This window comes from Lolium rigidum, chromosome 3, assembly GCF_022539505.1.
Source record: "Lolium rigidum isolate FL_2022 chromosome 3, APGP_CSIRO_Lrig_0.1, whole genome shotgun sequence".
Taxonomy (NCBI): Eukaryota; Viridiplantae; Streptophyta; class Magnoliopsida; order Poales; family Poaceae; genus Lolium; species Lolium rigidum.
The window spans coordinates 383,740,248-383,812,336 of record NC_061510.1 but is presented as its reverse complement, the minus strand read 5'-3'; the positions used below and the strand labels follow the sequence as shown (position 1 = coordinate 383,812,336).

The window sequence follows — 72,089 nt, the reverse complement described above, 5'->3', positions numbered from 1 at the left end:
GATCTACTTGTAATCTTCAATAGTAGTATTAGAAAATTTGAAAGTAATAAAAACCGCAAACAAGTTATTGGACAACCTAGCGACAACTACAAACACTCGAGCAAACCGAAAGCGCACCGCTGATCTTGTCACTCCCTCACTAGAGTCGGATAAAGCTTGTCGTTGTAGAGCTTGTTGTAGTAGACAGACGAAAAGTCGTCGCGCTAACGCCTCAAGAAGCCAGCGCACGAGAGCTGCAACCGCCGCTGATGAAGAGAAATATAGATCAAAAAGAACACCGACCAAAACCAGCGAGATCCGTTGGAGACACACCTCCACGCGACCTCCGACGACACTAGATGCACCGCCGGGACGGGGGCTAGACGGGGAGGATTTTGTTCCATCTTCAAGGAGCCGCCGTCGTCGCACCTTGCTAAATATGATACGAACTCTAACCAAACTGAAAAACGTGATAGCATGGAGCCCTCCCGCCAATACTGACCGGGATCCATCGTGCCTCCATGGTCCTAAGTCCACATGAGGTGAGGCAAATCGGCGGCGCCACCAAGAGAAGGAAGCAGAATACCCTATTGCCTCGTCTCCTGAGATCTGGGAAGGAAGGGGTATGTAGCGTCAATAGGGTTATTTGGATAGCTAAGTTTAAAGTAGAGAGCAAAGGAGTATCATGATGTGAATCTTTTGGGCCATGGGATGTACACAAAGGTTGAAGAGCTTATCGATGATCTCATTACAGAACAATGGGACGAGAATTTGATTCGATTAGTATTTTCTACAAGGGAAATATGGACCGCATCTCCCAAACACACGCGGACCTTAGTGGAGGCCAAAAGGGCCATGCCCCTCCCCCAACTCAATGAAATTTTGCCTAACACTACTTGAAATTTACCAATTTTTACCATACAAAACATAAAATATTTCAAGTTAGCCGCCTCAGTTTGTGGCTAATGTCTCTTGGCCCCCACTGCATTTATGGTCAAGGTCCACCACTGTCCTAAATACCACTAAGCGTAGGGTTCTTGCAATAGCACATCACATTGAGTGTAAACACCAATTTGACAGCCGTTCTGGCCCTACTACAAATATTGCATCGCCTTATGCGTCTAATCTATTGTGGAAAATGACATGGAAGTTTAATATACCTAGTAAGGTGAAAACATTCCTTTGAAATGCCTTTCATGGATCAGATCCTGTAAAGTCGATCTTAGTTAATAGATACATCAGTGATTCTGGTCAATGCCCAATCTGCATCCTAGCCGCCGAGGACATCCACCATGTCCTCTTTTCTTGTCCGGTGATCAAGGAAATATAGAAATATCGGAAGAACTGAGACCTGAGTCTGTTGCAAATAAAGGAAAGATCAGGACTGATACGTCCAAAATGTATCTACTTTCTCGAACACTTTTGCTATTGTTTTGTCTCTAATTTGTGTATTTTGGATACAACTAACACGGACTAACGCTGTTTTCAGCAGAATTGCTCTGATGTCTCGTTTTTGTGCAGAAATCCAACTTTCAGGAAAAACCTCGGAATTTATACAGAAGGCCCTATTTTCCCAGAAGACTCACGGAGCCAGAAGGGCAAGTCAGGTGGAGGCCCGAGGGCCCCACACCATAGGTGTCGTTGCCTAATCGACGATACCTCGGAGGAGGGATCCTCACGAGGGGAAGAAGAAGTAGGGGCCATAGGGCGGAGTGCACACGGGATGGTGGTACGCGAGTTACCCAGCTTCGGAACACACGCACGATGACGGGGCCTACTGCTGCTTATGCCGGAATTATGCGGGCGCTTGCGCGTTGTTACAATGGTTGTGGTTGTCTCGTTTCTAGCTCGAGATCTCCCCTAAGGGCTCCCAGGATCCGGCTTATATAGGCGCACGGATCTAGAGTTTACATGGAGAGTCCTACCCGGAATACAAGTTGCCTAACTACGGTACAATGTCTTGCCGTGTACGTCAAGGATCCGCCTCCCTCATGGTCGTGCTGGATCCGGATACTTTATGGGCCTCCACGGATCCGGCCTCCTTCGTAGGTCGGTTAGGATCCGGCTCCAGGTTCCTGGGCTGGACTTCATCCTTCATGATCAACGGCAAGCCGGGCCGCCCGATGGGCCCCATGCCACCATCACCGTCTGTGGGCCACCGGGCTTGCCGGATCTAGGCCATGTCGTTGATATACCCATAAAGTATACCCACAACAGTAGCCCCCGAAGTTCTCCGAGATTCATCATTCTTCCGTCTTCATATAACTCGGAACCGAAGAGAATCTTGAAGAGCTTCCAAACTTTCTTGCTTCCGATATCATTTACTCAGAAATTCACATGTCCTGCAGTAACGATAATGTAACGGAGTTTGCTCCTTTCCCTCGCACAACTTCCTATTTTCCCGCGCTAAATTTTCGGAGATGCGAATCTTTAGCCGGAAATTTCGGGAGCGCATGGTTAAGTTACCTCCACGTCATTTTACCGCTTTTAACCTAAGACACGCGTCATGCATCCAACGGTGAGACCGTTCAGTTTCCGCCGTCGGATCTGAAATGTGAATCTCCGCGCGAGGTCTATAAATACCCTCACGCGCGGTAACTTCCCATTCTTTTTCACCTCCTCACCACTTCATCTTCTTCCTCTCGCCGCGCCGCCCATCTGATCTGGACTCCGGCGAGCTCCGCCACAGAAAACTTCGCGCCCCGTCGCCTCGAGCTTCCCCTCGCACCAAGATCGTTCCGGTTGATCGGGAAATCTCTCCCGCCGCCGATTCGTGGTCGCGCGGGTCGCTTCGTTGCAAGTTCGGCGACCTTCATCCTCACCGGAGCATCGCCGGTCCGCCGCGCCATTGACGGTACGTGCACCGGACTTGTAGGAGAAGAAGTAGACTTAGAGTAGTTTCCGGTTACTCAAATACTTTGCATGGGTGCAGCCGGAAGCATGCCGATTGATTCACATTGTACTGGTAGTTCTCCGAATAGCCCGGATCCCAGTTCATTAGAGCCAATTTGTCCGGATCCCATAGCATATCTACCACCATATGTTTCCGACATCCGGCTAGCTCAACCTTTTTCCGCATCTTCCAGCACCAAGCTAGGCCAGATCCCAACCGCTCAAGAACTTGAAGAAGAACTCCAAGGGCAAGCTAGAATGGCAGCCAAGGTTCAGGAGACGGAAAACAAAAAAGCCTCCAAGGCTCGGAACCGCGAAGGAGAGCGGGGTCAATGGTGGCCCTGCGAAACCACCGATACGGAGCTTAGAGAGCTTCAAAACGAGGGTATGATCTCCGCTCATTGGAGCTTCATACGCGACACCGTCGTCCCCAAGCCTGGAGCCGGAGAAGTGGTCATGACCAAAGCTTGGGTGGAACGCGGATTATCGCTCCCCTGCTCGGAATTCTTTCTCTCCGTCCTCAATACGTACGGGCTTCAGCCCCACAACATCTGCCCCAACTCGTATCTTCTGCTCTCCAACTTCGCAACACTTTGCGAAGGGCATCTCGGAATCCGACCAGATGTCAAGTTATGGCAGTTTTTCTTCCGAGTGAAGAAGGAAACAAAGGACAAAGCCATGTTGAACTGCGGGAGCATGACGTTCATGCTCCGACCTGGCCGCATGTATCCTCCTCATGACTCGCACGAATCCGTCCGGTACTGGAACGCCGGATGGTTTTACGAGAAGAATGTTTCAGTTCCGGAGATCCACGACGGTCTCCCCAAATTCAACAACGAACCTCCGGAAGAACTTGCAAGCTGGAGCTTCATCCCATCGCTTTCCCTAACTCCCATCTTGGAGAAGGCAGCGCGGAGAATCTCCTGGCTAGTCCACGATGGGCTAACCGGAACCCAGCTCACACTCAGCTGGTTTACCCGGCGGATCCAGCCACTACGGTATAATGCGCGGTTAATCTGCGCATACACCGGGGCGGACGACCAGCTCCGAGCTACCCGCCACGACCTTCCGGCTGATTCTCTCAAAAGGAGATTCAAGACGCCGGTGAAGATAGGCCGGGGTCAACCGATCCCGGAATTGATCAAGGATATCTACACAAACGACCGGTGTCCTCCGGTAAGCTTCTGATCCCTTCGTTACTTCAAACTTCACAAGTTTTTGAATGTTGACTAACATATAACACCTTTCCCTCCAGCTCGCTACTTTGGCGGAGGAAAACTTGCGCACCATACTTCGCGTCCCCGTCAGCGGCGACACGGCGGAGGAGGTTCCGGATGACGAAGAGGAGGAAGAGGAGCAAGCACCCCGAAAGACAGCCCCCCGACCTTCGAAGCGTCCCCGCGCCAAAGCTTCCGGCTCTGATGCCGGAGCCGGCGGCGGGCCTCCGCCAAGAAGCCCAAGACCATCAAGCCCCCTCCGCTAGACTCAAGGAAAGCGGAGCGGGAACGTTTGAAAATGCTTTCCACAGCGAGGCAAACGCTCGCGCCCCATCATCCCCGGCGCCCGTAAGTTTCCGAGTATGGCACGTATTTACTTTGATGCAATTATTACTTATGCGATCTTCTTTTATTTGTTCGCAGGACTCCGACTACCGCTGCCACTCGGACCACCAGCCAAGAGCCCATCACAAAATATATGAAAAAGTCTCCGGCTGTTGGTCCTACAACTCCAGCTCCGCCAAGCGCTTCCCACACTGCTCCACCGCCATCTCCTCCTCAGGCGGAACAATCTCCCCCTCCTGCCGCAAACACTCCACCGGAAATAATTCCGGTCGACAGCGAAAAGGTGGGCGGAGAGGATCCTAAGGCCAAAGGCCCTGCCCGAGAAGAAACAGAAGTTCAAGGCCAAGGAGAGGCTGAGGTTACTTCATCCGAGAAGGTCGGAGCTGGTGTTGGCGACGTCGTCGTTTTTCCGAAAAACTTCGGAGATCCGGCTGACCTCACTTCCACCCCCAAGGCATATGCTACAAAGTTTTTCAACAAGCTGACTGAGGCGGAGAAGTGGGAACTTGAACAAGACTTGCTCAACGCCATGCTGAACAACGCCTGGGGGAAACCGGATGCCGCGATGTCGGAAATCCAGGAGTTTAAGAAGGACGTCGGCCAGTTCTTCGACAAGCTTGTCTGCAAACAAAAGGTACTCCCCAGTAGCCCCCAAGCATGTAGGCGGAAACTAGGTACTAGTTAGCGCTTAGATGCTTTAGAGTAAAGCCACTTTTGGAAAGATTTTTAAATTGTCGCAGTAGCCCCCAAGCATGATGTCGGAAGGATTCCGGTAATGATGCTTCAAAGGACCCCACTATTTGTAGGCAGAATTTTTACTCCTGCTCTGATTGTTTTTTACAGGAACAGCAGGCACTGCACTATGAGCTACACAAGAATATTGCCCTGCAGCGCCGCGTTACCTTGGGCCAAGCGGAAAATATCCGGACCCTCAAGAATGAAAATGCAGAACTGAACAAACAACTGGCGGACGCCCAAGGTTGGTTTCCGCCCTCTCTTGTTATTAATTCACATTCCGATTTTTGAACTGTATTTGAATTGAATCCTTATAGGCGCATCTTCCTCCCTGGCTACAACCTCCTCCGAACTTGAGAACCTGCGCTCCTCATACCAAGAGTTGGAGACGAAGCTGAAGGAGGCGGAGCAAAAGAAGGAGCAGGCCGAGAAGCAACTGGCGGAGAAAAACTCCGAGCTCATCAGGGAGAAGGGAGAATTCTTGTTAAAGCGCAATGCTGATAGCGAGACCATCAAGAGGCAGCAAAAAGAACTCAATGGACTCCGTAAATACATGGAGACCGCGGAGCACCATTGGGACTTGCTGGCCGAAAATATCCTGGGTACTTATACTCGGAATTTCTTATCTTGATGTATAGTTTCTTGTGCTCAACTTGAATATTTTATTCTTGTATTTTTGTGCAGAGCCGCTTGGATACTCTGAAAGGCGCCGGAATAAATTTCCCCGGGACGATGTTCTTTCTCTTGCTGGCGATGATTGCAAGGATCTTATCTCCGCCTCACGGAAGATATGCCACAACTTGTCATTGAAGAAGAGCCGCACCTGCGGTCTGCGCAAACTGGTCAAGCGGATGGACATTCTTCCGGAGCTGGTAACGGATCTGCAAGCTTCATCAGCCCGAGGCGCGGCTGCCATGACTTTGACTATGTGCTTGGCGCATAACCCGGAGATGGATCTTGACCGGGTAACTTCTGGTGTTCCTCCGACAGCAGATGTTGGTGCGCTGCTAGATGCAGTGAGTGGCTATGACACCCGCATCGCGCGGAGGATCCGTCACGATGAATTCTACGACAAGGCGGTTCTCCCTGCAGACGAGCCCCTTGAAGCCGAACTTCAAAAAGAGCGTGACGCGGAAGCCCGACCTGCGGAATCCGGAACCCAGTTCACCTGGACCAGCTCCAAGGATGCTCCCCAAGAGGAACCCAAGTCCAGCGCTGCAACTTCCGAAGAAGAAGAAGAGAATGATGAAGATGTATCGTCTCCGGCTGAGGGCGCCAAGGAGAAAGATCCAAAAGGCAGTGCTTCTCCGTCCAAGGCGGAGTGAAAACTTTATGTCCTGCGGGAGAAAACAATGCATCATTTTGGCCCCAGCGAGGGTTTGTAATATAACTTAAATTCTTAAGTAGTTAGGGACGAAACAAGCATGCATGCGTGGGCGGAAAATACTTATCCTGCTATCCGTTTTAAGATTATTTGCATGTGTTGTTTCTTTGAAAGCAAGTGCTGGTTTTATAATTTCCGGCTTGCCCACTTGACCTTCCACGAGCCGGAAAACCCGTGCCGGAAACGCTCGCCAGCGGCGACGAAGCCCAATGGCGATCCGTCAATAACCGCGGAAACAAGCCCCCAGCCCAAGTGCCGGAAGTCGCTACCAGGAATCCATGAGTTTGCAACAGAAAAAATTTCCGCCAGAAAACTTAAGCTTACGTCCTAAAGGACGATTTTGAAAATCACAACTTTTATATACGCTTAGGCGGAAAGATCCAGCTCTGCGGTTTTAGTCGGAAAAAACATACACGATCCAGAAATGAAAAATTAAAGGAGGTAAAAGACTCTAAGAGTGAACCAAAAGCTTTATTTCATTGATCATGTATCATAGATATTACAAGGTATGTAATGCGTAAAGCGCTAAGTGTGGAAAGGACGTAGGCTGTGCTATGTTCCGGGGACGATCCGTTTCATCATATATGTCACCGGATCTTCTCGTTTCGTTTCCGGTGCCAGTTAGCGGGTCTATCCTTCAATTCCCGGAAATCAACGAGATAATAGGATCCGTTGTGTAGTACTTTGCTGATGACAAAAGGTCCTTCCCATGGAGATTGCAACTTGTGATCTTTCACCGGCGAAGGCGGAGGACTAAGTCTCCGACCATGAACGAGCGGTTCCGAACTCGACGGCTATGATAGCGTCGAGCTTCTGCTGGTAAATGGTGGAGCGTTGGTCGGCTAAATTCCGAGCTTCTTCGATCAGGTCCACAGATAGCTGTTGAGCCTCGTCAGCAGTTTCTTCATTGTAGGCGGAAACTCACGGTGAATCATGGATGATGTCAGTGGGGAGCACATCTTCGGATCCATATACCAGGAAAAAAGGAGTAAATCCTGTTGACCTGTTAGGGGTAGTTCGTAAACTCCACAGAACAGAGTCTAGCTCATCAGCCCAAGCTCCGGCTGCGCGGCGCAGCGGTTCTTCAAGGCGAGGTTTGATTCCGGCTAGTATAAGGCCATTGGCTCGTTCGACCTGACCGTTAGATTGTGGATGGGCCACAGATGCAAGGTCAAGCCGGATCCCAACTTCATCGCGATAATCCTAGAGTTCTCCTCGCGCAAAGTTTGTGCCGTTATCTGTGATTATGCTGTGCGGGATGCCGAATCTCGTCACGAGGCTGCAAACAAATTTTAGTGCCGTAGCACCGTCGGCTTTTCTCACTGGCTTTGCCTCGATCCACTTACTGAACTTATTGATGTCTACTTTCCCCCTCCTTTCCTGTAGACAGTGTTGGGCCTCCAAGAGGAGAGGTTTGTAGAACAGCAGCAAGTTTCCCTTAAGTGGATCACCCAAGGTTTATCGAACTCAGGGAGGAAGAGGTCAAAGATATCCCTCTCATGCAACCCTGCAACCACAAAGCAAGAAGTCTCTTGTGTCCCCAACACACCAAATAGGTGCACTAGTTCGGCGAAGAGATAGTGAAATACAGGTGGTATGAATATATATGAGCAGTAGTATGGCGCCAGAAAATAGCTTGCTGGCGTGTAGTTGATGGTGGTAGTATTGCAGCAGTAGTAACACAGTAAAACAGTAAACAAGCAGTAGTAACTCAGCAGTATTTGGGAACAAGGCCTAGGGATTACACTTTCACTAGTGGACACTCTCAACATTGATCACATACCAGAATAGATAAATACATACTCTACACTTTTGTTGGATGATGAACACATTGCGTAGGATTACACGAACCCTCAATGCCGGAGTTAACAAGCTCCACAATAATGCTCATGTTTAAGTAACCTTATAGTGTAAGATAGATCAAAAGACTAAACCAAGTACTAGCATAGCATGCACACTTCGTCACCTTCATGCATATGTAGGAGGAATAGATCACATCAATATTATCATAGCAATAGTTAACTTCGCAATCTACAAGAGATCATGATCATAGCATAAACCAAGTACTAACACGGTGCACACACTGTCACCTTTACACACGTGCGGGAGGAATAGAACTACTTTAATAACTTTGCTAGAGTAGCACATAGATGAATAGTGATACAAAACTCATATGAATCTCAATCATGTAAGGCAGCTCATGAGATCATTGTATTGAAGTACATAGGAGAGAGATTAACCACATAGCTACCGGTACAGCCCCGAGCCTCGATGGAGAACTACTCCCTCCTCATGGGAGCCAGCAGCGTTGATGAAGATGGCGGTGGAGATGGCAGCGGTGTCGATGGAGGAGCCTTCCGGGGGCACTTCCCCGTCCGGCAGGGTGCCGGAACAGAGACTCCTGTCCCCCAGATCTTGGCTTCGCGATGGTGGCGGCTCTGGAAGGTTTCGCGTACCGTGGCTCTCTCCATAAGGGTTTTCGATGCAGGGGCTTTAAATAGGCGAAGAGGCGGCGCAGGAGGGTCAAAGGGGCGACCACACCATAGGGTGGCGCGGGCCCAGCCCTGGCCGCGCCACCATGTCATCTGGGGCCCACAGGGCCCCCCTCGGCGGCTCTCGGGTGTTCCGGATGCTTCCGGGCAAAATAGGAACCTGGGCGTTGATTTCGTCCAATTCCGAGAATATTTCGTTACTAGGATTTCGAAACCAAAAACAGCGAAAACGAGAAGCGGCACTTCGGCATCTTGTTAATAGGTTAGTTCCAGAAAACGCATAAATACGACATATAATGTGCATAAAACATGTAGGTATCATCAATAAAGTGGCATGGAACATAAGAAATTATAGATACGTTTGAGACGTATCAAGCATCCCCAAGCTTAGTTCTGCTCGTCCCGAGCAGGTAAAACGATAACAAAGATAATTTCTTAAGTGACATGCCATCATAAACTTGATCATACTATTGTAAGCATATGTAATGAATGCAGCGATCAAAACAATGGTAATGACATGAGTAAACAAATGAATCATAAAGCAAAGACTTTTCATGAATAGTACTTTCAAGACAAGCATCAATAAGTCTTGCATAAGAGTTAACTCATAAAGCAATAAATCAAAGTAAAGGTGTTGAAGCAACACAAAGGAAGATTAAGTTTCAGCGGTTGCTTTCAACTTGTAACATGTATATCTCATGGATAATTGTCAACATAGAGCAATATAACAAATGCAATATGCAAGTATGTAGGAATCAATGCACAGTTCACACAAGTGTTTGCTTCTTGAGGTAGAGAGAAATAGGTGAACTGACTCAACATAAAAGTAAAAGAAAGGTCCTTCAAAGAGGAAAGCATCGATTGCTATATTTGTGCTAGAGCTTTTATTTGAAAACATATAGAGAGCATAAAAATAAAGTTTTGAGAGGTGTTTGTTGTTGTCAACGAATGGTAATGGGTACTCTAACTACCTTGCCGAGACAAACCTTCAAAGAGCGGCTCCCATTTTATTTTATTTTTGGGTGGCACTCCTTCCAACCTTTCTTTCACAAACCATGGCTAACCGAATCCTCGGGTGCCCGCCAACAATCTCATACCATGAAGGAGTGCCTTTTTATTTTAGTTTTATTTAGATGACACTCCTCCCCACCTTTGCTTTCTCAAGCCATGGCTAACCGAATCCTTCGGGTGCCGTCCAACAATCACATACCATGGAGGAGTGTCTATTTTTGTTAATTAATTTGGGACTCGGGAATCCCATTGCCAGCTCTTTTTGCAAAATTATTGGATAAGCGGATGAAGCCACTAGTCCATTGGTGAAAGTTGCCCAACAAGATTGAAAGATAAACACCACATACTTCCTCATGAGCTATAAAATATTGACACAAATCAGAGGTAATAACTTTTGAATTGTTTAAAGGTAGCACTCAAGCAATTTACTTTGGAATGGCGTAGAAATACCATGTAGTAGGTAGGTATGGTGGACACAAATGGCATAGTAGTTGGCTCAAGGATTTGGATGCATGAGAAGTATTCCCTCTCGATACAAGGTTTAGGCTAGCAAGGTTATTTGAAGCAAACTCAAGGATGAACAAGTGCAGCAAAACTCACATAAAAGACATATTGTAAACATTATAAGACTCTACACCGTCTTCCTTGTTGTTCAAAACTCAATACTAGATATTATCTAGACCTTAGAGAGACCAAATATGCAAATCAAATTTTAGCAAGCTCTATGTATTTCTTCATTAATGGGTGCAAAGCATATGATGCAAGAGCTTAAACATGAGCACAACAATTGCCAAGTTTCACATTATTCAAGACATTATACCAATTACTACATGTAGCATTTCCAGTTTCCAACCATATAACAATTAACGAAGCGGTTTCAACCTTTGCCATGAAAATTAAAAGCTAAGAACACATGTGTTCATACGAACCAGCGGAGCGTGTCTCTCTCCCACACAAGGATGAACTTATTCAGAGAACTAAGATAACAAAACAAAAACAAAAATAAAAGCACACGGACGCTCCAAGTAAAATACATAGGATGTGATCTGAATAAAAATATAGTTTCACTAGAAGAAACCCGATAAGTTGTCGATGAAGAAGGGGATGCCTTGGGCATCCCCAAGCTTAGATGCTTGAGTCTTCTTAAAATATGCAGGGATGAACCACCGGGGCATCCCCAAGCTTAGACCTTTCACTCTTCTCGATCACATTATATCACCCTCTTCTATTGACCCTTGAAAACTTCCTTCACACCAAACTTCAAGCAAACTCATTAGAGGGTTAGTGCATAATCAAAAATTCACATGTTCAGAGGTGACACAATCATTCTTAACACTTCTGGACATTGCATAAAGCTACTGGACATTAATGGATCAAAGAAATAAATCCAACATAGCAAAAGAGGCAATGCGAAATAAAAGGCAGAATCTGTCAAAAACAGAACAGTCCGTAAAGACGAATTTAGAGATGGCACCAGACTTGCTCAAATGGAAAAACTCAAAACTAATGAAAGTTGCGTACATATCTGAGGATCACGCTCGTAAATTGGCAGATTTTTTCGAATTTTCTACAGAGAACTGTGCCCAGATTCGTGACAGACAGCAATGCTGTTTCTGCGCAGCGATCCCAAATATAACATCAACTTTGACATAGAAACTTTACTTGGCACAACAAAACACAAAACTAAGATAAGGAGAGGTTGCTACAGTAGTAAACAACTTCCAAAACACAAATATAAAACAAAGTACTGTAGCAAAATAACACATGGGTTATCTCCCAAGAAGTTCTTTCTTTATAGCCGTTAAGATGGGCTCAGCAGTTTTAATGATGCACTCGCAAGAAATAGAAGTTGAAGCAAAAGAGAGCATCAAGAGGCAAATTCAAAACACATTTAAGTCTAACATGCTTCCTATGCATAGGAATCTTGTAAATAAACAAGTTCATGAAGAGCAAAATAACAAGCATAGGAAGATAAAACAAGTGTAGCTTCAAAAATTTCAGCACATAGAGAGGTGTTTTAGTAACATGAAAATTTTTACAACCATATTTTCCTCTCTCATAATAACTTTCAGTAGCATCATGAGCAAACTCAACAATATAACTATCACATAAAGCATTCTTATCATGAGTCTCATGCATAAAATAATTACTACTCCCAACATAAGCATAGTCATTCTTATTAATTGTAGTGGGAGCAAATTCAACAAAGTAGCTATCAAATATAGGAGGTATATTGTAATCATAATCAAATTTATCCTCCATAACAGGTGGTAACAAAAGACTACTATCATTATAATCATCATAAATTGGAGGCAAAGTATCATCAAAGTAAATTTTCTCCTCAATGCTTGGGGGACTAAAAATATCATGCTCATCAAAGCCAGGCTTCCCCAAGCTTAGAATTTTCCATAGCATTATCAACAATGGTGTTCAAAGCATTCATAGTAATAACATTCCCATTAGCATGCATATAAAGTTCCATGGGTTTTTTAATTCTTTCTTCAAACACATCATGTCCTAATTCAAGATAAAGTTCATAAAGATCTCTCATATTTTTGTTGTTTTCCATTATGCCTAACTAGTGTAAACAAGAAACCAAATGTCGCAATTGCAGAGTCTAAAGGAAATAGCTTTGAGTACTTACAACGGCGCCGGAAAATAGCTTAGTAGCCGAGGTCCGGAGTGTGAGTACCTTTTACCTTTCCTCCCCGGCAACGGCGCCAGAAAATTGGCTGCTGGCGTACAGTTGACGTGGGAGATAGATATTTTTGTGGTGTAACTTTTCTTCAGATCCCCGGCAACGGCGCCAGAAAATAGCTTGATGTCTACTTTCCCCCTCCTTTCCTGTAGACAGTGTTGGGCCTCCAAGAGGAGAGGTTTGTAGAACAGCAGCAAGTTTCCCTTAAGTGGATCACCCAAGGTTTATCGAACTCGGGGAGGAAGAGGTCAAAGATATCCCTCTCATGCAACCCTGCAACCACAAAGCAAGAAGTCTCTTGTGTCCCCAACACACCAAATAGGTGCACTAGTTCGGCGAAGAGATAGTGAAATACGAGGTGGTATGAATATATATGAGCGGTAGCAACGGTGCCGAGAAAATAGCTTGCTGGCGTGTAGTTGATGGTGGTAATATTGCAGCGGTAGTAACACGAGTAAAACGAGTAAACAAGCGGTAGTAACTCGAGCGATATTTGGGAACAAGGCCTAGGGATTACACTTTCACTAGTGGACACTCTCAACATTGATCACATACCGAGAATAGATAAATACATACTCTACACTTTTGTTGGATGATGAACACATTGCGTAGGATTACACGAACCCTCAATGCCGGAGTTAACAAGCTCCACAATAATGCTCATGTTTAAGTAACCTTATAGTGTAAGATAGATCAAAAGACTAAACCAAGTACTAGCATAGCATGCACCTTTGTCACCTTCATGCATATGTAGGAGGAATAGATCACATCAATATTATCATAGCAATAGTTAACTTCGCAATCTACAAGAGATCATGATCATAGCATAAACCAAGTACTAACACGGTGCACACACTTCGTCACCTTTACACACGTGCGGGGAGGAATAGAACTACTTTAATAACTTTGCTAGAGTAGCACATAGATGAATAGTGATACAAAACTCATATGAATCTCAATCATGTAAGGCAGCTCATGAGATCATTGTATTGAAGTACATAGAGAGAGATTAACCACATAGCTACCGGTACAGCCCCGAGCCTCGATGGAGAACTACTCCCTCCTCATGGGAGCAGCGGCGTTGATGAAGATGGCGGTGGAGATGGCGGCGGTGTCGATGGAGGAGCCTTCGGGGGCACTTCCCCGTCCGGCAGGGTGCCGGAACAGAGACTCCTGTCCCCCAGATCTTGGCTTCGCGATGGTGGCGGCTCTGGAAGGTTTCGCGTACCGTGGCTCTCTCCATAAGGGTTTTCGATGCAGGGGCTTTAAATAGGCGAAGAGGCGGCGCAGGAGGGTCAAAGGGGCGACCACACCATAGGGTGGCGCGGGCCCGGCCCCTGGCCGCGCCACCATGTCATCCGGGGCCCACGGGGCCCCCTCCGGCGGCTCTCGGGTGTTCGGATGCTTCCGGGCAAAATAGGAACACTGGGCGTTGATTTCGTCCAATTCGAGAATATTTCGTTACTAGGATTTACGAAACCAAAAACAGCGAGAAAACGAGAGCGGCACTTCGGCATCTTGTTAATAGGTTAGTTCCAGAAAACGCATAAATACGACATATAATGTGCATAAAACATGTAGGTATCATCAATAAAGTGGCATGGAACATAAGAAATTATAGATACGTTTGAGACGTATCACTTATCAATAGCGACCAGGAGGTATTCATGACCACCAGGAGATGATTTCTTTAACTTACCAACCATATCGAGCCCCCAGACCGCGAACGGCCAGGTGATAGGGATGGTCCTCAGCTCTTGGGCTGGAGCGTTTGGTTGAGTAGCGTAGTACTGACAACCTCGGCAAGTTTTTACCAGCTTCTCAGCATCTTCTTTAGCTGTTAGCCAGTAAAATCCTAACCGAAAAGCTTTTGCAACGAGGGACTGAGGGCGGCATGATGCCCGCAATCCCCTGCATGGATCTCTCTGAGGATTTCAATGCCATCTTGACTAGAGACGCATTTGAGAAATACCCCGTTTGCACTTCGTTTGTAGAGCTGTCCATCAACAATCGTGTAGGATCTTGCTCGTCTGATGATCTGTCGCGCGTGGACCTCGTCCTCCGGCAACTTTCGATCAATGAGATAGTCCAGGAACGGCTGAGTCCAGGCCGGAATGACTGCCATCACTTCCTTAGCCGGAGAAACTGCCAGATCAGGATTTTCCGGGTTTGCACCCTTCACTGAGGGTACTCGTAGATGCTCAAGGAAGATTCCAGGCGGAATTGGTTTCCTGCCGGATCCGAGCTTGGACAGCATGTCTGCTCGCTGTGTTATCGTCTCTCCGACGTACTTGACTTCGTATCCGAGGAAGCACTTGGCGATCTCGTCCACTTCGTCTCTGTAAGCCGCCATGACGGAGTTTCGGCGTTCCGGGTTCCGGCTACTTGTTGTGCCACCAGGTCGGAATCTCCACGGCATATGATGTGCTTGATCCCAATTTCCTTAGCAATGCGCGAGACCATGTAGTAGAGCCTCGTATTCCGCCATATTGTTGGTAGCTTCGAAGTGAATGCGCGAACGTACTTGCGAGTTCTTCTCCGGTAGGTGACTTCGGGGTAACTCCAGCCCCGAGCCTTGATGTTGCTTGGATCCAGTCAAAGTGCATGACCCAGGCTTCTGGTTACGGCACAGGTGTGCCCTCAGGCGCTTCGGTCCAATCTGCGATGAAATCCTCTAGAACTTGAGACTTGATCACGGTTCTGGCTTCGTAGTTGATGTCAAAGGCAGAAAGTTCGATGCCCCATTTTGCTACACGTCCTGTTGCGTCGGAGTTGTTGATGATTGTTGCCGGGGAGCCTTGCTCACCACCTGTCATTGGGTGCTCTTGGAAGTAGTGTCTCAGCTTCGGCTGCCTAGGCAAACTCCGTATGCCGGCTTCGAAAGTGAGGGTACCTCTCGCTTGGATTCCGTCAAGACTTCGATAATGTAATAGACAGGCCTTTGGACTCCGTGCTCATATCCTTCTTCCTTTCGCACCACCACGATTACGAGGCTGATAACTTTGTTGGTAGCCGCCATGTAGAGGAGCATAGGCTCTGACTCCGCTGGAGCTGCCAGTATAGGTGGGGAGGAGAGTATGTTCTTCAACTCCTGAAGTGCTTCGTCTGCTGCCTCATCCCATACAAATTTGTCTGTTTTCTTCAGCAGCTTGTATAGAGGTAAGGCTTTCTCGCCAAGACGGCTAACAAATCTACTGATTGCCGCAATGCAACCAGTTAATCGTTGCACATCTTTGAGACAAGTTGGCCTTTTGATGTTCGGGATAGCCTTGATTTTTCCGGGTTAACTTCGATGCCCCTGTGAGAAACAATGAAGCCAAGGAGTTTTCTCTGTTGGTACGCCAAAGACGCACTTTAGCGGATTTAACATCATCTTGTACCGTCGGAGATTATCAAAGGTTTCCTTAAGGTCGCTCAGCAGGTCGGATCCCTTTCGGGTCATGACCGCGATGTCGTCGACGTAGGCGTGCACGTTCTGACCAATTTGGTCCTTCAAGCACCGCTGCATCGTACGTTGGTAAGTGGCACCTGCGTTTTTCAAGCCAAAAGGCATGGTAACATAGCAGTATGTGCCAAAGGGTGTGATGAAAGAGGTCGCCTTTTGGTCGGACTCCTTCATCAGGATCTGATGATACCGGAATATGCGTCAAGAAAACACGGAAGTTCCGCCCCTGCAGTCGAATCAATGACTTGGTCAATGCGCGGCAAAGGGAACGGATCTTTCGGACAATGCTTATTCACGCCGGAGTAATCGATGCACATTCTTAGTATTTCAGAATTCTTTTTGGGTACAAGGACGGGGTTTGCGACCCAATCGGTATGGATAACTTCTACTACAAAACCTGCCTCTAGTAACTTTGCTAATTCCATTCCTATGGCGCGGCGCTTCTTGTCTCCAAAGCGTCGCATAGCTTGCTTCACCGGTTTTGCACCCGGATTTATATTGAGGTAGTGCTCGGCGAGTTCCCTTGGTACTCCGGACATGTCGAGAAGGTTGCCATGCGAAGATATCCATGTTAGCTGCGAGGAACTCGACGAGCGCGTTTTCCTATTTGGGGTCCATGTTGGCTCCGGTCGAAACCTGCTTGGAGTTGTCACCTTCAACGAGGTCATGCTTCTTGGTTTCTATCGCGGCCTTGAACGAAGTCTTCTGTTCGGAGATCTGCTTCTTGGTGGTCTGCATCTCAGTCGGATCCACCGTGGCTCTGTAGCCTTGCAGCTCCTCTCCAGATATGACGGATTCTGCAAAGGCGGCCTCGCCTTCCTCGCAGTCCCTAGCTTTCTTGTAGTCTCCGGACACGGTGATCCAGCCGTTAGGACCCGGAATCTTGAGCTTGTTGTAGATGTAGCATGCCCTGGCGTGGAACTTGTGGTAGGTGGGCCTGCTGAAGATCACGTGGTAGGAGCTTTTGAAGGGCACCACTTCAAACGTGATCATCTCTTCGCGGTAGTTGTTCACATTGCCGAAGGCCACGGGAAGTTTGATGCTGCCCGAGAGAGTTTGCCTTCTTACCGGAACCACACCATGAAATTCGGTGGTCTTGTGTTTGAGCTGTTCCTTGGTGAGGTTCATCTTCTCTAGGGTCTCCAGGTACATGATGTTCAGGCTAGCTCCTCCGTCCATAAGGCACTTGGAAAAGTCATACCCGTCTATGCGGGGACTCACAACCAGAGCGTAGCACTCTTTGGGGATGACGGCCGGGTGATCCGACTGTCAAAGGTGCGGGCTTTCTCCGACCACTTGACATGCTGCGGCACGGCCGGAAGCTGTGGCGTTCAAGATCCGGAGCGCCGATTTTTTCGCGCGGACGGTTGGGGTTCCGAGGAAGGTGTGGTAAGTTCCGACACTCTTCTTGCCAAAGGGGTTAGACTTGTTGGCTGCGGTACCCTCCTTGGGTTCGGCGAACCGTCATCCTTGTCCATGGCCTCGGAGCTTGTCCTCCTCTTTGTCCTTGTTCTTGCCCTTGCCTCCTTTGCCGCGCGGGCGGTGCTTCCGGGCTCGCTTGTATCCTGCCTCCGGGTCGTTCTTCGGATCGTTGACCCACTTGCGGTTGCGATTGGTATGGGTGGATTTGCCCGTAGCCGGATCCGGATGGGCCGGGCACGGCATATCCCCTGTATTCCTCGTACGTTTGGGGGCGCGGGATCCGGCTGCGGTGACCTCGTCGGCGCGGCTGCCGGCCCCTGCCTGCTCCGCCTCCACGTCCGCGGCCTCTTCCGCCTCCCCGAACCTCCGCGTTGGAACGTCATGGCTACCATGTCGGATCCTCCGCCCTTCCGGTCTTCGGGGGGTTCTTCCGCTTGTTGCTTGTTGCTGACGCCGTTATCACGGTTTTCTTCGTTGGTGCGGGGGTATGGGCTGTAGGCTGCGAGATCTCCGCCTGCGTCGTCATCGGCGGCGGTGTGATCGCCGGCGATGTTTATCATCTCATCAAGAGTGAGCTTGTTCGCGTTCACCGGGCGAGGTAAGCTTGTGGCGCAGCAGCCCCTACGCCGCAAACCACCAATGAAGGCGTGCATTGCTGTGCGGTTATCCACGTTCTCGCACTCGTTTCTGGTTGCCAACCATCGAGTGAGGAAGCTCCTAGATGTCTCACCCTTCTTCTGGATGCAAGCTTGAAGATCACTGGTGGTGGCCGGTCTCTTGTAGGTACCCCTGAAGTGGTTCTCGAAAGCCTTCTTCAGGTCCAACCAGCAAAAGATAGTGTTTTCCTCAAGGTCACCGAGCCAAACACGAGCTGGACCAATAAGGTACAAGCTGGAGCATGCGGCGAGGCTATATTCGGGGTTCCTCCGGCGAAGGTTACTTGCATTGTAGTAATCCTCAATCCAGGTATCCGGCCTCTCGCTGCCATCATAATGCTTCAGGTTTCCTGGTAGCTTAAGGTTCAAGCTTCTTGGCTTTGGTTCCTCTCGGATCATCTGGCCAAAACACCTTGGACCAATGTAGTCGGATCTGTACTCGTTGAGGCGATCCCGGGCATCGCGGGGGGCACCGCCGGGTGATTTCGAGCGGGAACGGGATCTCCGGCCTCTGCCTCCGCCTCCACCTCCGCCTCCACTGGGTGGTGGCGAGGGAGATCTGCGAGGGGCACAGTAAGATGATCTTCCGCCTTCGGACTCGCGGCGTGGCTCCCTCGGCTGGCTCCGGCTTCGGTGGCTCCTTTCCTCTTGGTGGTGGTCGCCTCCGTCGTTCCGGCTCTCGCGTGGCTCAGGTGCGCGCTCTTCGTTCCGGCTCCTCCTTGGTTCCGGCTCGCGTCCTTGACTTCTGCGAGGCTCAGGCTCGCGTTCTTGATTCCGACGAGGCTCAGGCTCGCGGTTTTGGTTCCGGCTTCTGCGTGGTTCCGGCGTACGCTCCCTGCTCCTGTCTCTAGGAGGCGGCATGTTGTCGCGGATGTTGATTCCACCTGGCCCATGGGGCCTGGTGTTTCCGGCGGGACTGCGACGTCGAGGAGGTAGCGGAGGACACGAAGCTCGGGGTGGCGGTGACGGAACACGGTACTTATCTCTGCCAGTATACATCGGATCCTTTCCCTTCAACGGATTTTTCGGGGTTGAATCCGAGGACACCGGGATTGGATTCGGATGTTCTCTGACTTTTCTCCTGCGCTCCGTGGATCCGGTTCGTGACTCGCCATCACGGTGCTGACCTGCTGTGGCGTCCTTCTGCACGGTAGATATGCAGTGTTCCGGATTGGATGCTAACCTGCGCGAAGTGTCTGCCTTGCTCTGTTGCTGCATTGCTGAGGCAACGAGCTTCCGGACGTAGTTGATGTCAATCTCCTCGTCCTTCTTCTTTAGGATCTCCGCAGCCTTCTTCCTGTTATCCTTTGGAGTTGCGAGCGGCTGCTGCTCTGTGGGTGTTGCGAAGGTAATCTTGCGGGGAATGATGGCTTCTCGCCTGATTCTAGCTTCTTCCTCCCTGCACAAATTTTACCTTGGCCTCCCGGTGCTTCTCGGAGTTGCTTGACCTTGTCGAGAGATTCATCGACCTCGCGATCCTTCTTCGAGAGTGGTCCACGAAGTTTGCCGCTATGGTTCTTTCTTCCAGCATTGCGGCAGCGGTCTTGGCAAACTTCTGAGCTGTCGCTAGCATCTCCTGTCTTTTGGCTTCTAAGGCCTCCGGATCTGCAGCTTCCTCGGGAGTTATTGGCTTGTTGAGGATATCAGACTTTGCGACTAAATCCATGCGTGCTTGCTCGACCATCTCTTCTGGTGACAGGACATCCTTTCGCGGTCGTGCCCGATCTAACGGAGACCTTACGTTGGATGGTCCTGGGTCGGAGTTGGAGGCTTCGTCTTCCGTTTCCTGCTGATCCAGCGGTGCTACGGTTGCTAGAACCTGCATTGGCTGGGCGGATTCTACTTCAGCTTGCTCACCGCCTCCGAGTTCCTCGAGCTTGTGGTTGAATTCCTCTGTATTCATGGATGAGGCGCCGTCAGCTTCTTCCCCGATCTCAAGCTCCTTCGTCAAGCGATTGTATTCTTCTGTGCCTATTGAGGAGGCATCGTCGGAATTTGGGCTCAAGTTACCGAGGATTGATTCCTCAGGGTTTCCGGCTTCCTCTTGTCCCGGAGCGTCGCTGTCTCCGACTGCTTCTTGCAGATCCGGCGCGACATTATTTCCGGGTGCCTCAACTTGCAAAGGATCGGCCTCGTCCTGGTGGAGGGCGTCTCCTGCGGTATGGGCCAAGAAGTGCACGAAGTGACACCTTTGCTTCTCTAACACCTGGGAGACCCAGGCGGATGCGCATTGGTCTTCCACCGTTTTCTCTCTGCTCGGGGCGGATTGGGTGGGTTTTGATTTTCCTCGATCTAAGGCGGAACCTTCCTTAGGAAGCTCCTGCGACTCGGATCGGATCTTCGCGACGGCGTCCGGCTCGGCGGCGGACGCATCGGCGTTACTACCGGTGCGTTTCCGTCGGAATCGACGGTCTCGCCGATGAAGATGTGGATGCCGCCGATTGGGACGATGGAGAGCTTGACGGGGTTTGACCTAGCCGGAATCCGGAATTCGTCCGGACGGACGATCGGAAAATTCCCGGCGTAAAGTACGCGCCCCCACGGCGATCGAGTCGTCGTAGCTTCCCATGGCGGAGCCCTCCCGGTTCCGGCCTCCGGACGCCTCGGGCCCCACGGTGGGCGCCAAGCGTCGTTGCCTAGTCGACGATACCTCGGAGGAGGGATCCTCACGAGGGGAGAAGAAGTAGGGGCCATAGGGCGGAGTGCACACGGGATGGTGGTACGCGAGTTACCCGGCTTCGGAACACCCGCACGATGACAGGGCCTACTGCTGCTTGTCTGGAATTATCTGGGCGCTTGCGCGTTGTTACAATGGTTGTGGTTGTCTCGTTTCTAGCTCGAGATCTCCCCTAAGGGCTCCCAGGATCCGGCTTATATAGGCGCACGGATCTAGGGTTTACATGGAGAGTCCTACCCGGAATACAAGTTGCCTAACTACGGTACAATGTCTTGTCGTGTACGTCAAGGATCCGCCTCCCTCATGGTCGTGCTGGATCCGGATACTTTATGGGCCTCCACGGATCCGGCCTCCTTCGTAGGTCGGTTAGGATCCGGCTCCGTGTTCTCGGGCTGGACTTCATCCTTCATGATCAACAGCAACTGGGCCGCCCGATGGGCCCCATGCCACCATCACCGTCTGTGGGCCACCCGGGCTTGCCGGATCTAGGCCATGTCGTTGATATACCCATAAAGTATACCCACAACAATAGGGCGGCGCGGCCCAGGAGGGGGGCGCGCGGCCCTAGTGTGTGGCCCCCTCGGCAGGCCTCCGACGCCCTCCTTCGGACTACTTATCGCCCTCGACCTAAAAACGCACGGGGAGAAGTCGAAGTCGCCGAAACCCTCCGAGAGCCGCCACATCGCGAAACTCGCGTCTCGGGAGCCGAAGTCTCCGTTCCGGCACTCCGCCGGGACGGGGATTGGAGGAGATCTTCACCGCCATCACCACCGACGTCTCTCCATCGACCAGCCATGTTTCCCCCATCCATGTGTGAGTAATTCCCCCGCTGTACGCTGAAGGGGATGGTAGGGATTGGATGAGATTGATCATGTAATAGTCACAAGATTGTTAGGGCATGGTGCCTAGTATCCGGTAGATGTTACTTTTATGATATTGTTGCAACTTGTTATGCTTAATGCTTGTCACTAGGGCCCGAGTGCCATGATCTCAGATCTGAACATGTTATTGTTTCATCATGATATGCATTGTTTATTGATCTTACTTGCAAGTTGTATACACACGTTGCTGTCCGGAACCAATGGCCCCGAAGTGACAGAAATCGGGACAACCGGAGGGGATGGGAGTGATGTGAGGATCACATGTGTTCACGGAGTGTTAATGCTTTGCTCCGGTACTCTATTAAAAGGAGTACCTTAATTTCCAGTAGTTTCCCTAGAGCCCGGCTGCCACCGGCTGGTAGGACAAAAGATGTTGTGCAAGTTTCTCATTGCGAGCACGTACGACTATATATGGAACACATGCCTATTGATTAATTAGTACTTGGATACCGCTTTATTATTACCTGCAAATGCCCTACCATGATTGTTATATGAATTCTCTCATCCATGCAACGCCCATTCATCCGTCCATGTGCCTACAGTATTTTAATCCTGCTGTTTACTATAATCACTACTGCTTGTCTTTATTTCACTGCTTTGTTATTTCACTATTCCTACTGCTATAAAACTGTTGCTACTCGATAAACTCTTGCGAGCAAGTCTGTTTCCAGGTGCAGCTGAATTGACAACTCCGCTGTTAAGGTTTACAAGTATTCTTTGTCTCCCCTTGTGTCGAATTAATAAATTGGGTAATACTTCCCTCGAAGACTGTTGCGATCCCCTATACTTGTGGGTCATCAAGACTATTTTCTGGCGCCGTTGCCGGGGAGCATTGCTTTATTTGCAAGTTCACTTGGATTGATATTGTTCGCTGCAAATTCTCCATCATGGGTAAACCTCGCGATACTAAAGTCGCCATATTACCATCCACTACAAGAAAATGTACAACTCTGAATACCTCTGCTGCTCTTGATTCACCATCTGTGATAAGTCAACTTGTTTCACCACCACAAACTTCACGTGTTGGTACTTCTGCTGAATCTGAAAATTCCTCTGATAATTTTGATGATGCTTCTACTGTGCTTGATAATACTGGTTCATTAGGTCCTTTTCTAGATGCTACAATTGCTAGGTCTAGACAAACTGAAATTACTGAACTCCTAATGAAAATACTGTTACACCTGTTAATTCACCTGAGATTGATGATCTTGATGAAGATTATGTAGAACTTGATGATGATTTTATTGATAAATGCAATGCTACTACTAGTACAAGTAACCTCAAAAAGCTTATTGCACAACATGCTGTTAGATATAAGCCGTCTCCTGATCCTAAATTTGCCACATCTCCTATAAACATTAAAGATAAAGATTATGACTTTTCTCTTGATTTATCTCATATATCTATTGTTGAGAAAACACCCTTTTGTGGTACTGAAAAAGAGAGTGCTGTAGAACATATGAATGATCTTTCTACTTTAAGTAGCTTGTTTTACGATGATGTTAAGATGCGTACTTATTTTGTTGCTAAGATTTTCCCATTCTCATTAAAGGATGATGCTAAGATTTGGTATAATAATTTGCCTCCTGATTCTATTAATAGTCCAAGTTGTTTGCTTGATGTTTTCTTTCGGAAATACTTTCCCGCTAGTGCTCAACATATGGCTTTGCGAGAGAATTTATAGCTTTGATCAAGAAGATGGAGAGAAATTGCACTGAAGCTTGGGCAAGATTTTGCTCTCTTATTAGAGCTCGGCCTGGACATGATTTGGAAAAGCATGATTTACTTGATATATTTTATAGTGGACTAACCATTGAGTCTAGGGCATACCTGGATAATTGTGCTGATTGTGTTTTCAGGAAAAGAACTCCGGACGAAGCTGAAGAATTATTGGCAAAGATAAGCAAAAATCATGATGATTGGTCTACACTGAACCAACCCCGACACCTATATTGAAGAAGAGGGGTATGATTGAATTAAATGATGAAGATATGAGGGAAGCCAAGAAATCTCTTATGGAGAAAGGTATTAAATCTGAAGATGTGAAGAATTTACCTCCTATAGAAGACCTATGTAAGATAATTCCCCCTTCATCCACAATTGCGGTACATTCTCTTCAACGCTTTGATAGAGGAGATATTCTGTATTCAAAACCTCCTGATCAATGTTTAGATGAATTTGATAATTATATTGTTAAGCAAAGTAATTTTAATATGAGAGTAGAGAATCATCTAATGGAAAATTCTCAAGCTATTGGTAAATTGCATGATATTGTGGAGAGAACCTCCAATGATGTTAAGATGCTTGTTAAACATTTTGATATGATTCAAACTCAAATTGATCAACTTACTAAAGTGCAAAATAACTTGTTAAAAAATAATCATGAAGAGAAACAAGTTTATGAAGTAACAAATAGAGGCGGTGTCTCTACCCAGGATCCTCTATATCCTGAAGGGCACCCCAAAAGAATTGAACAAGATTCTCAACGAACTAAAGAAATTAGTAGTCCTTCTAAGAAAAAGAAGAAGAAACATAAAACTGTTGTAGAATCCTCTGAACCTGTTAATGATCCTAATAGTATTTCTATTTTTGATGCTGAAACAGAAAGTGGTAATAAACTTGAGGAAGATAATGATAAGAATGATGCTCCTGATAAAGAAGAAATTGAAAAAGAACCTGAAAAGCATGATAAAAATAAAAAGTACACTAAAGAAGATTTTATTACAAAGAAACATGGTAATGAAAGAGAACCTTGGGTTCAAAAGCCAATGCTTTTTCCTGCTAAGAAACTAAAATCAAAGGAAGAGGAACATTATAATAAATTTTGTGATTGGATGAAACCTTTATTTTTGCAAATCCCTTTGACTGATGCTATTAAATTGCCACCTTATTCAAAGTATATGAAAGATATTGTCTCTAACAAAAGGAAAATTCCTAATGAGGAGATTTCCACTATGCTCACTAATTACTCCTTCAATGGTAAGGTTCCAAAGAAGCTGGGAGACCCGGTATACCGACTATTCCTTGTTCCATCAAGAATAATTATGTTAGAACTGCTCTATGTGATTTGGGAGCAGGTGTTAGTGTGATGCCTTTTTCTCTTTACAAGAGACTTGATTTAGATAAGTTGATACCAAGCTGATATATCTTTGCAAATGGGCTGATAAATCTCTGCTATTCTCGTTGGTGTATGTGAAAATGTTCTGTTCAAGTTACTCAACATTGCTTGATATTAACTGATTTTGTTGTGTTGGAAATGCCTGAAGATGATAATATGTCCATTATTCTTGGAAGACCCTTTCTTAATACTGCAGGGGCTGTTATTGATTGCAATAAAGGCAAGGTTACTTTCAATATTGATGACAAGGAACATACCGTCTATTTTCCCAAGAGGATTGATAAAGTATATGGAGTTAATACAATTTTTAATGTGAAAACTATCAAAGTGGGATCCATTGATTGTCCTATATATGAGCCTAAAGAAGAATATCAAACTCTTGTGATTGGATCCATATCAATTCAATATAAGGTAACATGATTGATTTGAGGTTTATTTCTTCTTATGTCATATAAAATTTATTTGGTAGCAAGACTTGATCAACCTTGTTAACAAGTATATTTTAATGCATAAGAGAGCTAAACAACATTTCTTTCTTTCTTTCTCCCTCCATTTGTTTTACTTACTGTAGCACCTTTTGTTTTGCAATATGCTTTAGTTGTTAAGATTTTGGAAATCATTTTCCTTCGCATTAATAATTAATTTAACACCCAGAAATGTGCATTTTTCGAAGTTCTCAAAAATTTACAAAAATTATACTGGTAGTCCTATTTTTCGAAGAGGCACCTGGGAGCACCTGGGGCTGACCAGTGGGGCACCCCGAGGTGGCACCCCACGGGCCGGCGCGGCCGGCAAGGGGCGCGCCACCCTGGTGTGTGGGCCCCTCCTTGCCCCACTTCATCATCTCTTTCACTCAGTGCACTCTCTCTCCCGAAAAAACTCGTACTCACTTTCTCTCACTCGCGTTTACGCTCAAGAACTCGCGATTTCTCGATCTCTTTGCTCGGCCAGATTCTATGCCGAAATTTGGCACATTTGCTCCTTGGTATGTGACTCCTTTGATTGTCCAATTAGAATTTTGTTTGGTTGAGTATATCTTGAATATTTTGCTGCTGTAGATAACATGTTTAGTGAGCTTGCATGCTTGTTCTAAGTGGTAGAAATTAGTTTTGATGCATGTTTAGTACTCTAGCAAGTTCCTATAGTAGTTCCCCTCAATTATATACCTTGAAATCAAATTTTATAATGATTGTTGAAAAATTTCAGAGAAGGAAAATGAACAATTACAACTTTGGAGAGGTGTTTGAAGGAGAGACGACGAGTACGGGGAGGCCCTCGAGGGCATCCACTCGGATTAGACGATCCTATAATGAGGACGTGATTGCACCAAGCTTCGATGAGGGCAATGGAGACCCTAATGCTTCATCTTTTCCATGCTATGAATTTTTGAGCAATGCATGGTTATTGGATGATTTCTTGACTCTCATCGGAAAGGCGGGATTAACCACCTATATGGAGGATGAGAGGAAGCAATACTACATGCTCACTAAAATCTTTGTGGAGAGCTTCAAGTTCAACAACAAGCACTTCAACCCGCCGGTTGCATTCAAGATCTATGGTACTCCTGTCACTATGAAGTTGAAGGATTTTTGTGCCGCATTGGGTATTGCCCCTGCAGGTACAACTAAGAAGATTGAGGACAACCCCCGGGTTTTGCTGGAGCTCTATCGAGAAATTACAAATGATGATTGCCGCACCATTCAGCGCGGCAAGATAAGAAACATTCAACTCCTCGCCATTAAGTATTTTGCTTATTACCTTGCTACTAGCATTCTTGGTAGGGAGAATACTAGTAATATTTCTAGTTACCATCTTGCTTTCTTAATTGCTGCACTCACTAGGGAGACACCTTATCATCTTGGCTCTGTGATTGCTCGCCGTTTGTCCAACAAGGGGCCTATTTATGGGGGAATAATTGCATCGCGTATTTTGGCACGCCTAGATCTCCCTCTTGACCCTAATGATGTAGAAATACCACCTGTTAGGTTAGATATTGCTGCTATGAAGAGTCACCAATTTGTTACAGTTGACTCTAGTATGGATAATATTGTTTATAGAATGTTATTTGTCGACGGGGATGAGAGGGAAGTCCTCTTGCCCCAAACAGATTTGTTCAGGTATTGACAGGAAACCACGGTCGCGCTCTAAGGAGGAGGTGGATGAGCAACTGAAGATACAAGGCTTCCACCAGCAACATGACTCCGAGGACGCTGAGCCCTCCTACGACTACACCGTCACATACCCTGTTGCTTCCTCTAGCACATACCTGGAACCAGGTCGTTCTTCGTCGTACTACGGAGACACCACTTCATGGGGACCGTGGGAATGAACTCCACTTAGGCCAAAAGCCTAAGCTTGGGGGAGGTATACCGGCATCACTCATTATTTGCATATTATGGTTGCTGGATACTTGTACATACTTGTTTAGTTTCTTAGAGTGATTTTCTAATGAGAGGGAGATGATATTTGGGGAAGTGCTGTCCAAAAACAGATTCTGGGCTGTTACCAAAAAAATTCGTACGCACAGCCAGAACGTTATTTTGAGTTGCCAATTTTTGAGCATGTGCCCCAGGTTGTTATCTAACTTTCATTAGTTGAACACTTTTTGAGCTGAGCAATGGAAGATTTTTGTTAATTTCGATTTCTAGTACTGCTGTCGGGTTTTGGCAGATTTCGTCATCACTGCTTTTCTGTGTTTCTGTTAGTTTGCATTCTTTTGTTTTCGCTTTGTTTCTTTCCTAAAACACAAAAAGACCAAAAATATTTCTGTTGTTTCTCTTCACCATTTGTTTGCTTTGGTTTCTTGCATTTGTTTCGCTCTATTTGCTATTGCTAGTTTACTAAAAGAAAACCCAAAAAGATTTTGCTTTGTTTGCTTGTTTCTTTTGTTCTTGTTTCCAATTCGAAAACACCAAAAATATTTTCTGTTCTTCTTTGGTTTGTAAAGTTCATCATGAGTTCAATGGTCTTCGGTGGCTGGAGCGTGGTTTTCATTTCATATTATCCAAGCTACACAAGTGAAAGACAATAATGACGATCTACAACAATTGGATTTTGGTGAGAGGCTGGTATGAACTCTATTTGTTTTCATTTTTGTACATATACTCATCCATGTGAGCATGCTTAGTTGGTTCATGTGAGGTATATGTTATTTGAGAAAGTCTAGTAGTTCATGATCTCTCATGTTTAGCTCCAATTTATTAATATGAGTAGCATGTCATGGATGTTCGCTTGCATTGTTTTATTCATAAGTAAGTATGGCATTGTGGTATCCTCCTCTGAATAATTCATTTATATCGACTTGGCACATGCTCACGCATGCATATGACTGAACAAAAAGTCAATTAAGCCTCGATGATTTATATTGCTTCAGAGTTCTTGTATCACTTTTATGCCTCCGTTAATTTATTTTGCCGCAAGCATGATTATGACAGTTTCTTGCTCTCTTGATTTGTCGCTCCCTAGTCTTTTGCTAGCCTTCACTTGTACCGAGCGGGAACGCCGCTCGTGCTTCCAAACACCTGAAAACCAAGTTGTTCCAAAGTGTCCACCATAAATACCTATGCATGGCATTTCAAACCATTCCAAGTAAATTCTCATGCGCTACCTTTAAAACTTTCAAAATGCTTCTCAATTTGTGTTAATGTTTCATAGCTCATGAGGAAGTATGTGGTGTTTAGCTTTCAACCTTGTCATTTACTTTTGACGGACTCTCATATGGACTAGTGGCATATCCGCTTATCCAATAATTTTGCAAAAAGAGTCGGCAATGGGATTCCCGATCCCAAATTAATTAACTTAAATAGACACTCCTCCATGGTTTGTGATTGTTGGACGGCACCCGAAGGATTCGGTTAGCCATGGCTTGTGTAAGCAAAGGTTGGGGGAGTGTCATCATCATAATAAAACTTAAATAAAAAGGCACTCCTTCATGGTATGTGATTGTTGGCAGGCACCCGAGGATTCGGTTAGCCATGGTTTGTGTAAGAAAGGTTGGAAGGAGTGCCACATAAACATACAAATAATTCATGAGAGCCGCTCTTGGGAGTCCGGTTGACGAGGTAGTTAGTGTACCCATTACCATTCGTTGACAACAACAAGCACCTCTCAAAATAATTTTACTCCTGTTTTTAAAAATGAAAAGCTCTAGCGCATGTTAATCCCTCGCTTCCCTCTGCGAAGGGTCAATCTTTTACTTTTATGTTGTGTCTCCATTCTTTCTTTGAGCACTATCTTGAGAGCACAACTGTCATTCTTAGTATAATATGCTTGTCTCAAAATATGATTGATTGTGGTATAACTTTGATGCTTTTATCTTTGACAATCACTACTTCTAGTCTTTCTATGAACTCTAGAGGTGCCTGGGCATTTATGTTTTGCCGATCAAATACGGGCAAGCGAGATACCACTTTATCATACTCTCTTATGAACATTGCAATCCTGCTTATATACATTATTCATGATGCTTATTATTAATTGTTGGTACCTCTCCATGATTGACATAGCTGTTGGATGATCTTATTTGCATGTATCTCATTATGAACTGCTTAAGTATTAGCCATAGCATGATAATATATACATCATATGAGCAAATGTGTTCGTGAAAGTTCTTTTATCGCTCGGTTGTTAATCGAATTGCTTGAGGACAAGCAATAAGCTAAGCTTGGGGGAGTTGATACGTCCAAAACGTATCTACTTTCCCGAACACTTTTGCTATTGTTTTGCCTCTAATTTGTGTATTTTGGATACAACTAACACGGACTAACGCTGTTTTCAGCAGAATTGCTCTGGTGTCTCGTTTTTGTGCAGAAATCCAACTTTCAGGAAAAACCTCGAAATTTATACAGAAGGCCCTATTTTCCCAGAAGACTCACGGAGCCAGAAGGGCAAGTCAGGTGGAGGCCCGAGGGCCCCACACCATAAGGCGGCGCGGCCCAGGAGGGGGGCGCGCGGCCCTAGTGTGTGGCCCCCTCGGCAGGCCTCCGACGCCCTCCTTCGGACTACTTATCGCCCTCGACCTAAAAACGCACGGGGAGAAGTCGAAGTCGCCAGAAACCCTCCAGAGAGCCGCCACATCGCGAAACTCCGTCTCGGGAGCCAGAAGTCTCCGTTCTGGCACTCCGCCGGGACGGGGAATTGGAGGAGATCTTCACCGCCATCACCACCAACGTCTCTCCATCGACCAGCCATGTTTCCCCCATCCATGTGTGAGTAATTCCCCCGCTGTAGGCTGAAGGGGATGGTAGGGATTGGATGAGATTGATCATGTAATAGTCACAAGATTGTTAGGGCATGGTGCCTAGTATCCGTAGATGTTACTTTTATGATATTGTTGCAACTTGTTATGCTTAATGCTTGTCACTAGGGCCCGAGTGTCATGATCTCAGATCTGAACATGTTATTGTTTCATCATGATATGCATTGTTTATTGATCTTACCTGCAAGTTGTATACACACGTTGCTGTCCGGAACCAATGGCCCCGAAGTGACGAAATCGGGACAACCGGAGGGGATGGGAGTGATGTGAGGATCACATGTGTTCACGGAGTGTTAATGCTTTGCTCCGGTACTCTATTAAAAGGAGTACCTTAATTTCCAGATAGTTTCCCTAGAGGCCCTGGCTGCCACCGGTTGGTAGGACAAAAGATGTTGTGCAAGTTTCTCATTGCGAGCACGTACGACTATATATGGAACACATGCCTATTGATTAATTAGTACTTGGATACCACTTTATTATTACCTGCAAATGCCCTACCATGATTGTTATATGAATTCTCTCATCCATGCAACGCCCATTCATCCGTCCCTGTGCCTACAGTATTTTAATCCTGCTGTTTACTATAATCACTACTGCTGTCTTTATTTCACCGCTGCTGTTATTTCACTATTCCTACTGCTATAAAACTGTTGCTACTGATAAACTCTTGCGAGCAAGTCTGTTTCCAGGTGCAGCTGAATTGACAACTCCGTTGTTAAGGCTTACAAGTATTCTTTGTCTCCCCTTGTGTCGAATCAATAAATTTTGTAATACTTCCCTCGAAGACTGTTGCGATCCCCTATACTTGTGGGTCATCAAGGACCGACAGTTTTAGAAACAGTACTACAATTAAGATAGTTTCTCATAGGGGTGGAGGTAGGAAAAGTTATCGCCGGGGACGAGGTTGGGGGAGGGGGGTATGTAACCTTTAGTGCAAAAAAGTTTTTGGATAGTCCTATCTCCGCGGCTGGTTGCTCATACTCTTGTTTTGTTAAAAATAATATTTTCTTCATACGTGACAAGTTTTATCGTATAATTTTACATATTGTTGTAGATACCTTTGTTCGGTTTCCTTTCCACATGCAAAAAAAATATCCGTTTGGCTTGTGACTGTGATTATCGCTACCAGATAAAATATGTTTCAGTTCACCCATAAGCGTGATGCCTCGTAAACATATATATCAGGCCTGTTAGCTAGTGGCCATTGTTTGTATCTAACTCACCTTTTGCTTCCTTCAATTCCATAACTCCTTTTGCTTGGACCTCTCTTAAACAAATATCAATGTACTAGTAAATATTGTAGTGTCATTCCTATAAGCTCCGCGTACGTTCCTTTTTGTAACATGAGAAACAACAAATACTAATTTACATACGCGATACTCCATTGCTGACAAGCAAATCGATAATCCGTTCTCAGATTACCGACCGAGACAAGAGTTGTAGCACGATACAAGTTTTGCTTCGTTCGACATGGCTGGTCCATGACTTAATGTTTAACAATTTACAAGTGGGCATACCAAACAAAAAGGAAACTCAAATCAATCAACAATTATTAAAAAACCAAATTATAGCAGCGAATTCCGGATAAAACAAACATAAAAAGGCAATGAGAAAGTTTGCCCTTTTTCAAAAAGGAGAAGAAACCCAAAACGATCTCGGCAGCACAGCAGCCTGCCCACCCAACCCAAAACCAAAAGCCGAGACGGCAGCTCCTCTCCGAGCGGCCCAGAAAAATAAGCCACAGTCCACGGAAAAAAAAAAGAAAAAGGAAAAAAAAGGAACAGCGGGCGGCTTGCCCTCACGGCAAGGAAAGGAAATTTCCGACCTCCAATCTCCTCCAATCTCCCCGCACAAATCTCTCCGCCTCCCCCTCCTCCTCCCTCCCCCCGCCGCATTGCTCCCCGCGCACCGCCCGACCCCGACCCCCGGCGACACGGCGCGCAGGACCAGCGGGCGGGCGGCGGCGGAGCAGCAGGGCAGGCCAGCATGTGCGACCTGGTGGCCCGCACGGGCCGGCACCAGCAGCGCTACGAGGACGGCCGGAGGCTCGTGGCCGGGTACGGGGGTCCGCCTCACCTCACCAGATTCTTGCTTCTCCCAATCCCTCCCTCATGCTTTCAACTTCCGTTCCCCCCTGATTTCGTTGGGTTAGATTGGGTTGAGGACCACCTCCTATCTTGACCTAACCTAATGTCGCCACGGAAGGTCACATAGTTTTTATGAGATTGTGCCATTGGTTCCAGGTGGATGGATGTCTCGAATCTCGCTAGGTACGTTGATGGGTCTGCAGTCCGGGGCTGGATTGCTGCTTGCTGGTGTCTGCATATCTTCCTATTAATCAAAATTATCCATAGGCAGTTTAGTCTTCCTCTTGATTGATATGTTAGCACGCTACCTTAGCTGTAGCATCTGATGATGATAGCGACGGTATTATGGATTGTTTGTTTTGCTTGCGGATAGACTCCGTTGTGTATTTTCTGGTGACAGAAGGCCACAACCCACAAAGTAGTCCTGGTGCTTGTTCCTGATAGGTTACCGCTCCTAGTTCGTTGTTGGCTTTCTAAGCTAGATTAGACTCTTGATATTGCTTGTGGCAACTCTATGGATTTACATCGAAACTTTCAGGTGTATATTTCTTTCAGCTCATTATGCGATGTTCATAAGTAATAGTGACAATAGCTCCTGTCTGAGAAAATGAAGTTCTAGGGTATTGACATATGGACATGTAAACTTATCTAGGAAATGCGCCTTCTATGACAAGGGGGATCAAAAAACCACAAAGTTTCATTACATAGTATATATGAAGAGATGTTAAGATAATCCGGAGATGTTAATCTTCTTTGGCAACATCTACCGTGCTGTATATTACCCTTAGATTGACTTCTTAACACTTTAGTTCTCCCTTTTAATTACTCATACAACATGTCTATTTCTGATGGTTGAAGCGCAGGTCGGGAAACTGCATCTACAATGACTTTTAGTTTGATGACAAAGCTTGCTAGAAAGTACTTCTGTGAATATGGAGCTCAAATAGCACCTTTTTCTTGTATGTACAGCTGTGTCGTAGTTTACTATCGCAGAAGCTCCGCCTTAACACATAGCTACACATTCCGATCTTCTTTTTCCTTGCAATTCCCGTGAGATGACCTGCTTCCTCTTTGCGCATGATTTGATATAAATCTTCGTAATTAACGAGGCCTTACCAATTACTTTGTGCTGCTTTTGTGTAGTTGATTATTTGTGTATTTGTCTGAGCAAATTCGCCTTTTCCAGGTGCATACCATTTAGGTACAGAGCGAATAATGATGAAACTTCTGGTGATGAACAGGACAAAGTTGTTGAAGTTCTCATGATAAACTCCCAAAGCGGACCAGGGCTATTGTTCCCAAAGGTATTTATTGCAGTCATCCCTGTCTGATTTTATTTGAAAAGACAGTTGGTTTTCTAATGGTGTGCTGCTGACAACAAAGTTTGGTATCTTAATTAGCTTCAACTTGTTTTCCCTGGCATTGTATATTTATTTACTCATTTGAGACAAATTGAGATGAACTTATGAGATGCTGATGTGAATAGTTTGTTTGGTTGATGCATCCCTACACAAATTCTGGATAGCCCAAGTTTAGCCAAGTGTTGGCAAGAATGTTTATAGGAAATGGCCAAACAGCCATGGGCATGACAAGAATTGGCAACCGTCCAAATAAAGCCTATTATCTTGGTGCTACTAAAAGTTGTGAGGCTGATCTGGGCACAAACCATGTTCTTATTAGAAATATTCAGTTTCTTTTTATCATGTCCTTGTAATCTTATTGAAAACTTGTTTGCAAAGTTGGTCACCACATATAAAGAGAGTCTAATCAGAAGAACGAGACCTGAGAGGAAGGACCCCTCTCCCAAATTTTTTTTATAGAAGTGAGAAACACAGTGGAGTCTAGACAGAATATGTCATTCACCTAGTTTTCAGATAGCATATGTAGTGATACTTATGCATTGTAATAACTGCATGTATTATAACAAAGCTGTTAGGTTAGTATTACTATACTTTCATGTACAAATTTTATTATTTTACCGCTTCCTATTGCAGGGAGGATGGGAGAACGATGAAACTGTTGAACAGGCAGCTGCTCGAGAAGCTATAGAGGAAGCTGGAGTTCGCGGAGACATAGTGGTAAGATACCTGTGAAATATGATACTTTTATGGCAGATTTCATTTTTGTTTGCTTACATATATTTAGATATTTCATGTATGTACAAATTCAGGTATATTTACCTCTGTTTTCCTCTTCACTTAACTTAATCTTGACATTCTTTATATCTTTAGCTTGTTGCTGAGTCGATATTCACTGTATGCGATTGATCTGTTTCGGTATTATGCTTAACACACATAGAAGTTTTTACTTTTTAGTTTGGTTGCACTATGTGGATCAGCCCACTTTTTGGAGCCTGCCTACCCAGAAGCTTTTAAATTCACGCTTAATTGTACTTAGTGACATTTAATAATGATATTAATGCTAGGTGTCTAACTGCTTCATGTCCTGAAATCTATCTTACCAACAGTGGAATAATTTATATGTTTCCCCCCTTTGAAACCCATCTAATTCCATGAATGTACATTTATATTTATCAACTAGTTTATGAAGAAATGCAAACAACACATTCTTCATTAGCACCTTGGAGCTCCTTTGGCCAGTGGCCTTCAAGAATCTGAAGGTTGTAGTTAACAATGGTTCTAGGGCCTCTAGCTAGTACTGCAATGCTTTCATGGTGAAAGAACCATGAAATCAGAATGGGTAAAATCTTTTGGTAAGGATCTTAAATATTTTCTTGTACAGTACCACATTTGGCCCCGTTGGAGATAATATTAAACCGGTTTCTTGTTTCTGTGATGTGTTATTCTAGACATTTCACGGAAACTGAAAGCATACTCTTCTCAGTTCAGTAATCAGCATGCCTTCCTGCCTATTGTACTTTAGCTTATATATTTTTGTGCTTTCTGTGCATCAGCAATTTCTAGGTTTCTATGATTTCAAGAGCAAGACTCATCAGGATGCATGCTGCCCCGAGGGTATGTGTAGAGCGGCAGTGTTTGCGCTGCATGTGAAGGAAGAGTTGACCTCATGGCCTGAGCAGAGCACCCGCCGGAGGACCTGGTTGACACTCCCAGAAGCCACATCGCAATGTCGGTATCAGTGGATGCAAGAAGCCTTGGTCACCGGATTTTCCGACTGGCATGACAAGTGGAGCAAAGGTGGTGGTGGCGGCTGCGGTGGCCCGGTCTAAATGAACGAAGGCGTCATCGTCGTATGTCACTTTTGTTGGCCTTGTCCTCTATCTCCCCCTAGGCTACAACCTTTGCATGCAGACTGCAATAATACAGTGTCGTGCTTTTTCCTTGACGATGATGCCTAGTAGGTCATTCACCCTAAGGTCCTGTGAAATTGATATCTTAGCTTAGTATATCTCATCAAAGACGAGAATTACCACAAATTTTAAGTGTCTGATTCTCGCGTCTATTATTTTCTCAAAACTTTCAGCTTGATTTCTTCCTCCAGATTCTGGAGATGCATGCATACACTATGTATGAATTACAACTGAAAATCAAAAGTGTACTTTCACTTGAGCTGACTTACGTGCAGCATCCATCTGGGTGCCTCATGCTATCACATTTTATGAACTCATTATTATTAGTCTGATAGCTAAAAAAGAACTGCGTGGCTCAGGCTATCACATTTTATAAACTCATTATTATTAGTCTGAGGATGTAAAATTTTCTTTTAATACTTAATCCAAGGTAGAAAAGAGGATGTAAAATATGAATAGATAAGATTATCTGACACAAATTAGGTCACATTGGTCTACATATCTAGACACGTTTTAGTGTGTTTATCTGCACATTTCGAGAAAAACCTGCAGTCACTTAATCTGAAAGGGAGCGAATAGTATTAGAGATAGAAAAGAAAACAAAATACTAAAGAGCTCACGAGTGCTTTGAGATAATCAAAAGGATTAGTCAGTTGCTCTTTCAATGGGGCAGCCAACTGCGCCATCACCCGCTTGTGATACTGGTGATACACTTACTCCCTCTATCCCATAATAGGATGCATATAATATTTAGATAACTAGAAGGATACCCGCGCGCTGCAGCGGGAATTTTTTCTGATAACTTTATTTTATAAAAAACAAAAGGATATAAGTTGATTGGAATATGATGTATTTAATTGGCGTAAATAGTCAAGAGACTAACTTAAAAAAAAACTGACTTGAAATGGTTATGTAGTTGGCGGCTAAAAGTTGATGATGTGGATAATTGGTTGGCTTAAAAAATAGATGATGTGGCTTGCATGTAGAGTATTAATTAATGTTTGTGGGAGATGACATGGACAATTGGATGGATAAATGGATGATGTGGATAGCTTACATGTTGAGATAGACAACTTAAATGACCCTCTAGTGGGGTTTTGCTTTATAAGAGATATAGATGTGAAACTTCTTCAAGTTTGACCAACTATAGAAAAAAATGTCAACATTTATAATCCCAAATTGATATTTATAAAATCTTCATGAAATATATTTCGTATTATGTGCATTTAAAATTTTAGATGTTGATATTTTTTGTATATAGTTGCTCAAACTTTATAAAGTTTGACTTTGACTGAAAATTTTATAAAGTTTGACTTTGACTGAAAAATGTAGGCACCCTAATTTGGGGAGGAGGGAGTACCTTGCAATCCTTTGTACCAATCAGGTCTTTGTGAGTAGTCAAACATGTGTAGAAGCAGGAAAATTCAGAAGAACTTTGCTGAGTGACAGGCAAACCACCCATTCTTTCAAACTAAATTTGCTTTGCATCCGTGTCTGTTACGCGCGGCATATGTTGGCATGCTTGTCTCTCGTAGTATATATTCCCAGGATTTCTTCAGTCTTCAGATTCAGTCCGGAAAAACGGTGAGGTTCCGCCACTGATTCTGTTTCTCCATCTCCATGTTAGAACAGAGACATCTCGTCCCACGGCACCGAAAGACGTCCCTGTTGTCTCTTCGATCCGATGACGACGAATTGATCTGATGATTCAGTCGTTATAAAACGTTCACCAATCACGTCGACCTATCTTCTCCATGGATTAATGTGACTTTATGCTCGAGCTAGCTAGGCTTAAGCATACGCGTGTGCTCGTGCCAGTACTAATCCATACCTAAGCTTAGCTAGTTGCTAGGCCTATCGGCAGAACAAAATTTACATCAGCACACACACCCACCGGGTAAGTGCGGGCGCCCGTGGGAAAAGTTAAAATAGATCGATATGTATCAAGTTGTCAATTTTCATTTTTAACTTCTATCAAGTCGGCAGTTAGGTTAACTGGTTGCCAAGAATCGGCGGCCAGCTAGCTAGGAATCGACTAGACGTAATAATGTTTTCACAGCAGAAAATGGATGAGAATTGACAAAGCAAGATGATATCATGGTCGCCATGGATAAAGGCATGCTTCTTTTTCTTTTGAACTACACATGTAAAATAAATATATATGATCTAGTATCAGCAGAAACAGAGTGTAAGGGTAGCGCATTTCCGGTATAAGGCCCTAATGGCATGAACACCCCCTTACCGGGTTTATAGGTGTGACATGGTTGCTTCGGATATTTTGATATATACTTGTACTGGACCTTTGTTAAATAAATTAATAATAAAGGTTGTATGCGTTTTTTTTGATTCAAAGGCTAGGGGTCTCGTGCTCTTTTCCGAAAAGAAAATATAGTGAAAGAATGTACACACCCAGTTTCTACATAAAACCAATTTATTAAAAAAATTAGCCACACGGCGACGGTATATATATTTTTAGCTAATATCAAGATGGAGTAGTAGCAGCAGTACCATCCTCACCATGATTTATAGAAAACCATCTATGGGATCACTTCTTCTGAGCTTAAGGGTTTCTTGTTCTGAGCTTATTAAGGCTCTCTTTGGATTGTGTGATTCTTATAGAAATTTTGGAATATTTGAATCGTAATCAAGAGGTCTATCAGAGTCAGGATTACTCGCTTTCAGCTATGACCTATGAGACATATGAGCTAGCCAACTGCGCCACCACCTTTTTTTTATTCTTCTAACTTTTGTAAGACTTTTCAAACCTTTTAATCCTGACAGTCAATTGTAATCTCTTGTTTGTTAGAAACACCGTAACAATGTTAAAATATGCCCGCAGCGAGCGCATAATTAAATTCAGGAGGTTGCTAAGCTAAAGAGGACTCAGAATGAAGATGAGTGACGGCCTGATGGGCGATGGCAATTGCGAATATTTGGAATGGTCCTTGTATTTCAAGACCATGTTCTGTCCTACAGATTCAACAGCGCAGAAGGCCGAAAAGCAAACGTGCTTTGCATCGCTCGCCCCATCCCTTCGTGTGGAGGTACCAAAGGAGAGGCCCTAGGAGCGTGATTGAATTATCAGTCTGAATAGCTAAAAAAGAAGAGGGCACGAGTTCATGAGTAGGCTCACATATGCGTTGGGGATTTACATTGGAAATTAAAATAGAGCTAGAAAAGAGGGTGTAAAATATGGATAGAAAAGAAATCGATCTGGGAAAAAGGCAAGGTAAACTGCAAATGAATGAAAAAGTGAAGAGCTCATTAGGTAAGTAAACTGCAAATGAATTAAAATATTGTAGATGCAAAAAAGTAAAGAGCTCATTAGTGCTTTGAGCTAATATCAAGAGATGGGTCAGTTATGACGGAACCAATCCAATCACAGCACACATATTATCAGTCTGATATATAGCTAAAAAAGAAGAGGGCACGAGTTAGGCTGACATGTGCAATGGAGATTTACATTGAAAATTAAAACCGAGCTAGAAAAGAGGATGCAAAATATGGATAGAAAAGAAATCAATGTAGGAAAAATGCAAGGTAAACTGCAAATGAATCAAAAAGTAAAAAGCTCATGAGCTAAGTAAATTGCAAATGAATCAAAATATGCAAAAAGTAAAGAGCTCATTAGTGCTTTGAGCTAATCAAGAGATCAGTCAGTTGTGATGGACCCAATCCAATCACAGCACAGATTTAATCACTGCTCATTAGTGCTTTGAGCTAATCAAGAGATCAGTCAGTTGTGATGGACCCAATCCAATCACAGCACAGATTTAATCACTGCTCTTTGTGTATGGGGTGAGATGCAAAATATGGATAGAAAAGAAATCAATGTAGGAAAAAGGCAAGATAAACTGCAAATGAATCAAAAAGTAAAAAAGCTCATGAGCTAAGTAAACTGCAAATGAATCAAAATATGCAAAAAGTAAAGAGCTCATTAGTGCTTTGAGCTAATCAAGAGATCAGTCAGTTTTGATGGACCCAATCCAATCACAGCACAGATTTAATCACTGCTCATTAGTGCTTTGAGCTAATCAAGAGATCAGTCAGTTGTGATGGACCCAATCCAATCACAGCACAGATTTAATCACTGCTCTTTGTGTATGGGGTGAGATGCAAAATATGGATAGAAAAGAAATCAATGTAGGAAAAAGGCAAGATAAACTGCAAATGAATCAAAAAGTAAAAAGCTCATGAGCTAAGTAAACTGCAAATGAATCAAAATATGCAAAAAGTAAAGAGCTCATTAGTGCTTTGAGCTAATCAAGAGATCAGTCAGTTTTGATGGACCCGATCCAATCACAGCACAGATTTAATCACTGCTCTTTGTGTATGGGGTGAGAGAGGCTCGAACTCTCGACCTCAGGATCACTCGCTTGTAGCTATGAGACCTACGCGCTAGCCAACTGCGCCACCACCCCATTGTGAATAAATGAATACAGTTAAAATGCAATTCAATCGTTCCTAACAATTTGCAATGAGGCTCAGTGTGTAATCAAATATTCGTAGATGCAGGAAAATTCAGAAGAACGACGCTGAGTGATAGGCAAGCCAACCGGCCACCATTGTTTCCAACAACTTAAGTTTGCTTTGCATCGGTGTCTGGTAGACTGGTACGCACGGCATATACCTGCTGCCATGCTTGTCTCTCCTCGTATATATTCCCAGGCTTTCTTCAGTCTCCAGATCCAGTCCGGAAAAACGGTAAGGTTCCGCGACGGACTGTCTTCTCCGTATCCATCTTTCTGGAAGAACAGAGAAATCTCGTCTTCTCCGTATCCATCTCCGGGCGCTGAAAGACGTCCCTCTTCGATCCGACGACGACAAATTGGTCGTGATGATTCAGCCATAATTAAGCGTTCATCGACCATGTCGACCGATCTTCTCCACGAATCATTGTGAGCTTAATTAAGCATACGCGTGCTAGTGCTACGCGAAACAAAAGATACAATACCAAGCACACCCAGCGGGTAAGTGCGGCGTCCGTGGAAAAGTTAGAATAGATAGATACTGCATGTACATATCAAGTTGTCCAGATTTTATTTTTAACATCCACCAGGTCGGCAGTTAGGTTAACTAGGTTGCCAAGAATCGGTTCATACCTAGAGAATCGACTAGATATAATGTTTGTACAACCGTGAATAGATGAGAAAGCGCGATGATGTCATGTTAGGCGTGGATAAAGGCATGCTTCTTTTTTTCTTTTGAACAACACATGATCAAGTGTGTCAGCAGAAACAGAGTGTAAGGGTAACGCATTTAATGGCAACGTTTAGCAACACCAGCGGCCAATTTTACACAATTACGGAGAATCACAGCGTATAGATAGTGGAACACAGTACTCTCCCGGCGTCTGCAGAAAACGCAAGCTATTACAAATTTTGGCCAAACGGCCACTATACTTTTTAAAGAATATGATGAGGGAGTAGCACCATCCTCTCTAATCTCTATGAGTTGTAGAAAAACTCTATAGGGGCACTAATTCTTCTGAGCTTAAGGTCTCTTTAGATTGGACGATAGAAATTTTGGAGGATTTGAATCCTAATCAAGAGATCAGTTAGTTGGCCGGGTTTTTAGTCATATAAGACCTACTTCTTTTTGATGGTTATAAAATTTTCAGACTATTAAATTTATGAATATTTTGATTCTGACAAAGTGGTGTTATCTCTTCCTTGTTAGAAACATCGTCGTTACAATACGCTTGCCAGAAATCTTCATTCCATTAGTGTGTCGGCTATGACCACTTAGGTGGCAAATTCGCTAACTCGGTAGGTGCGCGGCCTCACGGCCGGTGCTGGAGAGATTCAGATGTTGGAGCCACGAGCAGATGTTGCTGCACTGCTAAGTAGCAAAGGCGTCCGTCCATGTTTTGATATGGTTGAGCAGTAGAGGCAATTAGGATGTGTTCGGTTCTGAAATTTGGTGGAATGGAACGGAACAGTTCCGCACCCAGCACCCATCCCTGTGTTCGGTTGGAGGGAAGGAACGGAACCAAGTCATTCCTCAGAAGGGAATATACCCTGTAGATGCGGAACCAAGTCGTTCCACCAATTTGGTGGAATCTGGAGAAACGGCTCGTATCTGTCACCGCGCGGACTGAAAAAGAGGTGAGCTGAACCAAAATCCTACCATTCCGTTCCGCGTTTTTTCCCGAACCGAACACAGACACGGAACCATTCCGTTCCTCACTTTTTCTGAACCGAACACGGGTACGGAACCATTCCGTGACATTGGAATGGAACCATTCCGTTCCATGCATCAGGATTCTCAAACCGAACACACCCTGCGAATGGTGATGTTGAGGCGCGGCTAAACAACAGAGCCACCGGGTGACCGACAATGTTGCGGCGTGGCTGGATTCCTAGAGGGTGGGTTCTCTATCTCGTTGCAGCCTCCCATGCATGCTTCTTATGTAATAGTCACAACATCTTCTCTTCACCTTTGGTGGGAGGCTGTTCTTGTTAGAGATGTATAGACCCTTTTCATGGGGAAGACTTGGGTAGGATCAGGTCTTAGATAGGATCTATAAGAACAATTTTTTTGCAAAGACAAAACATGTTCAAAAAATTTGAAAAAAAATCACAACACACATCTATGTTATATATGCAACGCCAAAAATTTGCAACTTCAAATTCGACATATATTTGGAGAGACAAAAAAGATAAATCTGAGTGTGAATAGTGTGAAATACTACTCAACCAGATCTGACACTATTCACAATAGAATTTGTCTTTTTTGTTTCTCCAAGTGTAGATCAGATTTTTGTGAAATATTGGGCCCACTTTTAGTGGCCCAAATTAGATTTCAGTTTTCCCTATAAATCTCAAAGCCCACATAGTGGCAGCCTTGTGAGTTTGAGCCCAAGTTGGTGGCAGCTCACTAGTGAGTGGCAAGAGGTGGGAAGTTTAGTCCCACATGGAAAGTTGGGAGGAAGTTAGACCACCTTATAAGGTGGGTTGTTTCACCACTAGTAATTGAGTGAGAATAGGAGTGCTACACGCGCGCTCCTCCTCCTCCTCGACTCGACACGTCACGACGCGCGCCGCGCTCGTGGTGAGTGGATTGAGCCTCGAGCCGAGACTTTCCTTACTTTTTGCAGCTCAGGAAAACGAACAGAGTTCTAGACGGACGCGTCACAGTTAGTCGGTTCGGGTCGCTCCCGGATCGTGGGCTATCTGTAACCGACTCGAAACGTTCTTGCCCGGCTACCGCAAAACACCGAATACACGAGTTAGGGTTTCCACCTCTCTCTGCTTGCGCCGCCATCGTAGCCTACTCCATCCCGCGCGCCGACGTGCATCGGCGAACGGGAGAGCAGGTCTCCGGAACCGCTCGTCCTTGCGATCCTGTACGGGAGAGGGCGGATTAGGTTTTTGGGAAGCGCTCTGCGCGACTGCTCAAGTTCTTCATCACGGGTCGCCTTCCGTCCAAGTCGGGCGGTGCTGCCTTCTGTCGTCTTCAAGGCCGTCTACTTCGACCCGTCGCCCCTGTCGTCAACAACGTTGTCATCAACAACGTTACTGCTGCGACATCATCTGCTACACCTCCACCGCCACCTCCACCAGATCGGTACGTGCGACATATCTCGATCTGTTTAGCGATGGATGCTTTACTGTTTGCGCTGCTGCTGCTCATGTTGATTAATGCATCTAGTATGTTCGAGTTTCACATGTTAGTAGTTGCTGCCATCATGTTTTATATTCTGGAATTAATCATGGAAATTGTGCCTAATTATCCAACAATCCAAAAACCTAATTGTAGGCAATTTCCGAGTTAACTATGGCTGGTTTTGCTTGATGCACCGAGGCCGGATAAGTTTACCGGTGTGCACTTTAAGAGGTGGCAGATTAAGGCCACGCTCCGGCTTACTCATCCGAAAGTGTTCCATGTGAGTAATGGTCTTCTCGAAGGAACTATATCTGACCAAGATCGGAACAAGTTCAAGGAAGACAATACTCTCTTTGTCGGATGCGTATCGAGCATTCTTGCCGATCGTCTATGTGATGTGTATATGCACATAGTAGACGGTAAAGAGCTCCGGGATGCACCGAATGCTAAATTCGGTGCAACCGATGCGAGCGATGAACCGTACATCATGGAGAGCTTCCATGACATCGGGATGGTGAACAACCATTCACGTAGTCGAACAAGCTCATGAGATACGGTGCATTGCGAAAGAGCTTGAACTCCTTAAGTGTGCCTTACACGACAAGTTTGTGGCTGGATGCATTATTGCCAAGTTGCCTCCTTCATGGAGGAACTTCGCCACAACTCTCAAACACAAGAGACAAGAGATATCGGTTGAAAATCCGATAGCGTCTCTTGATGTTGAGGAGAAAGCTCGGGCTAAGGATACTACCGAGAAAGGAGAGGGTCGAGTCTAGCGCCAACATGGTGCGGAAGAAACCCTACAAGCAAGAACAAAGGGAATAACAAGCCCTCCTTCAATAAGCCTATGAAGACTACAACCTTCAAGAAGAAGATGATGATAAACAAAGCGGATCCGAGCTGCTTTACTCGTGGAGAGACCTGGCCACTTTTCTAAGGACTCGTCCGGAGAGGGCAGACCGCAAGAAAAAGGCGAGGCAAGTCAACACGGTGACCGCTAGCAATGCTCGATGGGTACGGTAATCTCTTTCTTGTTCTTTCGGTATTTCAATCTCCATGTTGGTGGATTGATACGGGTGCTAATGTTCATGTGTGTCTCGACATATCCATGTTCACTTCTTACCGAGTCGCCCGGGATTCTTCCGTCTTGATGGGGAATGGGTCACATGCTTCGTTCGTGGTGTTGGCACGGTAGATCCGAAGTTCACTTCGGGAAGATCGTGCGGTCGAGGAACGTGCAGCATGTCCCTACTATGAACAAGAATCTCGTTAGCGGCTCCCTTCTATGTAGAGATGGGTTTAAGGTTGTTTTAGAGTCGAATAAAGTAGTTGTTTCCAAGTTTGGACAATTTATTGGTAAAGGCTATGAGTGCGGAGGCTTGTTCCGCTTTTCGCTTTCTGATTTCAGTAATAAGTCTGTGAACCATATTTGTGGCAATGTTAGTGATGATACCAGTGTTTGGCATTCTCATTTATGTCACATTAATTTTGGTTTAATGTCTCGGCTATCCAGTTTAAGTTTAATTCCGAAGTTCACCATTGCCAAAGGTTCTAAGTGCCATAGTTGTGTGCAATCAAAGCAACCTCGGAAGCCTCACAAGGCGGCCGAGGAGAGAAACTTGGCACCTCTAGAACTCATACATTCTGATCTATGCGAGATGAATGGTGTGTTGACAAAAGGTGGAAAGAGATATTTCATGACACTGATTGATGATGCGACTAGATTTTGCTATGTTTATTTGTTGCGAACTAAAGATGAAGCCTTAGACTACTTTAAAATTTATAAGGCCGAAGTTGAAAATCAACTAGAGAGAAAGATCAAGCGTCTTAGGTCGAATCGTGGTGGTGAATAGTTTCCTAATATCTTTGATGAATTCTATGAGGAACATGGTATTATTCATGAGAGGACGCCTCCCTACTCTCCCCAATAAAACGGGGTTTGTCGAGAGGAAAAAATCGCACGCCGACTAACTTGGTGAATTCTATGTTAGCCATTGTTGGTTTATCAAAGGCATGGTGGGGGGAGGCTTTGTTGACTACATGTCATGTCCTGAATAGAGTTCCTAACAAGAATAAAGATAAAACCCCTTACGAGGAGTGGTCTGGGAGAAAACCATCACTTTCGTATTTGCGCACATGGGGATGTTTGGCGAAAGTCAATATTCCAATTACTAAGAAGCGCAAACTCGGACCAAAGACGATGGATTGTATCTTTCTAGGTTATGCTCCGCGGAGTGTAGGCTATAGATTTTTAGTAGTTCAATCTGAAGTACCTGATATGCATGTTGACACTATTATGGAATCTCGTGATGCAACATTCTTTGAGAATATGTTTCCTATGAAAGATATGCATAGCATTGCTAGAATTTCGACTGAGATAGTTCCTGAATCTAGTACATCTAATGAATATTTTGAACAATCACATGAGATTGTTATTGAGAAGGATGACAATGAAGCTCCTAAACGGAGCAAGAGACGAAGGATTGAAAAATCCTTTGGTGATGATTTTATTGTGTACCTTGTGGATGATACTCCCACGTCCATTGCAGAGGCATATGCATCTCCGGATGCGGATGAGCGGAAAGAAGCTGTCCATAATGAGATGGACTCGATTCTTTCTAATGGAACTTGGGAGCTATCGAAGCGACCCCATGGATGCAAGCCTGTGGGCTGCAAATGGGTGTTCAAGAAGAAGCTAAGACCCGATGGTACTATTGAGAAGTACAAGGCGCGGCTTGTAGCGAAAGGCTACACACGAGAGAGAAGGCGAAGATTACTTCGACACCTATTTACCTGTCGCTAGACTTACCACCATTCGAGTACTACTATCCATGGCTGCCTCCTATGGTCTTATCGTTCATCAAATGGACGTAAAGACAGCTTTTCTTAATGGAGAGCTGGAAGAGGAAATCTATATGGATCAGCCTGATGGGTTTGTAGTAAAAGGTGAAGAAAGAAAGGTGTGCAAGTTGCTGAAATCTTTATATGGCCTAAAACAAGCACCTAAGCAATGGCATGAGAAGTTTGATGGAACTTTAACTTCGTAGGATTTGTTGTCAATGAGGCTGACAAGTGTGTTTACTATCGCCATGGTGGGGGCGAAGGTGTTATACTATGTTTGTATGTGGATGATATTCTGATCTTTGGTACAAACATGAAAGTAATACACGAGGTCAAGTCTTTCTTGTCAAATTGCTTTGATATGAAAGATCTGGGAGAAGCCGATGTGATTCGAACATCAAGCTTATTAAGAACGAGAGTGGGATTACTCTAACGCAATCCCATTATGTTGAGAAGATCTTGAGCCGGTTCGGCTATATTGATAGTAAGCCTTCTTCAACACCTTATGATCCCAGTGTGACATTACGCAAGAACCGGAGAATCGCCATAGATCAATTGAGATATTCTCAGATCGTTGGCTCACTCATGTACTTAGCTAGCGCGACTAGACCCGACATCTCTTTTGCTGTTAGCAAGTTAAGTAGGTTCATGTCAAACCCGGGTACTGATCATTGGCATGCACTTGATAGGGTCATGCGCTACCTATGTGGTACAATGAGTTATGGGATTCACTATTCAGGGCACCCAGCTGTGCTTGAAGGATATAGTGATTCGAATTGGATCTCGAGATGTAGCTGATCCGTACGCCACAAGTGGGTATGTATTTACCTTTGGAGGTGGCGCAGTGTCATGGAGATCTTGCAAGCAAACCATATTGACGAGGTCAACTATGGAAGCAGAACTTACTGCTTTAGACACAACCACTGTTGAATCAGAATGGTTGCGTGAGCTCTTGATGGACTTGCATGTGGTTGAAAAACCTGTTCCGGCAATCCTTTTGAATTGTGACAATCAAACTGTAATTGTCAAAGTGAACAATTCTAAGGATAACGCGAAGTCATCAAGACACGTCAAGAGACGTTTGAAGTCTGTCAGGAAATTGCGAAACTCCGGAGTAATAAGCTGTTACATATATTCAAACGGACAAAAACCTGGCAGATGCCTTTACAAAGGGACTATCACGTAATGTGATAGAAAGTGCATCGAGGAGATGGGTTTGAGACCCGTTGATGTTACACCATAGTGGTAACCCAACCTTTGTGATCGGAGATCCCGTGAATTAGGACACGGGAAGAACAAACTAGTGGTTTAATTGAGGAGAGTATTATGTAACCCTCTCTATGTGGAGATGCACAACTCTCAATTGCTTGTAAGGCAGGTTGGCGACAAGCCTTAATGTGTTTATGTTGGCTATTATAGCAAAGATGCTTGTCCTACGGAGCATTCTTGAAATAACACACCTATATGAGTCCGATTGTTAAACGTCGCAATCTATGAGATTTGGGTGATCTCTAGTAAACTCATGAAGAGACCATGAAGTATGACGCATATGCTTCACCCGCGGGGTAGGCTACTGGCAGCCATGTACTGGTCATGACTTTGAGTGAAACCCTGTTCACGCAAAACTTGCAATTCAAGGCTTAGTCCATTGTTCAAGTGTGAATGGATGTAGCTTAAGGTTCTAGGCGGAAGTTCAACTTAACGAGTCTCCGCTGAAACACTGGTATATAAACAAGCAGCGAGTATTGGTAAATCTCTAAATGGGGATTTGAGATCTGGTGGGGGATTGTTGAAATATTGGGCCCACTTTTAGTGGGCCCAAATTAGATTTCAGTTTTTCCTATAAATCTCAAAGCCCACATAGTGGCAGCCTTGTGAGTTTGAGCCCAAGTTGGTGGCAGCTCACTAGTGAGTGGCAAGAGGTGGGAAGTTTAGTCCCACATGGAAAGTTGGGAGGAAGTTAGACCACCTTATAAGGTGGGTTGTTTCACCACTAGTAATTGAGTGAGAATAGGAGTGCTACACGCGCGCTCCTCCTCCTCCTCGTTCGCTCGTCTCGTCTCGACTCGACTCGACACGTCACGACGCGCGCCGCGCTCGTGGTGAGTGGATTGAGCCTCGAGCCGAGACTTTCCTTACTTTTGCAGCTCGAGAAAACGAACGGAGTTCTAGACGGACGCGTCACAGTTAGTCGGTTCGGGTCGCTCCCGGATCGTGGGCTATCTGTAACCGACTCGAAACGTTCGTGCGACGTGGGCGTGGCCCACGTTGCCTAGGGTTTCCCGAGCCTATATAATCTCTTGCCCGGCTACCGCAAAAACACACCGAATACACGAGTTAGGGTTTCCACCTCTCTCTGCTTGCGCCGCCATCGTAGCCTACTCCATCCCGCGCGCCGACGTGCATCGGCGAACGGGAGAGCAGGTCTCCGGAACCGCTCGTCCTTGCGATCCTGTACGGGAGAGGGCGAATTAGGTTTTTGGGAAGCGCTCGCGCGACCGCTCAAGTTCTTCATCACGGGTCGCCTTCCGTCCAAGTCGGGCGGTGCTGCCTTCCGTCGTCTTCAACGCCGTCTACTTCGACCCGTCGCCCCTGTCGTCAACAACGTTGTCATCAACAACGTTACTGCTGCGACATCATCTGCTACACCTCCACCGCCACCTCCACCGGATCGGTACGTGCGACATATCTCGATCTGTTTAGCGATGGATGCTTTACTTGTTTGCGCTGCTGCTGCTCATGTTGATTAATGCATCTAGTATGTTCGAGTTTCACATGTTAGTAGTTGCTGCCATCATGTTTTATATTCTGGAATTAATCATGGAAATTGTGCCTAATTATCCAACAATTTTAAGCTGAAATTTTGTGGAGTTGTAGATACAACCTATATGCATGTTGTTTATTATTTTCAGATTTTTTCGCCTGGTCAAAGTATATTCCTACCTAATGGAGAGATCCTATACAAGTCTCTCCCCCCTTTTCATGTATACCCTAGTGTATAAGGAGTTTGTTGCATATTACACACATGTACATGTATTGGCCTTTGGTCACATGTGAATGTTAGTTGCTCATTCTCAACAGTTCTATCTTGAGGAGTGGTGTTTAGGCGTGCAACTGGTTGTGGTGGTGTTTGTTTGTGTGGCCTTTAGCCCGGATGTATCAGTTTTTCTGGGCTTTTCTTATTAATAATCTCTTAATCGATGAGATAAGCAAAAAAGAATTCCCTAGTTTCAAAAGAAAAGACACTTGCAACAGCCGAGCGCAGAATAAAATTCAGAAGGTGGCTAGAAAAAAAGGACAGGATTCAGCTGAATGAAGATGACTGACGATGATGGCGCGTGCGAATATTTGGAACGGTCCTTGTATATATTATTTCTTTTGAGGGGAAAAGAGCGCACGCGGTCCTTGTATATTAAGACCTGTCCCACAGATTCAGCAGCCCAGAAGGCCAAAAAAGCAAATGCGCATCCCTCACCCCCTTCCTCCGTGCAGGTGGCAAAAGAGAAGCAGTAGATAAATCTCCTCCAACGGCGCCGAAAGAAGGCCGGCCTGTCCTCTGTATGTGTTTTCCTTGCAACGACTTGATCGTGATGATTCGGTCATGGTGATCTCGTCATAATCGTGCATAATTTGAGCTAGGCTAGCCTAAGCATATGTACTCACTTAGCTAATCTACATATGCCACTGCAAAATAGGATTCGCCGATTCGTTATCGCTTATCGAATTGGCCGCCTACGGTAAGTAGCTAGTTCTAGAATGCCAGAGATCGGATGCTAGAGGATTATTGAGTAGAGATTCAACTGTTTTCTGGTCCTGCAGATGTCATGTTTTACTAGTGTGTCTCATGGATTAGAAAGCGTGGCACCAGGAGACGTCGTGTTCGGCGCGTGTTCCTATTTTTTCTCCTTCTTTTCAAGTGAAATGACATTTCCTTTTCTAAGTGGGTTTTGAGTGTATGTTAATAGTACAAGCGAATTTAACCTTGTGCCTAAGTGTTTTAGGTATTATTAATCAAAAGTTTTGGGGCCGGGAAAGTCAGGGCATGTGCTATTAGAACTTTGGTGACTTGATACTTCGTTGTTTTTAATAAAGAAAGCCGTGTGCATCTATTGATGCAGCGGCTGGGGCTATGCTCCTTTATCGTAAAAACAAGTTGTGGAAGGAAGTCGGAGGCTACCAGCTACGGAATGAATACACGATGTACCTAGGTTGGGCCCCTCGCTCTGGAGGTAAAGACCTTCTCCTGCTACTAGAGACCGACAGGAGATTGAATCTCGCCATCCTGTTTCCTGCCGGTGCCGCCACTGATCACCTCGTCTCTGTGGCCTTTGGGCCATGGAGGCGCTGTGGATCTCGGCCCTTGTCGGTGGGAGGGCTCCTTCCCCTATTTTGAGGGATTCGTTCTTCGTTTTTAGGGTCAAAGTTTGTAGGGGCGGCGCTCAGGTGGTGGTTGCGGCGTCTCGTGCAATAAGGTCTTTCCGGTTTCAACCCCATCTTGGTGGTAACGTCGAGAGGCTTGTGGGAGTGGTGTGGTCTTCGAGGATTTCGTATGGCTGTGGGGATCTTCGGATCATCAACGAGCTTCATCGGCAGTTCTTCCTTCTTCTTCGTCTCTGGGACGGATGTGGTCTTTTTGACCCGTTCAGCGACTTCCCGTCCGCAACCAACAACGTCAGGCCGACTCAGGGAGGAGCGGTAGCAGCGGCGCGCCATGGACACGGTCTAGAGGTTGAATATAAGGGGCTTCTCAAGGATCTCATTGTAAGTTTCATTTTTCTTGGGGTTCTCTGTACTATTCGTTGTTTCTTTTAATACCAGAGTCCTATTTGCAAAAAAGACCTTCTCCTACTTTTGCTATTATTGATTGTATATTGATTACAAAAGAGTCATCGACTTAGGCTAGAGTTTATTTCTAAGCCGAGTCGATTGCTACTGTATTGACTCTTCTGAATTTGTCGTCCTGTGCCGCCTTATATACTAGGCTGGAAGCAATGTGGAAAATATGGTATGCCATTCTAAGAATCAAGGAGGAGTAGGCATCGAGATTCTGGAATTTAAAAACAAATATCTGCTTCACAAATGGGTGTTCAAATTATTCACAGAAGAGGGAGTTTGGCAACAATTGTTGCATAACAAATACTTGAAAAATAAAACACTAGCACAAGTAGAGGAAAAACTAATTGATTCATCTTTCTAGAAAGGCCTCATGCGACTTTAAAATGATTTTTCAGCAGGACCTTTTTCAAAGTTGGGGAAGGTACTAATGTTCGTTTTTTGGAAGACATTTGGTTAGGAGATTCTCCCATAGCGCAACAATATCAGTCATTATTCAACATAGTTCAACGGCGAAAAATATTTTGGTGGCAAATGTTTTAGCCCAAACTCCTCTGAATATTGGTTTCAAAAGGGCGTTAAACGGTCATAAGTGGAACGAATGGTTAAACTTGTGTCAACGCTTAATGATGGTCTAGCTAACAAGTAATCTGGGCAAGTTTATTTGGAAACTTGTTGAATCCGGAGTGTTTACGGTTAGATCTATGTATCTTGACTTAATGAATGGTTATAATCGGTACTTACTTAAATATCTATGGAAAACGAAAATCCCTCTTGAAGTTAAATCTGTATGTGGTTCTTAAGTAACAAAGTGTTGTTAACTAAGGATAATCTTGCTAAACCTAAGTGAAATGATTGCCAGAAATGTTGTTTTTGTAATTCATTGGAAAACATCCAACATTTATTTTGTCATGTCCTTTCGCTAAAATTATATGGCGTACGGTTTATTTCGTCCATAATATAACACCACCCACTAATGTTACTAATATGTTTGGTAAATGGTTAAATGGTGTGGATAAAGATGATAAAGCTATGATATCGTATTGGTTTGTTCGACGAGCTGCACATTGGATTCAGTTATGGGCTTACCTACTCCCGGAGGATAAGCGGGAGTCTATGGTTACTAGATGCAGCCGATTGTTGAAACTTGCACAAGACTTTTATTTTGAGGCTAGTGGATGGCGACACATTAGTATACTACTTCAAAATGGATAGCTTCTTGTTGCTTTTAATTTTCCGACGGTTGATACATGTTTCAACCTTGTATGATCCATGATTTGCAAGACATCATATTGCGTGAACTTTGAAATAAATAAACAAGCTATGTGCATCCAATGATGCATAGGTTGGAGATTTTCCCCCATTTCGAAAAAAGGTGGCATTACCATTATGATGGGTTCATTGCATAGAAAACAAAAAAATCCTACGGTTGCAATCACAAACGCACCAAGATCATATCTAGGAGATACTAGTAACGGATAAACCGTGGTGGAGATAAACTCAACATTGAAGATATAAAGCGTTAACGAGAACGATTCTCGTGGTTGATGTAGTCAATCACTTGCCGATCTCAAGATTGTGAAGAAGACAAGCGCTACAAGAGGCAGCACTTCCGTACTCGGTCATACGTACGGTTTGACGACGATCTCCGATCCCTCGTTCCAATGGGGCAGCAGAAGTAGAGGATCCACCGGGACAATCCAACATCACTCTGACGTGGTGGTCTTGGTGGAGAAACAATTTCAGCAGGGATTCGCCTAAGCCATAGCTCGTATGGTGAATCAGTGGGAAGAGGGAGAAGGGACAAATCAAAGGGTCAAGTGATAAGCAACTATGGAAGAGGAGCTCCACCCATCTTACATAGGAGGAGGAGAGGGCGACATCCCAAGGGGGTTTGCTAGCCATGAGAGGTTCCCCCACCTCTTCCATATGTGGTGGACACTCCATTCACACCCACTCAAAAGCTTCATAATTGATTTAAAACTCCACTAAAAAATGAAAGGGTTTTCTCCCATAAATGAATATTTTTTATTCTTTTAATTAATTATTTTAATTAACAAACATTAACATTCAGCCCATTTAACTATTCCCATATCCTGAAACAATTCCCGTGATTCTCGAAATAGTCCCTATGTTGTTCAAACTTTTCTCCGGTGTTCCGTATCCACTCAAAAGCATCGCTGAACCTTAAGTGTGGCACCCTACAGTTCATGAATAATGTGGGCATGGCCCAGACACCTCTTCGATCAATAATCATCAGGGGGATCTGGAGATCTGTAATGAACCCTACTCATTCAACGATGAAACTTATGATAGTATGAACCATAAACGTCGTAACTAATTCCTTTTATCTCGTGATACTTTATTTGTCCGGGATCCGATCATTGGTATCAAATTATACCTAATTCAACCCCGTTACTGACAAGTACTCTTTACTCGTTCCGTGGTATGACATTCATGTGACCTAGTCACGTGCTTGTAAGCGGTGTCAATGTGATATCACCGAGACTGCCTAGAGTATATCTCTCTATCATCAGGATGGATAAATTCCCACTCTTGATCCATCATCCTTAACTAACACTTTCATAGTACCCAAATCTTCCTTTATAGCCACCATGTTACAGTGTGATGTTTGATTTCATCAAAGTAATATTCTGGTGTTAGTGATTGGCATGATCTCATGGTCTAAGGAATAGAGCTACTTCGTATGGGTCTGATATAGCGGTGTAAACTTAATGACTTGATCATATTTATATACCTACTTGGGTGCGTGTTCATCACATCATTCTTATAATAACGTGACCCCATTATTAACAACATCCAATGTTCATGATCAAGAAACCTTGATCATCAGTTAATCAACGAGCTAGTTAAAAGAGAGACTTTACTAGGAACTTTTGCTTACTTTTTAAACACACATGTATTAACGTTTTAGGTTAATACAATTCTAACATGAGAAATAAACATCTACTATAAACATGGAATAAGATAATAACCATTTTATTATTGCCTGGCATATTCCCATCACATTAGGCTGACCTGGATGACTTCATTGGAATAAAGATGATATCCTCGTCCTTGGGGTCTACTAATTGATAGATAGATTAGTGAAATGATATATGAAAAGTAAGTACAAGTTCCTACCATCCTGTCCCTCGTCAACATCAGAAGAGGTGAGGATGCAGACATAAACCATTATTTCAGGTTTGATCTTGGCGACTTGTTTCTCGAAAAAATTCCACCTTCTAGTGGACAAAGCCACATTGTTGCCACAATTTTTTTTACTATCAAACCATGATTCCCCGTCGATAGAAGGACCTTACATGAAAAAAGTAGTACATTGTTGCATAGTGGAATTCAGTATTACAGTCCAAATATAACTTTACCCCTTTCAGCCACAATGTCATCTTTTTCACTATCAGAGTCAGATCTACCAGTGTAGTACATACTACTATCATCAGAGTTGGAATCATTCATGATTTTTTACTTTGCCTGGATTTGGATCTTGTTCCTTGCTTGTGACGGTAAAGCACACGTCCGTTGGGAACCCCAAGAGGAAGGTATGATGAGTACAGCAGCGAGTTTTCCCTCAGTAAGAAACCAAGGTTATCGAACCAGTAGGAGATGAAGATCACGTGAAGGTTGTTGGTGAAGGAGTGTAGTGTGGCGCAACACCAGGGATTCCGGTGCCAACGTGGAACCTGCACAACGCAATCAAATTACTTTGCCCCAACTTAACAGTGAGTTTGTCAATCTCACCGGCTTGCTGAAAACAAAGGATTAAACGTATAGTGTGAAGAATGATGTTTGCTTGCAGAAAACAAAAGAGAACAATGATTGCAGTAGGTTGTATTTCAGATGTAAAAGAATGGACCGGGGTCCACAGTTCACTAGTGGTGTCTCTCTAATAAGATAAATAGCATGTTGGGTGAACAAATTACAGTAGGGCAATTGACAAATAGAGATGCACATACATATCATGATGACTACTATGAGATTTACTTAGGGCATTACGACAAAGAACATAGACCGCCATCCGGCATGCATCTATGCCTAAAAAGTCCACCTTCGAGTTAGCATCCGCACCCCTTCCGGTATTAAGTTGCAAACAACAGACAATTGCATTAAGTACCGTGCGTAATGTAAACAATACAAATATCCTTAGACAAAGCATTGATGTTTTATCCCTAGTGGCAACAACACATCCACAACCTTAGGGGTTCGTCGTCACTCCCAGCATTCAATGGAGACATGAACCCACTATCTAGCATAAATACTCCCTCTTGGAGTCACAAGTATCAACTTGGCCAGAGCCTCTACTAGCAACGGAGAGCATGCAAGATCATAAATAACATATACGATAGATCAATAATCAACTTGACATAGTATTCCATATTCATCGGATCCCAACAAACACAACATGTACCATTACAAATAGATGATCTTGATCATGATAGGCAGCTCACAAGATCTAAACATGATAGCACAAGAGGAGAAGACAACCATCTAGCTACTGCTATGGACCCGTAGTCCAAGGATGAACTACTCACGCATCAGTCCGGAGGCGGGCATGGTGATGTAGAGCCCTCCGGTGATGATTCCCCTCTCTGGCAGGGTGCCGGAGGCGATCTTCTGAACCTCCCCGAGGTAGGGTTGATGGCGGCGGCGTCTCTGGAACTATTCTCGTATCGTGGCTCTCGGTACTAGGGTTTTTGCGATGGGAGGAATAAGTAGGCGAAGGGGCAGCGTCGGGGGGCGCCCGAGGGGCCCACCCCATAGGCCGGCGCGGCCAGGGGTGGGGCCGCGCCGCCCTATGGTGTGGCCGCCTCGTGGCTCCTCTTCGTCTCTCCTTCGGTATTCTGGAACACTCCGTGGAAAATAAGGCCGTAGGCTTTTGTTTCGTCCAATTCCGAGAATATTTGTAAACTAACTTTTCTGAAATAAAAAACAGCAGAAAACAGGAACTGGCACTGTGGCATCTTGTTAATAGGTTAGTCCCGGAAAATGCATAAAAACATCATAAAGTGTGAATAAAACATGTAGGTGTTGTCATAAAACTAGCATGGAACATAAGAAATTATAGATACGTTGGAGAGTATCAAGCATCCCCAAGCTTAGTTCCTACTCGCCCTCGAGTAGGTAAACGATAAAAAGAATAATTTCTGAAGTGACATGCTACCAACATAATCTTGATCAACACTATTGTAAAGCATATGAGATGAATGAAGTGACTCAAAGCAATGGTCTATAGTTTGCTAACAAAAAGATAATGACTAAACAACTGAATCATATAGCAAAAACTTTTCAGGAATAGTACTTTCAAGACAAGCATCAAAAAGACTTGCATAAGAGCTAACTCATAAAGAAATAGATTCAAAGTAAGATGTTTCGAAGCAACACAAATGATGATTAAGTTTCAGCAATTGCTTTCAACTTGTAACATGTATATCTCATGGATAATTGTCAACACAAAGTAATATAATAAGTGCAATAAGTAAGCATGTAAGAATCAGTGCACACAGTTGGCACAAGTGTTTGCTTCTAAGATAGAAAGAAGTAGGTAAACTGAGTCAACATAAAGTAAAAGAAGGGCCCTTCGCAGAGGGAAGCAGAGATTACTCATGTGCTAGAGCTTTTTATTTTGAAAACATGGAAACAATTGTATCAACGGTAGTAATAATTCATATGGGTTATGCATAAAACTTCCTATAAGTTGCAAGCCTCATGCATCGAATACTAATAGTGCCCGCACCTTGTCCTAATTAGCTCGGATTTCCATGGATTATCATCGCATTACATATGTTTCAACCAAGTGTCACAAAGGGGTACCTCTATGCCACCTGTACAAAGGTCCAAGGAGATAAATCACATTTGATTTCTCGATTTTGATAGATCTCAACTTAAGGACATCCATACCGGGACAACATAGAAAACGAGATAATGGACTCCTCTTTTATGCTTTAAGCATTCAACAACAGATAATATTCTCATAAGAGATTCGAGGATTAATGTCCAAGCTGAAACTTCCACCATGATACATGGCTTTGGTTGGCGGCCCAATGTTCTTCTCTAACAACATGCATACTCAAACCATTTAAACTCATGGTAAATCTCCCTTACTTCAGACAAGACGAACATGCATAGCAACTCACATGATATTCAACAAAGGTGTGACAGGTTGATGGCGTCCCCAGATAACATGGTTACCGCTCAACAAGCAACTTATAAGAACTAGGATACATAAGCGACATATTCCTTACCACAATAGTTTTTTAGGCTACTTTCCCATGAGCTATGTATTGCAAAAACAAGGAATGAACTTTTGAAAGGTTTTAAAGGTAGCACACAAGCAATTTACTTTGGAATGGCATAAAAATACCACATAGTAGGTAGTTATGGTGGACACAAATGGCATAGGTTTTGGCTCAAGGTTTTGGATGCACGAGAAGCATTCCCTCTCAGTACAAGGCTTTGGCTAGCAAGGTTGTTTGAAGCAAACACAAGTATAAACTGGTACAACAAAACTTACGCAAGAACATATTGCAAGCATTATAAGACTCTACACTGTCTTCCTTGTTGGATGCTCAAACACTTTTACCAGAAAATATCTAGACCTTAGAGAGACCAATCATGCAAACCAAATTTCAACAAGCTCTACGGTAGTTCTCCATTAATAGATTTAAACTACATGATGCAAGAGCTTAAACATGATCTACTTGAGAGCTCAAAACAATTGCCAAGTATCAAATTATTCAAGACAATATACCAATTACCACATGAATCATTTTCTGTTTCCAACAAAATAACAACAAGTATAAGTGCTGCGGCTTTCAGCTTTCGCCATGAATATGAAAAACAAAGAACACAAGTGTTCAAATGAAAAAGCAGAGCGTGTCTCTCTCCAACACAAGCATGTTAGGATCCGATTTTATTCAAACATAAACAAAAATAAAAACACACAGACGCTCCAAGTAAAGCACATAAGATGTGACTGAATTAAAATATAGTTTCACTAGAGGTGACCTGATAAGTTTTGATGAAGAAGGGGATGCCTTGGGCATCCCCAAGCTTAGACGCTTGAGTCTTTGTTGAAATATGCAGGGATGAACCACGGGGGTATCCCCAAGCTTAGAATTTTCACTCTTCTTGATCATATTATATCATCCTCCTCTCTTGATCCTTGAAAACTTCCTTCACACCAAACTCAAAGCAATCTCATTAGAGGGTTAGCGCATAATAAAAAATTCACATGTTCAGCAAGGACACAATCATTCCCAACACTTCTGGACATTACCCAAGGCTACCGAAATTTAATGGAGCAAAGAAATCCACTCAAACACAGTAAAAGAGGCAATGCGAAATAAAAGGCAGAATCTGTCAAAACAGAACAGTCCGTAAAGACGAATTTTTTCGAGGCACTTAACTTGCTCAGATGGAAAAGCTCCAATTAAATGAAAGTTGCGTACATATCTGAGGATTACTCATGAACTGTTTCAGCATTTTTAGATTCTTCTACAGAGAGAAAAAGGCAAATTCGTGACAGCTAAGAAATCTGTTTCTGCGCAGAAATCCAAATCTAGTATCAACTTTCTATAAAAGACTTTACTTGGCACAACAATGCAAGAAAATAAAGGTACAAAGGTATTGCTACAGTAGTAATAAGAACCTTGACTCAAATATAAAACAAAAATTGCAGAAATAAAATAATGGGTTGTCTCCCATAAGCTCTTTTCTTTAACGCCTTTCAGCTAGGCGCAGAAAGTGAAAATCAAGTATCATCAAGAGAAAAAGCATTAACATTATTACCACGGGCTTTACGCCTACCTCTCTTACTCTTATTCTTACTCTTTGGTCTAAGGAATACATGACCGCATCCGGGTTTAGAGGTAAAATTTAGAGTGCCTTTTCCCACATCTATGGTTGCTCCCAATAGTTTCAGCAAGGATATTCCAAGTGCGATTTGTCCTGTCCCTACACATTCAATAACGAGATAATCAGTGGATACCGTTCTTCCAAGAAAGATGGTGAACACACCTTCAGCTATCCCCTTAGGAATTATAACGGAATTATCAGCAAGAGTTATTCCTTCTCCACCTTCAGTAAGTCCCCAAAGTGTCAAAGATTCATAAATACTTTTAGGCATAAGGCAAAACTCAGACATAATATCACAACGGGCATAAAAAGTTTCACCGCAAATAGCAACCTTAATAGTAGGAACCCACATTGAAGGTTCATAGTTTACTGGAACATAATCATAATATTCACGAATCTGATTATACCCTTCTTTTAAACAAGATATATTTGTCTCGAGAGTGTTTAATCTATCATGAATGTTAACAAGAGATGAATCAAAGTTATTAGCTGAGCTAGATGATGCAACCAATTTTTTATGGCATTAAAAGCTTGATCCCCATCGCAGTGAAGGAAATCTCCTCCCACTACAGCATCCAAAGCATATCTATAGCGAAGAATAAGCCCAAAATAAAATTTACTAAGAAGCAAACTTAGAGTCATTTTAGGTTCAGTTTTACCCAATGTTAAGGAAATCGGTAATCGTTAACTGCTCGTCCGGCTTGGGAATAGCAATTAATCGGAATTCGGACGATTAACTGATTTAATCGGTCGGCTATTAATCGGTGCAACCTACAAAAAATTAGCACTTAAAACAATTTATATAAGAAAAATAATAGTATATGAGCCTCTATATGTCTCTCCCTACTTCTCTAAATCCTAAAATCCTAGAATAACTTGTACGCTTCTCCTCCATGACATAATCTTTAAGGTCAGGAGCGAATCAGAATCCACTAGCCGAAACCACGTTCCTTCCTTCCACTTCTTCTCCTCTCACCTTTGAAATTTATATTCTCCCACCACCTACCTAGGGTACGACCCCTCTTACACCTCTACCACCTAACCTATTGAAGGCGTCCTCCAGTTCCTGGACGAGCTCCTCATGGTGATCGAGCTCCTGTATCTGAGGTCTGGGCAACTATGATTAACTAGTTTGGGAGGGCAAGAAACTATTTGGAAATAGTGTAAATGAAGCTACTGGAGGCTGCAATCAAGCGGGAGCTTCGCAAAATCTACTTTATTGGGGAAGGGTAGCGCCTGTATTAGTGATATGCATTGAAAATATTGTAACCTTTTTGACCCTGTGTGTTAGTTAATCAGGAAAATACCTAGTAATCGGACTTTCAGACTGATTAATCGGGCTAAAGGATTAACACAAGAGATTAATGGTAATCGACACGGTCAAGCCCCTAGTAGCGATTAATCGGCCTAGTAATCGTTGAATCGGCCTAGTTTTTGAACAGTGGTTTTACCATAAGAATCAAAAATTCTAGACCAAACTTCTTTAAAACTCTCCTCATCCCCTTGTTTAAAAGTAAAGATCAATTCCTCAGGTGACAAAGTAACAAGTACAGGACTAGACATGATAACAGAATAAACTAAATGCAAGTAACTAATTTTTTGTGTTTTTGATATAAATAAAGCAAACAAGACAGAAAATAAAATAAAGAAATACAATAAACAAAGTAAAGAGATTGGGTGTGAGAGACTCCCCTTGCAGCGTGTCTTGATCTCCCCGGCAACGGCGCCAGAAAAGTAGCTGCTTATGACGGTAAAGCACACGTCCGTTGGGAACCCCAAGAGGAAGGTATGATGAGTACAGCAGCGAGTTTTCCCTCAGTAAGAAACCAAGGTTATCGAACCAGTAGGAGATGAAGATCACGTGAAGGTTGTTGGTGAAGGAGTGTAGTGCGGCGCAACACCAGGGATTCCGGTGCCAACGTGGAACCTGCACAACACAATCAAACTACTTTGCCCCAACTTAACAGTGAGGTTGTCAATCTCACCGGCTTGCTGAAAACAAAGGATTAAACGTATAGTGTGGAGAATGATGTTTGCTTGCAGAAAATAAAAGAGAACAATGATTGTAGTAGGTTGTATTTCAGATGTAAAAGAATGGACCGGGGTCTGATAACGCGTGAAGCACACGTCCGTTGGGAACCCCAAGAGGAAGGTGTGATGCGTACAGCAGCAAGTTTTCCCTCAGTAAGAAACCAAGGTTATCGAACCGGTAGGAGATGAAGGCCACGTGAAGGTTGTTGGTGGAGGAGTGTAGTGCGGCGCAACACCAGTGATTCCGGCGCCAACGTGGAACCTGCACAACACAATCATAGTACTTTGCCCCAACTTAACAGTGAGGTTGTCAATCTCACCGGCTTGCTGAAAACAAAGGATTAAACGTATGGTGTGTAGAATGATGTTTGTTTGCGAAGAACAACAGAGAACAATGATTGCAGTAGAATGTATTTCAGATGTAAAAGAATGGACCGGGGTCCACAGTTCACTAGTGGTGTCTCTCCAATAAGATAAATAGCATGCTGGGTGAACAAATTACGGGTGGGCAATTGACAAATAAAGATTCATATACATATCATGATGATCACTATGAGATTTAATCAGGGCATTACGACAAAGAACATAGACCGCCACCCAGCATGCATCTATGCCTAAAAAGTCCACCTTCGGGTTAGCATCCGCACCCCTTCCAGTATTAAGTTGCAAACAATAGACAATTGCATTAAGTATGGTGCGTAATGTAATCAACACAAATATCCTTAGACAAAGCATTGATGTTTTATCCCTAGTGGTAACATCACATCCACAACCTTAGAACTTTTTGTCACTCGTCCCGCATTCAATGGAGGCATGAACCCACTATCGAGCATAAATACTCCCTCTTGGAGTTACAAGTATCAACTTGGCCGGAGCCTCTACTAGCAACGGAGAGCATGCAAGAACATAAACAACACATATATGATAGATCAATAATCAACTTGACATAGTATTATATATTCATCGGATCCCACCAAACACAACATGTAGCATTACAAATAGATGATCTTGATCATGTTAGGCAGCTCACAAGATCTAAACATGATAGCACAAGAGGAGAAGTCAACCATCTAGCTACTGCTATGGACCCATAGTCCAAGGATGAACTACTCACGCATCAGTCCGGAGGCGGGCATGGTTATGTAGAGCCCTCCGGTGATGATTCCCCTCTCCGACAGGGTGCCGGAAGCGATCTCCTGAATCCCCCGAGATGGGATTGGCGGCGGCGGCGTCTCTGGAACTTTTTCCGTGGCTCTCGGTAATAGGGTTTTCGCGATGGAGAGTTTAAGTAGGCGGAAGGGCAGCGCAGGGGGGCGCTCGAGGAGCCCACCCCATAGGGTGGCGCGGGACCCTCCTTGGCCGCGCCGCTCTATGGTGGCGGCTCCTCGTGGCCCCACCTCGTATGCTCTTCGGTCTTCTGGAAGGTCCGTGGAAAAATAAGACCCTGGGCGTTGATTTCGTCCAATTCCGAGAATATTTTCTTTGTAGGATTTCTGAAACCAAAAACAGCAGAAAACAGGAAATGGCGCTTCGGCATCTTGTTAATAGGTTAGTGCCGGAAAATGCATCAAAACATCATAAAGTGTGAACAAAACATGTAGGTATTGTCATAAAACTAGCATGGAACATAAGAAATTATAGATACGTTGGAGACGTATCAGGGTCCACAGTTCACTAGTGGTGTCTCTCCAATAAGATAAATAGCATGTTGGGTGAACAAATTACAGTAGGGCAATTGACAAATAGAGATGCACATACATATCATGATGACTACTATGAGATTTACTTAGGGCATTACGACAAAGAACATAGACCGCCATCCAGCATGCATCTATGCCTAAAAAGTCCACCTTCAGGTTAGCATCCGCACCCCTTCCAGTATTAAGTTGCAAAAAACGAGACAATTGCATTAAGTACTGTGCGTAATGTAAACAATACAAATATCCTTAGACAAAGCATTGATGTTTTATCCCTAGTGGCAACAGCACATCCACAATCTTAAGGGTTGCTGTCACTCCCCCAGATTCAATGGAGACATGAGCTCACTATCTAGCATAAATACTCCCTCTTGGAGTCACAAGTATCAACTTGGCCAGAGCCTCTACTAGCAACGGAGAGCATGCAATATCATAAATAACATATACGATAGATCAATAATCAACTTGACATAGTATTCCATATTCATCGGATCCCAACAAACACAACATATAGCATTACAAATAGATGATCTTGATCATGATAGGCAGCTCACAAGATCTAAACATGATAGCACAAGAGGAGAAGACAACCATCTAGCTACTGCTATGGACCCATAGTCCAAGGATGAACTACTCACGCATCAGTCCGGAGGCGGGCATGGTGATGTAGAGCCCTCCGGTGATGATTCCCCTCTCCGGCAGGGTGCCGGAGGCGATCTTCTGAACCCCCCCGAGGTAGGGTTGACGGCGGCGGCGTCTCTGGAACTATTCTCGTATCGTGGCTCTCGGTACTAGGGTTTTCGCGACGGGAGGAATAAGTAGGCGAAGGGGCAGCGTCGGGGGGCGCCCGAGGGGCCCACCCCATAGGCTGGCGTGGCCAGGGGTGGGGCCGCGCCGCCCTATGGTGTGGCCGCCTCGTGGCCCCTCTTCGTCTCTCCTTCGGTGTTCTGGAACACTCCATGGAAAATAAGGCCGCTGACTTTTGTTTCGTCCAATTCCGAGAATATTTGTAAACTAAATTTTCTGAAATAAAAAACAGCAGAAAACAGGATTGGCACTGTGGCATCTTGTTAATAGGTTAGTCCCGGAAAATGTATAAAAACATCATAAAGTGTGAATAAAACATGTAGGTATTGTCATAAAACTAGCATGGAACATAAGAAATTATAGATACGTTGGAGACGTATCAATCCTGCGAATGGCATTGAAATATACTTAAATACGTACCAGGCAACCACATAGATAAATTCAGAAAACAAATGAAGTACATATAGGAATATCCAAGATTACTTACATACATTCAACCACATAGATAAATTCAGAAAACAAATGAAATACATCCAGGAATATCCAAGATTACTTACATATGTACCAGGCAACCACATAGATAAATTCAGAAAACAAAAGAAATACATCTAGGAATATCCAATGATTATCTCCCCAATACATAGTAGGTAACTACAAGAGTAAACTTAGCGGGATTTAAGAAAATCTTAGCGGGATTTAAGGAAATCATTGCGAATACAGAACTAGAACTAGACAACGCGGCGCGGAAGGGTATTGGTGGCGCGGCGTGGTCTTGCAAGGTCAGCGGGGGGGGGGGGGACATGCTCTGGCAAGGAGTGTGATGGCGTTGTGGGATAGGGGGCGTTAGGTAGCGGGGTTAGCGAGCGACAGAAAGTGCTTTGGTTTGTTTCCAAAAATAGAGAGATACGAGACTAGTGAGAGAGAGAATGTGCTATGTTTTGCTTCGCAAACCGTCTAGGGGTAGGAGGTGAATGACAGACCCACACGCCGTGGCCCCTACACAGACCCACCCTTTTCAACTGACAAGGGATTAACTTGTCAACGCCTACAAGTTGTAGACTAGGGTTTTGTTAGAAGTGGAGGGCAAGTAGATCTCGAGGGTTTCAGCCGGAAAAGTGCTCGACTGCTATAAAACTAGGGTTATGTTGACAATGATTCGACCCTCTTTGTCCCTCGACTCCCCCTTATATAGGAGGCGGAGCCGAGGGTTTCGTGATACACAAGTTACAAAGTCCGGGAGACTCTTTAGTTTGTCCCGTAATAGTTACAAGTCATTATTCCTAATAAAACTCTATATTTCCAAACTACTTCATAACTGGGCTTCCGGGCTTCATAAACTTCGGGTCGTGGGCCGTCAGTAAACCCCGGGTACCTTCTTTGGCAGGCCCATTGGGGATGCCTATGTCAGTAGCCCCCGAGATTTTTCTTGAATCGAAGAATCAAGGAGAATCTCCACGCTTTATAATTACCATATGATTTGTTCGAATCAATGAATAATATTTATAAAGCAATTATATGTTATACAGGGATAACGGTAATTGGGGCTGGTTTATCTGACGGATCAAGTACCAGTTAACTGTTCTTGTGGCAATCCGCAAAAACCTACTTCAAGATCACGTCCCTGGACATGATCTCGGGATACTGGTGTAATTCGACATGTGCCGCTTAAGGTCTTACCAAATGCCGAATTCCAGTTATGTTTTATCGGGTACCTAACACGTCCGTTAGGATTTTTCTTCGTATCTGTTGATATGGGAAAAATTAGCAAAACGCTGTCAGAGGCGGTGCCACGCCGCGCAGGACAGATCCTGGGGACTTACCTTCGCAAAGTATTGCGGCATTCAGAGATTAATTCGCGACTGAGGCGCTATGAGAATATATTGTCCAGTGCCTTTTTCGGCTGCTGGAATAGCACATTTATTTGAGTCAACGGATGACTTGTATATTGTTACCTTGCCCTCCCGATGGGAGTATATAAAGAGCTATTGTATAACTCGGAATATGCTCACCGTGACTTCTTGAATTTCATCGGGCACGCGAACATGGTTTATATGTCAACGGTAATCATAAGGATGAGGTTCCAAGCATATTTTGTTACAAAATTAATATGGTTTATATGTTTGACCCCTTAAAAGTTGAATGTTTCAAGACCCTTCATCATGGGTACCCACACCACATGCTACTCAACTTAGGATTACTTAAGCGGTTTTGTCATTGTAAGCATATAGTTTCCTCAAGAGCGTCAACTGAGATGCCTCTTGCCCCTTGGTAGGAGATGTCCCTTTTGTTTAGTGGGTCTTATCCATCTTCAGAAGACAAGAGAACAGATAAATAAATCACCTCAACACTTTCTTTTATTTAGTATTTGCATAGATTTTTATAAAAAGACTTCACGGAATGTTAATGTTGTAAACTTCTACCATGATGCATATCATGGCTTTGGTTAGCGGCCTAAGCGTCTTTTTCATTATATGCATACTCCAGAAAGCATTATTGAGTGTTCCATTTTATTTCACATCGATGAGCATCCATAGAAAAAATAACATGGTATCAAGTAAGAGTGCAATGTTTTAATTTCTCCAGAATAACATGGTTAAGCTAACAAACAACTTATAAAATGTCAAACACATAACTTACATAGTGGTGTCACCCCACGCCCTACTTTATCATGAGCTTTAAACTACACAAAAGAGATATTTTAAAGTACTTGGAGTCATATCACACATATTATACTTGGAGTAGCAAGTGCCACATAGGTAGGTATGGTGGGTGTTTGGTTGAGGTGTTTGGATACAAGTCTTAGCTTGTTTGAGAATTTTGGGCTAGCAAAAAGATCTACAAGCATGACATGGTGTCCATAGCGCCAATCATTTCTTCTCAAACAAGGCTCCTTAGTATTAAACATCAATTTATATGACAAAAAGGTTGCACTCAATAAGGCACTACCAAATTATCATTCATCAAAGTATCCAGCTAGCAACACTAAACATGACTTTGAATTTCGGCTTTTTTGCTTTCATTCCTCTCTTTTTTGATAGCACACAACTCATTTCAATCAAGGCATTCAATCATGGGATAGTTTGTTTCAGTAGCTATTTCCTAATCATGCAAAATATCTATCATGGTGGTCTCATTTATTTCCAAGCAAAACTAGACCTAACACTAAACAAAGACGCTCCAAGTTTCTATGATAACTAGGTGATACCCCGCGCGTTGTTGCGGAATTTGTAGCGAAAACCTTCTAAATCTTGACATGTGCGGATTTAAGATATACTATTGATCAACAAACTTTCAGGATGAGTATGGACAACCACATTTCTTGCTTGATGCCACTAATCCAGGATTGAAAATTTGTAAATCTCAACTGTTACATCAATAAAAAAATGCACTAAAGAGGAATATTACCGCGGATTCAACATGTAAGCATAAATAGAGTTGAGGTGGTGTTTTAAAATTTATCAACTAAAAAAATAACGTAAAATAAAGGGAATCACCTGTTAGCGAACATAGTTGTCAGATTAAAACCTCAAAATATATGAGCCGTGAAGCCAAAATAAATATCCAGTGAGACATGACAATGTTTGAAAGGCAACCACACTTCTTGCTTTATGCCAGATTGAAAATTTGTAAATCTCAACTGTTACAGCACTAAAAAATGCACTAAAGGTAATACAAAGCTAGCATGTTGTATTAAATTTACATAAAAACTAAAGAGGAATATTACCGCGGAATCAACAGGTAAGCATAAATAGAGTTGAGGTGGTGTTTTAAAATTTATCAACTAAAAAAATAACGTAAAATAAAGGAAATCACCTGTTAGCGAACATAATTGTCAGACTAAAACCTCAAAAAAATGAACCGTGAAGATAAAATAAATATCCAGTGAGACATGACAATGTTTGAAAGGCGACACTTGAACCTTAACAGCAGTGACTGTAACTCCTATACCATCCATTAGCGCAAAACTGTAAAATAAAATCATCAAATCTATACCAATTAGAAAAGGAATATATGAACATATATTGGACACAAAGATATTCCTTAATCTGAATAGATACACAGGGGGAAACAACATAAAGGAAGATAGCACTCCACGGAAGGAGGACTTTTGTGTAGCTTCTCTGCCTTATGACCTGCATAATATAGCATTTTTCACCTGGAATTTTATCAAGCATGTGCAACTAATAAATAATAAAAAGATATAAGCCCTGGAAGCCAATGGAAAACGAAAATAGGGGCAAGGAAATTAGAAATGCAAGTTTTGAGTAGGCTGTAGTCAGAACAACGACAAAGGAAAAACAATGCAAGCACAGCTCACCTCGCCTGCCAACCTGGACTGGTAGCAATACGTTAGTACATCAAGATTTCTCCTACTATCTTACATGAATAGAAGTGAAAGCATTTGAACCTGATACGTAAATTCATAGACGCATAATAGAAAGACAAACACAAGTGTACAAATGTGAGGATCTGAGAGTAAAAGGGTCGAGCATATCCAACCGTAGGGGGCAATGGCAATAACAATAAATGGAATGGTGGATCAGATTGACTCTGCTCTGATTGGGCGATCATAAGGGACAGTCTAGTGTTGCAGGGCGAGCTTTTCATGGTGTACCTCGATGGGGAGGCGCCATGTACTCATGTGTGGCGTCTGCTCTCATGATCCGTAGCAATCGTGTGTCTCGGCATCTGGGATACCTCATGATCGAGCGAGATATGGGGAAGTTAGTGCTATTGTGTGTGAGAGAGAGATGAAATACGAAGGGCCGTAGGGAATTGGAAGTGAGAGGACGCAGGAGGCATATACATCGCTGATAAGAAAATTAATAGGTTCAGAGAATGCCCGCTCGACTTCAGTAGTAACAGATGAATCAGGAGAAGTTTTGCCTCGTTGGTAGAATTAATTGCCAAATCACGCATGGGAAGGACCGGTCATTCTTTTTCTAAGATGAAACTTAAGTAAACAATGATTATCAATATTCGTCCACTACACCACATGATATCATGCAACACATCAAACGGTGCTCACTTGCAATGCAATGACGCTTGACTTAAATCAAATGGCTCACACAAATTAAGGTGACGTGGACATGGTGCATGTTGAGCTTGCAAACATTGAATGAAGGTAGTGGGGATCAACTTTATAGATATTATAGATTATATGTTGCTCGAAAAATAAAGTTTAGAGGTTTGCAAACCGAGAGTTTAATAGTTCCAGTTGGGTGCCTTGGACATATCCAAGCTTATGGTCTTCGCCATTCTTGGATAGCTCTTGGTGTGGTGTTCCTCTATTCCCTGTCAAAAAACTTCAACACAATACTTTGTCCTATTTTCTTTTCTATGGGGTGACATTAGTGGTACAAGGATATGATAGTAGCTGGCATATATATCAAAGAAAAAAAAACCTTAGTATTCCAGCAAGCGTATAGTGTCCTACAAATTCCTAGCATATCAAAAGACTCATGGAAAATCATTTTTGGACCCAAAGGAATGGCTCAAACACTAGTGGGCAGAATCTTTCCAGATTTTTAGCAGCAGCAAAATGAATTTATTTCGACCACATAGACATGTCAGGAATTTTGGAAATATTTTTGCATATAGAGGATTAAAATTTGCAACTATATTATAAATATGAGAGCAATCAGAGTTACAAAAAAATCAGAGAATTTTTCTGCTAAACAGTGTTGTGCAGGAATTCGCTACTCCATGTATTCTAACAACTTGCTAGCATCCAAAATGGGTTCTACTTGGTACTTTATTGCTAACCTACAGCAAGGACACTAAAAAAACACTCTCTTACTATAGCCATCATGCATAAAAATAGATAACCGGGTTGCCTCCCGAAAAGCATTACTCACTTGATTCAAGTGATATGGAAATCATTTGGTAGCTTTTGTACCTTGGTTCCACCTCCTTCTTCCTTGGAAGTGTTCCATATATTTATTATGTGGAAACTGAAACTTCACATTTCCTCCCTTTGAGTTAATGACTGCACTTGTAGTTCTCAAAAAAGGTCTTCCAATAATTATAGGACTATAGGTGTTGCTCCCCATGTCCATGATAACAAAGTCAACATGCACATAAGTCATATGTAACTCAACCATAATATCATTTACTTTTCCTAAAGCATGTTTGGTTGATTCATGAGCAGGCAAAATATATAGGGAACATTTTTCCATGGTTTTGAGTTCTCGTAGATCATATAGTTCTTTTGGTAACACAGAGACACTAGATCCTAGATCTAGAATAGTATGATGGGTCTCTTTGCCAATAGAGAATAATATTTTGGGGAGCCAGGCATCCCCAAGCTTTGGTGATATCATTGCTTCATTATTATATCTTTCTATCTTGTCTTTGATGACATAGTTCGCTATGTAGGAGCCAAAACCTGCTTGATGAACATTAATGGATGGGTCATTAGAATTTTTTTGTAGGATTTTGATAAGTTATTTCAAGCTGCATTTGTCAAGCTCAAGTAGAGGATCTTTTGTTTCACTTAGCATTTTAACTTCTTATACTTTTTTTTTATCATTTGTAATCCTTTCTGACTCTTTCTTATCAACAAGCATAGTAGTTTCTTCTTCTAAAATATCTCTATCTTTCTTATTTTATAATTCTCTTCTTCACTTTCCACAGATGTTACCAAGTCTCTAGCATGTCCTAGGAGACGGCTTATAAGGTTTATTTTGGAATGGACATTCTCAATGAAATAATCTTTAGTTTTGACATGATATTCGATACTTTTCATTTTTCTAACAAGGGTATTGAGACTATTAGGGAAAGTCTTAAGTTTAGTTCTCATATGAAGGAAATCCGGTTTACATCGTTCTTATTGGGCATCTCCTTAATGGACTTTTGTAAGTTAGATATGGTTTCTTCCAAATATCCCCTTAATTGATGAATTTCAAGTTCTTTCTTAGTTTTTCTAGAGTTCCCAAATAGACTTGTCATGACAATATTAGCTTGAACTAGGTTTCCAGTGACAAATCTACCATTACTTAAAGAGTCTAGAAAACATTTTTCCCAAGGGTTTAGCCCACCGTAAAATCTTCTAAGTATCATAGCTTGGGTGTGTTGTCTAGGGCACATTTCCTTCATATGTAATATTCTAAACCATGCTCCATCAAAGATTCTTCCGGATATTGATTAAAATTGTTTATTTCGATAGCAGCAGATTCCTTCTTTGAGGCAAGCATATCACAAATTTAAAAAAAAATGAATTTTTAGGTTTTCAAAACAAAGACAAGGTTGATACTATTTTTATGTGTTTTAAAGGAAACTAAAAATACTAAAAACAAGACAAATAAAATTAGTTTGAAAATCTAAAGGACAAGGAAGAGCTCACAGTGGTGCAACCCCTCTAAGCTTAGGTGTTTGCACAAATTTGGTGTTGACGACGCCAGAAGATGTGCTCACTCCAACTTGATGAGTATGCAGTTGTAATTTCACCCTTGCAACTCGCCGGCAGTGGCGCCAGAATGTTTTGGCTGTTGCGGTGGGAGTTGACTTGTGCTTCACCACATAGCAACCTGTCGTCGTGGTGGAACAATAGATGCTGATGGCGTGTAACTCACACGTTCGTTGGGAACCCCAAGAGGAAGGTATGATGCACACAGTAGCAAGTTTTCCCTCAAAAAGAAACCAAGGTTTAATCGAACCAGGAGGAGCCAAGAAGCACGTTGAAGGTTGATGGTGGCGAAATGTGATGCGGCGCAACAACAGGGATTCCGGCGCCAACGTGGAATCTGCACAACAAAACCAAAGTACTTTGCCCCAACGAAACAGTGAGGTTGTCAATCTCACCGGCTTGCTCGTAACAAAGGATTAAGCGTATCGAGTGGAAGATGTTTGCAAAGAAAACGAGTAAAACACAATTGCAGTAGATTGTATGCTATGTAAAGAATAGGACCGGGGTCCACAGTTCACTAGAGGTGTCTCTCCCATAAGATAAAAGCATGTTGGGTGAACAAATTACGGTCGGGCAATTGACAAATAGAGAAAGGCATAACAATGCATATACATGATATGATAAATATAGTGAGATTTAATTGGGCATTACGACAAAGTACATAGACCGCCATCCAACTGCATCTATGCCTAAAAAGTCCACCTTTCAGGTTATCATCCGAACCCCATTCAGTATTAAGTTGCTAAGCAACAGACAATTGCATTAAGTATGGTGCGTAATGTAATCAACAACTACATCCTTAGACATAGCATCAATGTTTTATCCCTAGTGGCAACATCACATCACAACCTTAGAACTTTCTGTCACTATCCCAGGTGTCAATGAAGGCATGAACCCACTATCGAGCATAAATACTCCCTCTTGGAGTTAAGAGTAAAAACTTGGCCAGAGCCTCTACTAATAACGGAGAGCATGCAAGATCATAAACAACACATAAACAATAGATTGATAATCACCATAGTCATAGTACTCTCTATCCATCGGATCCCGACAAACACAACATATAGAATTACATATAGATGATCTTGATCATGTTAGGCAGCTCACAAGATCCAACAATGAAGCACAACAAGGAGAAGACGACCATCTAGCTACTGCTATGGACCCATGGTCCAGGGGTGAACTACTCACTCATCACTCCGGAGGCGACCATGGCGGTGTAGAGTCCTCCGGGAGATGAATCCCCTCTCCGGCAGGGTGCCGGAGGCGATCTCCTGAATCCCCCGAGATGGGATTCGCGGCGGCGGCGTCTCTGGAAGGTTTTCCGTATCGTGGCTCTCGGTACTGGGGTTTTCGCGACGGAGGCTTTAAGTAGGCGGAAGGGCAACGCGGGGGGCCACACGAGGTGCCCAGACCCTAGGTCGG

At 43.8% G+C, this 72,089-nt stretch overlaps 1 protein-coding gene and 4 non-coding genes across 5 annotated transcripts; 1 reads left to right on the top strand and 4 right to left on the bottom strand.

Annotated features, from left to right (window-relative positions):
* Positions 1 to 32,171: 32,171 nt before the first annotated feature.
* Positions 32,172 to 35,503, top strand: LOC124700708 (nudix hydrolase 16, mitochondrial-like). The gene is made up of 4 exons (XM_047232798.1): positions 32,172 to 32,266; positions 33,483 to 33,600; positions 34,291 to 34,374; positions 35,211 to 35,503. Exons 1-4 carry the CDS (start codon positions 32,196 to 32,198, stop codon positions 35,484 to 35,486), a joined length of 549 nt encoding a protein of 182 aa, XP_047088754.1. The 5' UTR covers positions 32,172 to 32,195; the 3' UTR covers positions 35,487 to 35,503.
* Positions 35,504 to 39,187: 3,684 nt separating this feature from the next.
* LOC124705038 lies at positions 39,188 to 39,273 on the bottom strand. Its single transcript, XR_007003887.1, has one exon. It is a non-coding gene; the product is annotated as a small nucleolar RNA snoR114 (small nucleolar RNA).
* A 224-nt stretch (positions 39,274 to 39,497) lies between these two features.
* On the bottom strand, positions 39,498 to 39,583 carry LOC124705040. Its single transcript, XR_007003889.1, has one exon. It is a non-coding gene; the product is annotated as a small nucleolar RNA snoR114 (small nucleolar RNA).
* A 223-nt stretch (positions 39,584 to 39,806) lies between these two features.
* On the bottom strand, positions 39,807 to 39,892 carry LOC124705041. The gene has a single exon (XR_007003890.1). It is a non-coding gene; the product is annotated as a small nucleolar RNA snoR114 (small nucleolar RNA).
* Positions 39,893 to 39,900: 8 nt separating this feature from the next.
* TRNAM-CAU lies at positions 39,901 to 39,988 on the bottom strand. The gene is given in 2 exon segments: positions 39,901 to 39,936; positions 39,951 to 39,988. It is a non-coding gene; the product is annotated as a tRNA-Met (tRNA).
* Between the last annotated feature and the right edge of the window lie 32,101 nt (positions 39,989 to 72,089).

Coding starts and splice junctions, on each gene's coding strand:
- LOC124700708 (XM_047232798.1), top strand. CDS start 32,196: ATGTGCGACCTGGTGGCCCGCACGGGCCGGCACCAGCAGCGCTACGAG. Junction 32,267..33,482: donor GGCCGGAGGCTCGTGGCCGG/GTACGGGGGTCC, acceptor CGCCTTTTCCAG/GTGCATACCATTTAGGTACA. Junction 33,601..34,290: donor CAGGGCTATTGTTCCCAAAG/GTATTTATTGCA, acceptor TTCCTATTGCAG/GGAGGATGGGAGAACGATGA.